At 45.1% G+C, this 71,775-nt stretch overlaps 2 protein-coding genes across 5 annotated transcripts; both read right to left on the minus strand.

Annotated features, from left to right (window-relative positions):
- Window positions 1-5,433: 5,433 nt before the first annotated feature.
- On the minus strand, window positions 5,434-27,824 carry FAM221A (family with sequence similarity 221 member A). Its single transcript, XM_065399853.1, has 7 exons — window positions 27,760-27,824; window positions 24,419-24,592; window positions 23,571-23,761; window positions 20,151-20,357; window positions 10,408-10,518; window positions 9,561-9,649; window positions 5,434-5,547 (listed from the first exon to the last, which is right to left on the minus strand). The coding sequence occupies exons 1-7, from the start codon at window positions 27,822-27,824 to the stop codon at window positions 5,434-5,436; spliced, it is 951 nt and encodes a 316-aa protein (XP_065255925.1).
- Window positions 27,825-41,790: 13,966 nt separating this feature from the next.
- Window positions 41,791-50,640, minus strand: CCDC126 (coiled-coil domain containing 126). 4 transcript variants are annotated; one of them, XM_065398710.1, is made up of 4 exons: window positions 50,561-50,640; window positions 46,638-46,778; window positions 45,642-46,037; window positions 41,791-43,442 (listed from the first exon to the last, which is right to left on the minus strand). In XM_065398710.1, exons 3-4 carry the CDS (start codon window positions 45,877-45,879, stop codon window positions 43,258-43,260), a joined length of 423 nt encoding a protein of 140 aa, XP_065254782.1. In that variant the 5' UTR covers window positions 45,880-46,037; window positions 46,638-46,778; window positions 50,561-50,640; the 3' UTR covers window positions 41,791-43,257. The 4 variants fall into 4 exon arrangements, with proteins under 4 accessions (XP_065254782.1, XP_065254783.1, XP_065254784.1 ...); XM_065398711.1 differs by lacking the exon at window positions 50,561-50,640 and adding an exon at window positions 50,508-50,558; XM_065398712.1 differs by lacking the exon at window positions 50,561-50,640 and adding an exon at window positions 50,327-50,362.
- Between the last annotated feature and the right edge of the window lie 21,135 nt (window positions 50,641-71,775).

Here is a 71,775-nt window from a genome sequence, read left to right on the forward strand (position 1 = left end):
CAGCGCTGGGAGCCGTGCTCCCAGCACTAGTAGTTACTCTCCTCATGGGGATGGTTTTTTTACAGTGCTGGGAGAGCTCTCTCCCAGCGCTGTTGCCGTGACTACACAACCACATTAAAGCGCTGCCGTGGCAGCGCTTTAATGTTGGTAGTGAAGACATACCCTTAGTTTGCAATACCCACTTTGAAGATTAAATTTAGTGTCTTTCCCTATTTTTCCTTTTTAAATTACAAATTGTTTCCTTCCCCCAATTTCTAGTGAGCCTAAAATGAACATAGGTTTCAGAGTGGTAGCCGTGTTAGTCTGTATCAGCAAAAACAATGAGGAGTCCTTGTGGCACGTGACATGTGCTGTATATATATACTGCTTACTGTATTTTTCACTCCATGCATCTGATGAAGTGGGTTTTAGCCCACGAAAGCTTATGCCCAAATAAATTTGTTAGTCTCTAAGGTGCCACAAGGACTCATCGTTGTTTTTAAAATGAACATGTAACTTCATGTTTACTTCAAAGTTTCTGCATTAGCATAGCATATGTTGTAGTGCTTGTTCATTAGATAACACTGTGCTAGAATCAACAGGGGGAGCTCAAATTCATCTTTAGAAGTCCCATATAAAAGCTAGCTATTTTTATTTTAAAAATTCTCAGCAGCAGAGATTTTTAATATATATTTATATTTAAAATTAAATGGATATGGGCTATCCTATTATGCATTTTAATAAATTTAATAAGTGTTTTAGCTAAACAGATTGACATACTTAATACACATATATATATGTCATAGCTCTGCATGGCATTGTACAGAGAAAATAAATACACATCTCCTGCCTCAAGGAGCTCACAATCTAAACTGGGTAAGGTCTGATACAGGAAAACCCATTTAGCCAGGGGGAGGTTTTCCACAAAACAAGATTAAATAGTTGCTGGTTTTCATGCAGTACATATTTTGTCCCTTCTTTCTTAATTTATATTTGATTAGTTTGGCAGGAGCATGATGGTCATTTTGGGGAGGCTGTAGGACATAAAGGCTCAAGGAGGATAATAGTGGTGTAGAGAAAGGTCGGGAAAAAACACAGAGGTGAGTGTATTAGAAGGATACAAAACAGGCAAGAAGGGAAGCAGAATTAGCTGAATGCAGAGCCTGAGGTGAGAGAAGAATATATGTTGGCAGGGACAGAGCTTGCAGAAGCTTGAGAGTGAGGAAAATAAATTTGAATTTGATGTGGAAGATGTGAAGCCAGTGAAGGGAGCAGTGTCTGTGTCTTTTAAGAAAATATTAAAACTCCAGTGTTAATACTACAACCCCAATGAGTAGAAAGTTAGGAACAAGAAGAATTCTAAGTCCACATATAAAGAAGCAAGTATGTAATGGAAGTCTGAGGATATGATGTGGTGTATAATGTATATTTTACCTGCTGTCCTAATGCTCTGATTCAGCAAAGCACTTAAGCATGTGTTTGCTGGATCAAAGCCTAAATGAAAAATTTTAGAAGTCTCTAAAAACCATCATTTTCTACTACACATGACACATCTTCTACTACAAAGGTGAGATCCATGCAGCAATATTTGAGAGCTTAGATAGTATGTCAAGCTACTTTGATAAAAAGTAACAATTTTATTTGAAAGAACCAGAATCACCAAATATTTTTAAATTAATTTCATCAATACTTTAATACAGCAGTGTTAATATTGAGAAACTAGAAAATATGTGTGTGCAATAAACACCATGAAAATACCCTTAAATATAATGATAAACAATTCTGTATTACAAAAACTCCTTTGTTTCATTAATCTTCATGGATTCTTTGATAGCAGCGGACCTTTAACTTTCTGTTTAGCAGCCTTCTCCTTTTTCAGCTGTATTAAAGAAAAACAGCAATGGTCCAAGCACTAGTGTGTCAACAAATGAATACAATGCCGTACAAATTAAACTACTACTTTATAATAGAAATCTAGGTACTTACCTGGCCCTCAACACCACAGTACCTCACAAATATGAGTTTATCCTCATACCCATTAGATGAAGAGGAATTCTATTAACACCATTTTACAGATGTGGAACACAGACCAAAAGACTAACTAGCATGCTCAAGGTCACAAAGGAAGTCTAGGCAACTCTCCTGAGTTCTTGGTTGGTGCTTTAACCACAAGATCATTCTTCCTCCCAATTGATTTTCCCTTCACTAGTTTCTTACTGCATGCTTTGATTTGCCAAAATATGTACCTGACTACCATTTTTTATTGTGGATTTATATTCATCCCACTGCAATTTCAGTGTGGCAACTCATTCAATTATTTTACATGTATATACCATAGCTTTGGAAGTCAGTAATTGGTCTACAGCACTCACGGGAGTGTGATTCATGAGTACATTAAACATTATTTCGAATAATTGTATTGAGAAGGTGTGTGGATCTTTAGTGTATCAAGGTTCACTGCACTGCCTTGAGAGACTGGGGGGGGAAAGAAATCAAAGAGGGGCTGGGGAGATTTAAAGCAACATATTTAACCTGTGTCCCTTTTGTAATTTTATTGTATACTTGAAGTGGAGTGTCTTGTTTTGGTAGGGTTCTTTTAATATTTGTTAAATAAATACACCTGTTACTATGTGTTTACACTAGACAAGACAAGGTCAAAGAAATATACCTTGCACTTGGAATGGAAAGTGGTGAGATTTGTGATGGTCTTTAGCTCCTGGGGGAGTTCATTCCAGACTCAGACCACTCCTGAAGAAAGTTATATCTCCCGCACAGATGAGTTTTACTCTTATTGTTGAGAGTTCCATTGTGCCAGAGAAGTGAAATTGTCCACCATTGTCTTCATCCCAGAGCATTTGACAGTCTTTTAGGTATCCTGGGCTGAGGTCATGGAGCACTTTGAAAATAAGAACTGAGACCTTGAACTCAACTCAAAATTCTATGGGAAGCCAGTGTAGAGAGCAGAGGACAAGTGTGATATGCTCACAGTGGCCTGTGTTGCTGAGGAGACTAGCTGCAGCGTTTTGTACTAGCTGGAGTTTTCTAAGTGTGAAAGTTTCATGTTCAGGTATATTACATTACTGTAGTCCAGCGAAGTCCACCGGGATGGGAAAGAGTCTCCTAGCCAACCCGTGATAGGGTTAAAGTGGCTAAGCAGACCAATTAACTGCCCAGGCTGCACCCAGAAAAGGAAACAGGGAGCAGGTCACTAATTGGAAATGGGCTCAGCTGGGCAGGAACAGGAGAAGCTTATATAAAGCCCAGAAGCTGTGAACAATAAGAGGTTTCAAGGACGTAGTCTATAGTCACTCCCTGGGCGGAGGGCGCTTGGGCTGGCAAACCCAGAAAAAGGGGGAAGCCAGATAAGTAGGAAGAAGCTAAGGGAAATAGCAGTAAGGGGTTGGACCATACAGACCTTGGCTGCTTGTTATAGGGCAATGGTTCTCAGCCAGGGGTATGTACATCCCTGGAGGTATGCAAAGGTCTTCCGCGGGGACTCATCTAGTTATTTGCCTACTTTTACAACAGGCTACAAAAAAAAGCACTAGTAAAATCAGTACAGACTAAAATTTCATAGACAATATATTGCTTATACTGCTTTATATACTATACATTGAAATGTAAGTACAATATTTATATTCCAATTAATTTATTTTATAATTATAAGGTAAAAATAAGAAAGTAAGCAATTTTTCAGTAATAGTGTGCTGTGACACATTTGTATTTTGATGTCTGATTTTGTAAGCAAGTAGTTTTTAAGTGAGGTGAAACTCAGGGGTATGCAAGACAGATCAGACACCTGAAAGGGGGTACAGTAGCCTGGAAAGGTTGAGAGCCACTCTTATAGGGTCCCTGGGCTGGAATCCGGAGTAGAGAGTGGGCCTGGGTTCCCCTTCCAGCCACTAGGAAGTGGCACAGGGCATTGGAGACACCAGTCAGACAGCTGGTCTGGAAGGACTTTGATTTCCTTGGAAGGGGAGGACCTTAGTGACCTGGCTGGAGGGCCCAGCCACGAACAGGAAGCTGCAGCTCTGAGAGCAAGATGGGCTGCAGAGTGAAAGAGACGACAGGCAGAGACACTGCCAGAGGAGAGCAGCGCCTGGCAAGAACCAATCTCTAGAGCTGCCAGCAGGAGGTGCCACGTGCGGTGAGTGGATCCCATGACACAACCAGACACAGCTGAAAGTGTTACTTGTGGTGACTGCTGTGATGTGAGGGCTCAGTGTCAACAAAGAATCCAAGAGTACTCCTAGACTACAGACTGAATTGACCAATTGTGGCTATGAACCTTCAGCCAAAAGACATGGCATAGTAGCTGCAAACACCTCAAAATACTTCCCTCTGCCTACCAGCATCATCTCTGTTTTGCTTGGACTCAGCTGTTCATAGAATATCAGGGTTACAAGGGACCTCAGGAGGTCATCTGGTCCAACCCCCTGCTTAAAGCAGGCCCAATCCCCAGACAAATTTTTACCCCAGTTCCCTAAATGGGCCCCCTCAAGGATTGAACTCCCAACCCTGGGTTTAGCAGGCCAATGCTCAAACCGCTGAGCTAACCCTCCCCCCTTCTTCATCTATTAACTGATCTTGTCTAACCACTCGGCCACCTTGTGGGAGTGGTTTGGTCGTATGTGATGAAGGATAGGTAGAGCTGTGTGTCACCTGCATATTGCTGGCACTTGAGTCCATGTCATCTGACCAGTTCACCTAGTGGTTGCATGAGATGTTGAAAAAGGTCAGAGAGAGCACTGATCCTTGTGGAACTCAAACCATTTTAGTGCATTGCCCAGGACTCCTGTTTCTCTCAGGTGAGACAGCAGTACCTCATGGTCAACAGTGTTGAATGCTGCAATGGATGAGAATGGATGTCTGTCTTCTATCACTGACAGCAGGAGATCATCCATCAGTGCTACCAATGCAGTTTCAATTCTGTGTTCTGGCTTGAATTCAGATTGTGCCAGGTCTAGAGTGTTAGTTTCTGTTAGATGAATTTGTAGTTGGGCCCTTTGCTAGTTTCTCTGAGTTTGCTCAGGAACGGGAGGGTTATGTGTGATAGCTGGCTAGTACTGGGTTGGCCAGCATGGGTTTCTTCAATGTTGGTCAGACTATTCTGTGTTTGAAGGCGGAAGGGAAGATTCCTTCTCTGAATGAGGCTGTGATGCTTGTAAACCAAGTGCCAGCTCTTGCAAAGTCTGTAGATGTCAGCTGAGTACTGAGAAATTCATAGCTGGAAACCAGACCAGCTCACCTATATGCTAATATTGTTCTAGATAGGTGTTAGACTTGTAAGGATGTGTTTAGATGCTATAAAATGACTAAGTTGCTGCATGCATAAACATTACAATTGCAATGTCTGTATACCATGCTACAAGGTAAAATATAAGTTTGTTTTATAACTTTAAAAATCACTGCTCCAAACTTGTGAACTCACATGGGGAGAGTGGCTCCCCCAGTTCATCCAGGAGGGCTATCAAAGTTGTGGGCCATTGTAGGACAAAAGCTTTGTTGATTGCCCCATCCACCCATGGAGAAGCACATGCAGAAGGCATCATCCCATGAGTTGGAATGCTGCAAGAGGGAAATAAAGATAGTTGACATGGAACCATAGGCTGAAGTCATTTGTGTATACATGTTACCTGCTTTAACCTGTAAATAATTCTCTCATTTCTTTTTCCTAGTTAATAAATCCTCTGTAAATTTACTATGGGATTAGCTACCAGCATTGTCTTTGGTGTCTAAGGTACAAATTGATTTGGGGTAAGTGACTGCTCACAACCTAAATGTTTTATGATTTCTGGTGTAAGTGATCATTTATCACTAAATTCAGGTTGCCTGGGTGGCAAGATAGATTGGAGAGCCCAAGGGGATGGTCTGTGACTCCATGGTAAGACTGTTACAGTGATCCAGGAGTTCACATTTGTTACTGGATTGGTAAAATCTAATTATAATACATACCACTAGTTTGGGATATCTGCCCTGCTTTTGTCAGTTTGTCTGCCCTGAGGCTGGCACTCAGTTGTGTACCACTCTAGACAGCATGACCGAAGCATTGGCTATTTCACTCAGGAGTGGCACTAGTTGTGAATCTGACCTATGCCCTTTCTGGCTTGTGAAAGAGTCATGAACAAGTCTTGGATCAGGACTCCTTTAGGGTGTCCAGAACTTCTTGATGAGTCTATGTACTGAATTCTGAGAATGCAGCTGGTTCTTGGTTAGTGAGTGCAGGCAGAGCAGATGCATGCTGTTTGAGAAGACTTCCTGAATGTGCGTGATCTTTTCAGTGAAGTAGGATGATAAGTTTTTTGCGGTGCTTGGTGTTCTTGGCTCTGATACAGGTTGTAAGCATTCAGGATTGAAGGTGGGGTGGGATTTGGCAGCCTCAAAGAAAGCTGATAGGAAGGCTCTCTCGGCTTGTAATGCAGCCTCAGTATAGACTTTGAGGAATTTGTTTCATCCTGTCGGAATCAGTCTTTGTATTCTGCCATCAGCACTTGAGTTTCCACCCTCTCTCTTCATCCGGCACAGGGTGTCAGAAAATCAAGATAATCTGTGTGGGCAATGTGGAGAAGGGGCTATTTGGGGGCAAACATGTCAATGGCAGAGGCCAGTGTAGAATGATAATGATTGACCAGGTCCTTGATTCCTCACCCCGTGGGCGGGGTACTGTTATCCTTTAGCAGGCTTTGGAATTCGTTGGAGTACGAGTTAGCTATGTGAGTAAGGCCCTGTGTTTTCTGTTTTTGTTTCAAATTTCCTGGAAATTCATCAATGTTCATTACAAAAAATGGGTGAAAATCAGTGCAAAAAATGAATTTGCAGTTTTCTGTGTAAATATCTCTCTCCTCTTTTCTACTGTTTTTGTGTTTTTAACCTCCAAAACAGCCCTTATGTTTTGAAACATAGTCGAATTCAATTTTTCATTTTTGACTAATTTTGGCATGAAAAGTAGTTCACTAACTTATTTGCTTTGAATGCTATAAACATCCATGCTATCTGTAGAACAGGTAATATATATGTGATGTGCGTGGGATTGACAGCAGTACATACATCAGCACTCAAGTCATTCCAGTACTTCTGATCCATCCCCCCCACTCTGGAAAAAGAGATGGTGGATCAGAAACCAGGGACACCCATGGTTACCGTGCCACCATCTCACCTTCCAGAGAGGAGAGGTGGGAAGTTCTGGCCCTTCCAATATTTGGGGGGGGAATTACTTTTGTAAAACCTGGAATTTTTTGGTAAAAACTGAAAACAAAAGGGCCAAAGATGACCTATGAAAGTGCTAGGGAGACAAGTGAGGTGATGAGTTTTGGGGGGGTTGTATCTGCGGCCTTGTTAGTATCAATATAGAAATCTCCCAGGACAAGTAGTCTGGGGTATTTCACCACCACTGCCAATCACATGCCAGTGAGCTCCTTCATGAACCCTTTTCTGCAGTGGTTGTAAATAAGCATAAAATCTATACATACACACACTCACACACAAGCTTTGCTCTGGTTTTGACTGTCAGATGAATGAATTCAAATGAAGTTGTCTTATCTGTGGCTCCTCTCTTGCATTTGACATTTGCAAAGAAAATGAATGGAGTACCAACTGGCCTTTTGTCCTTTCTAGGTCAGAGGTGTACCAAGTATCCTGGGAGAATGCAGTTGGCTAGTATAGGACTTGCTCTGTCATCCAGCCAGGTCTTGGTGATGCAGGCTATATCAGGTGCCTCATTACTGACGAGGTCATGTATTGTTTGTTAGTGGCAGGTCTTGCATTGATCAACATCAGCTTTAGTTTGTGATGCCTTGTGCTGTCTGTTTCTGGCCGGTGGACTATGTAGTGTAGTGGACCTGTGCAGCATACAGGCGTGTTATGTCTGGAATCTAGCTTCTTATTTTTGCTTTCCTGTTTTCTTGGACAGGTCCTCCCAATTTGAACTGTGATAGGTAATGAAGTAAATGTTGCCATGGGATGTTCCAAGTGAAGGAACGGTTGTCTGGTTCACCAGTTGCCATAGGAAAGATAGCTCTGTTGGATATATTTTGGAGCTGTAACTTGTCTGAGTCCTGGGAAGGGGTAGAGCTGGAGCAGTGTGTTCCTGGAGCAGTGGTGGGTATGCTGGAAGCATGGTGGCATAACAGGAATGGAAATTGTAATAAATGATAATAATAGGACTGAGCCCAGCAAGAGGAAGTGTCAATGGCATCAGACATCCATTTCCTTTAAATAAACTGTCTGTGTTGTAATGACACCCCTGTTGCTCTTACCTGCTTTGGAAGGGAGATGTAGAGGATGAGAAATAGCACTTACCTTTTAGTCTTGTCTGAGTAACAGCTGAAAAGTGGCCTCCTGGCCAGCATGTGGAGAAGTGTCTAGAGGAGCTGGGCTGGGGCTCCTTCCTTTTAAAAGAACAAATCCTTTAGGCTGCCTCATTCCTGGTGACGGTTCCTGAGCTGAGGGCGGGATTGGGAGAGGAGTCACAGCCTCACTTTAATCTTTTGAAAATTAAAGGAAATTTTCTGAAAAGTAATAAGTGACCGAAGGTACTCCCCTGCTGTTTCTGCTGGTGCTGGTTGTGTGTGGGGCCAGCTAGAGATGGACCCCACTGCTGCCACTGGTGCTGGATCCCCATTGGGAAGATGAAGATTGTCAAAAAAGTGAGTAAGGCACCCTGCAAAGACGTACAAGCTTAAAGTTATGCACACGGGTAAGTAGTCCTGTTGTGGGACTACTCATGTGCTCAAGAAAAAGCATATGCCTCAGTCTTTGCAGGATTGGATCAAATATCTGAAATTCTTACAGCCTCTTCACCAAGGAAAAGAAAATACTGGAAAAAGTCTTAAAACTTAGTAGTAATGCTATATCTATAAACTATTACATTTGCAAAATTTGTAGCACATTTCTTCTTTATTTTTGTAATGTTTCTCAAGAAAAGATTCAGAGTTTCAAAGACCAGTTCTGACAGAAACAGACACCACCTGATGCAAGAAACGAGCATAACATTAGGCTTTATTAAAACTAGGTAAGTGAAATATTACTTTATAGAGGAATTGGTGAATGGGTAGAATTCCCTTTCGGCTAAGATGGTGGAGTTAAGTAATACTGAGTTAAACCAGAATCTGAATGACTACATATAAATTAAAGGGGTATTAAGAAGTTTTGTGCCTGAGAGTAGCAGTCCATGCTTTCCTGGGTATCCGAAGGGGGTTTGTTTTGTTTTTACACAGTTTCTCCTAGTTGTCCAAAACAATTGCTGAGTTTTTTCTTTCTGTGATTGTTTGGTATTTTGGTGCAGTTATGCTTTTGCTTTCCTCTGGCCAAAGCAAGTTAAGTTTTTTAATTACATCTGCCTGATCTAGGTGGGAAGGTCACTGAACTATTCCAGATATGATTGGCCTATGGACCTACACTATTAGGTCACTATGTTGTAACCCTCATTTTGAAATGCTAATACACTTTTTCAGGATCAGAATAGCAGTTAAAGCAATGTGAACCATTGTAGGCAAGTTCAATTTTAATTTTATCCACCTTAAATTGAGCCACTTTATTTTTAAGGAACATGTCTGTATTAAGCTCTAAATACAATGACTTACCCGTTCCTGGTACTGTTTTTCAAAGTAAGCCATGTCATCTTCTTCAGAACTCCTTAAATTAGAAACTTGCTTTGCTGCACTAGAACCACCTGAAAAAACAAAACAAAACAAATGTCTATTAAAAATACTTGTTTTATTGATTTCAATATGCTTTATATTTGGAAAAAGATTTTCAAATAAATTTCAGTCTGCACAAGGGAGAAGTGCCCTATTTTACTTAAAAGCAATACCTCCAGCCAAGTAAGCAGCACTGTTAACTAGGTCTGGAATGAAAAGACTGGTAATTTCTATAAGAGGCCTTAGAGGAGCTACATTGTGACTACCATCTTACTACCCACGGGACATAATTGGGCAGAAGTGACCTCACAGCTATGTCCATATAGGGAGAAAGCAGTTGCACAATATTACACTGAGTAAATACATACGAAGTGTGTGTTCAGATAATGATCTCTTACTGGGAAACAAAAACGGAGAGATGGTACTCCAGTGAATAGGTGATTCCATTATTAAGAAAGGAAACAGGTGCAGGGGGAGGGCATCAAAATCAAGAAAATCTAGTTTCATATTAAACTAATGGGAGAGAGATTCTCTGAAACAACAATGTAAAAACCCTTCTGTTTTGAAAACCTTCATTACAGAAAAGTTTGTATATTAATTACATACATCCCTCTTAGAGGAAATAATCTTAAATATTTGCTTTAGTTTTGAACTCTAATGTACACCTTTAAGCTTTCCTTAACTCATCAAAAAGTCAACATTATATAGTGCATTTATACTGAGTGAGAATAATAATACACCACAATTTAAAATAAAAAATAAAAAAATGGTCAGTTCATTTCATTACCACCTGTTAATTGTGAGCTGGCTTGTGCAGAACTGGAGGGGCCTTGGAATGCTTTTAGAAATGGATGGTCCATGCCACTACTAGGTGACTCTAGAAATTCAGCAGAGGGTGCCCCTAATAGAAAACATATTAGAAAAAAATTAGCTTCACAAGAAGCGTTAGGAGTCATACATGATGGAAACCAAACATATCTACCATTTAAAATAAATTATGCTGATATGTAGTAAACCACATGAAAAAATTACACATTGTGTATCATCCAGAATACCAGAAGAAAATAGGTGTGGTAAAAGAACCAAAGTATGGCTTGAAAAGAAATGAAATGGCTGAGCTCTTCTCTTCCAGTTGCTGTGACTGTACTATACGGTAACTACATTGCAGAAAGATCGTGGAGAACAGACCCAGAATTTAAAATATAATTAAATACCAACAGTATTTCAAAATAAGGACTCCTACATTCAAAACTATATTACAGGGGAATAGAGAGAATCAGAAGTTCTCTAAGAACCAGTGGTGTAAGATAACAACCCAGTTCTACATATGTCCAATTTTGTATACTGAGTATTAATTGTAGACTTGTAACAAATCAGCTTGAAATCCCACTATGAATTGTGCCTTACACTGGAAAAAAAATCATTGATCTGTACTTGTCAGGCTGAAAACTTAAAATGAATAATGTTAAGAGAAAATAGGAAGATACCCTAACATGTAACTGTTAATGGGGAATCATCAATGAATAGGAGTGTTTCTAATGTGGATCTGTTCTTGGCCCAATGTCATTCAACATCTTTACGAGTGACCTGGAAAAAATATATCAAATCATGGCTAGTAAACTTTGTAGATGACACAAAAAATGGTGGAATGGTAAACAGTGATAAGGATAAGTCAGTTATGCAGAGTGATCTGAATCATTTGGTAAACTGGTTTCATTCAAATAACATGCATTTCAGTATTGCCAAATGCAAAATCGGACATCTAAAGAATAAAGAATTAGATCACACATGCAGGATCTTGGAAAGAAGTGCTTCTGACGAGGACTTATACTTATGTGTTAGATAACCAAGTGGCACATGAGATCCCAATATAACTCTGTGGCTGAGAGGGTCAACTCAGTTCTTGAATATATAAACAATGGAATATCAAGTAGAAGTTTTCAGTGTCTTCACTGAATGTCAATGTCATTCAATCAGAATGTACTCTTCTGGATACAGAAATTAATGAATGAATTTCATAGAATCGTAGAACTGGAAGGGACCTCAAAGTCATCTAGTCCAGTCCCCGGCACTCAAGACAGGACTAAGTATTATCTAGACCATCCCTGACAGGTGTTTGTCCAACTTGCCTCCAAAATCCCCAATGATGGAGATTCCACAACCTCCCTAGGCAATTTGTTCCAGTGCTTAACCACTCTGACAGTTAGGAAGTTTTTCCTAATGTCCAACCTAAACCACCCTTGCTGCAATTTAAGCCCATTGCTTCTTCTATCCTCAGAGGTTAAGAACAATTTTTCTCCCTCCTCCTTGTAAGAATCTTTTAGGTACTTGAAAACTGTTATCATGTCCCCTCTCAGTCTTCTCTTCTCCAGACTAAACAAACCCAATTTTTACAATCTTCCCTCATATGTCATGTTTTCTAGACCTTTAATCATTTTTGTTGCTCTTCTCTGGACTTTCTCCAATTTGTCCACATCTTTCCTAAAATGTGGCACCCAGCACTGGACACAATACTCCAGTTGAGGTCTAATCAGCGCAGAGTAGAGCAAAAGAATTACTTTTCATGTCTTGCTTACAATACTCCTGCTAATACATCCAAGAATGTTTGCCTTTTTTGCAACAGCATTACATTGTTGACTCATATTTAGCTTGTGATCCACTATGACCCCCCAGATCCCTTTCCGCAATACTCCTTCCTAGGCAGTCATGTCCCATTTTGTATGTGTGCAACTGACTGTTCCTTCCTAAGTGGAGTACTTTGCATTTGTCCTTATTGAATTTCATCCTATTTACTTCAGACCACTTCTCCAGTTTGTCCAGATCATTTTGAATTTTAATCCTATCCTCCAAAGCACTTGCAACTCCTCCCAGCTTGGTATCGTCCGCAAACTTTGTAAGTGTACTCTCTGTGCCATTATTTAAATCATTGATGAAGATATTGAACAGAACCGGACCAGAACCAATCCCTGCAGGACCCCACTTGTTATGCCCTTACAGCATGACTGTGAACCACTGATAACTCCTCTCTGGGAACGATTTTCCAACCAGTTCCACACCCACCTTATAGTAGCTCCATCTAGGTTGTATTTCCCGAGTTTGTTTATGAGACGGTCATGCAAGACATAATCAAAAGCCTTACTAAAGTCAAGATAGACCACATGTACCGCTTCACCCCCCCAGCCACAAGGCTTGTTACCCTGTCAAAGAAGGCTATCAGGTTGGTTTGACATGATTTGTTCTTGACAAATCCATGCTGACTGTTATTTATCACCTTATTATCTTCTAGGTGTTTGCAAACTGATTGCTTAATTATTTGCTCCATTATATTTCCAGGTATAGAAGTTAAGCTAACTGATCTGTAATTCCCCATGTTGTCCTTATTTCCCTTTTTATAGATGGGTACTATATTTGCCTTTTCCAGTCTCCTGTCTTCCACGACTTCTCAAAGATAATTGCTAATGGCTCAGATATCTCCTCAATCTACTCCTTGAGTATTCTAGGACGCATTTCATCAGGTCCTGGTGATTTGAAGACATCTAACTTGTCTAAGTAATTTTTTGACTTGTTCTTTCCCTATTTTAGACTCTGATCCTACCTCATTTTCACTGGCATTCACTGTTAGCTATCAAATTGCCACCAATCTTCTTGGTGAAAACCGAAACAAAGAAGTCATTAAGCACCTCTGCAATTTCCACATTTCTGTTATTGTCTTTCCCCCCTCATTGAGTAACGGGCTACTCTCTCCTTGGTCTTCCTCTTGCTTCTAATGTATTTGTAGAATGTTTTCTTGTTTCCTTTTATGTCCCTAGCTAGTTTGATCTCGTTTTGTGCCTTGGCTTTTCTAATTTTATCCCTACGTACACCTCTACCACGATATAACGCGACCCGATATAACACGGGTTCGCATATAGCGCGGTAACCCCGGGGCTCCGGCAGCGGGGCTCGGGCGGCGCTTTAAAGGGCCCGGGACTCTGGCTGCTGCGGGGAGCCCCGGGCCCTTTAAATCACCGCTGGAGCCCTGCCGCTGCTACCCCGGGATTGCGGCAGCGGGGCTCAGCCGATGATTTAAAGGGCCCGAGGCTCCGGCTGCTGCAGGGAGCCCCGGGCCCTTTAAATCACTGCTGGAGCCCTGCCACTGCTACCCCGGAGCTGCGGCAGCGGGGCTCAGTCGGTGATTTAAAAGGGCCCGGCGCTCCCCGCAGCGGCCGGAGCCCAGAGCTCTTTAAATCACTGCTGGAGCCCTGCCGCCGCTACCCCGATATAACGGGGTTTCACCTATAACGCAGTAGGGATTTTTGGCTCCCGAGGACTGCGTTATATCGGGGTATAGGTGTTTATATTCATCCTTTGTAATTTGACCAAGTTTCCACTTTTTGTAAGTCTCTTTTTTGAGTTTTAGATCATTGAAGATCTCCTGGTTAAGCCAGGGTGGTCTATTGCCATACTTCCTATCTTTCCTACGCAGTTGGATAGTTTGCTCTTGTGCCCTTAATAATGTCTCTTTGAAAAACTGCCAACAGTCTTAGGGTATGTCTACACTATGAAATTAGGTCAAATTTATAGAAGCCGGTTTTATAGAAATCGGTTGTATGCAGCCGATTGTGTGTGTCCCCACATAAAATGCTCTAAGTGCATGAAGTCGGTGGACCGCGTCCACAGTACCGAGGCTAGCGTCGACTTCCGGCGCATTGCACTATGGGTAGCTATCCCACAGTTCCCGCAGTCTCCGGCGCCCATTGGAATTATGGGTTGAGATCGCAATGCCCGAATGATGCAAAACAGTGCCGCGGGGGGTTCTGGGTACATTGCGTCAGGCCCCTCCCCCTCCGTCACAGCAACGGCAGACAATAGATTCGCGCCTTTTTACCTGGGTTACCTGTGCAGACAACATACCACGGCAAGCATGGAGCCCGCTCAGCTCAGCTCACCGTCACCATATGTCATCCGGGTGCCGGCAGACGTGGGACTGCATTGCTACACAGCAGCAGCAGCTAACTGCCTTTTGGTGGTAGACGGTGCAGCATGACTGGTAGCCTTCATCGGCGATCTGGGTGCTGGTAGCTGTGGGGCTGGCAGCCGTAGGGCTGCATTGCACCAGCCCCTTACCTTTTGCCTTTTGGCAGTAGATGGTTTATTACGACTGGTAACCGTCCTCGTCGGACAATGATGGCTATCAGTCATAGTATATTATTTTCTGCCAAGTATTGTCTGCTAAGCACCCAGAAGAGGCCGAGGGCGATCTGGGTGCTGGCAGACATGTGGCTGGCACACGTGGGGCTACATTGCTACACAGCAGCAACCCCTTGCCTTTTGGCAGTAAATAGTATATTATGATTGGTATCCGTCATCATCATACTGCCAAGCGGCCAGTATTTGCTGCCAAGCACCCAGAAAATGCCAAGGGCTATCAGTCATGCTGCACCGTCGTCTTAAGATGTAAAAAATAGATTTGTTCTGTATTCATTTCCTTCCCCCCTCCCTCCGTCAAATCAACGGCCCGCTAAACCCAGGCTTAGGAGTTCAATCTCTGGGGGGGGGGGCATTCTGTGTGACAGTTGTTTGTATTTCTCCCTGATGCACAGCCACCTTTCTTGATTTTAATTCCCTGTACCTGTACGCCATGTCGTCACTCGCCCCTCCCTCCCTCCCTCTTTCCCCTGGTCCTTCAGATACTAGTTTTGCGCCTTTTTTCAGACCAGACGCCATAGCTAGCACTGGGATCATGGAGCCCGCTCAGATCACCGCGGCAATTATGAGCACTATGAACACCACGCGCATTGTCCTGGAGTATATGCAGAGCCAGGACATGCCAAAGCAAAACCGGGACCAGCCGAGGAGGAGGCGATTGCAGCGCGGCGACGAGAGTGATGAGGAAATGGACATGGACCTAGACCTCTCACAAGGCACAGGCCCCAGCAATGTGGAAATCATGGTGTTCCTGGGGCAGGTTCATGCCGTGGAACGCCGATTCTGGGCCCGGGAAACAAGCACAGACTGGTGGGACCGCATCGTGCTGCAGGTGTGGGACGATTCCCAGTGGCTGCTAAACTTTCGCATGCGTAAGGGCACTTTCATGGAACTTTGTGACTTGCTTTCCCCTGCCCTGAAGCGCCAGAATACCAGGATGAGAGCAGCCCTCACAGTTGAGAAGCGAGTGGCAATAGCCCTGTGGAAGCTTGCAACGCCAGACAGCTACCGGTCAGTCGGGAATCAATTTGGAGTGGGCAAATCTACTGTGGGGGCTGCTGTGATCCAAGTTGCCAGGGCAATGAGAGACCTGGTGATATCAAGGGTAGTGACTCTGGGAAACATGCAGGACATAGTGGATGGCTTTGCTGCAATGGGATTCCCTAACTGGTGGGGCGATAGATGGAACCCATATCCCTATCTTGGCACCGGAGCACCAAGCCACCGAGTACATAAACCGCAAGGGGTACTTCTCAATGCTGCTGCAAGCCCTGGTGGATCACAAGGGACGTTTCACCGACATCAACGTGGGCTGGCCGGGAAGGGTACATGATGCTCGCGTCTTCAGGCACTCTGTTCTGTTTCGAAAGCTGGAGGAAGGGACTTTCTTCCCGGACCAGAAAATAACCGTTGGGGATGTTGAAATGCCTATCGTGATCCTTGGGGACCCAGCCTACCCCTTAATGCCATGGCTCATGAAGCCGTACACAGGCAGCCTGGACAGGAGTCAGGACCTGTTCAACTACAGGCTGAGCAAGTGCCGAATGGTGGTGGAATGTGCATTTGGGCGTTTAAAAGCGCGCTGGCGCAGCTTACTGACTCGCTCAGACCTTAGCGAAAAGAATATCCCCATTGTTATTGCTGCTTGCTGTGCGCTCCACAATATCTGTGAGAGTAAGGGGGAGACATTTATGGCGGGGTGGGAGGTAGAGGCAAATCGCCTGGCCGCTGATTACGCGCAGCCAGACACCAGGTCGGTTAGAGCAGCACAGCAGGGCGCGGTGCGCATCAGAGAAGCTTTGAAAACTAGTTTTGTAACTGGCCAGGCTACGGTGTGAAACTTCTGTTTGTTTCTCCTTGATGAAATCTCCGCCCCCCCACCCACCCGGTTAACTCTACTTCCCTGTAAACCAACCACCCCACCCTCCCCTACCCTCCCCCCTTCAAGCACCACTTGCAGAGGCAATGAAGTCATTGTTACTTCACATTCATGCATTCTTTATTAATTCAGCACACAACTAGGGGGATAATTGCAAAGGTAGCCCGGGATGGGTGGGGGAGGAGGGAAGGAAAAGGACACACTGCAGTTTAAAACTTTAAAACTTTAACACTTATTGCTCGGGAAATCATCTAGGGTGGAGTGACTGGGTGGCCGGAGGCCCCCCCACCGTGTTCTTGGGCGTCTGGGTGAGGAGGCAATGGGACTTGGGGAGGAGGGCTGTTGGTTACACAGGGGCTGTAGCGGCGGTCTCTGCTCCTGCTGCCTTTCCTGCAGCTCAACCATACGCAGGAGCATATCAGTTTGATGCTCCAGCAGCCGGAGCATCGACTCTTGCCTTCTGTGTGCAAGCTGACGCCACCTCTCCTCTTCAGCCCGCGATTCAGCACGCAACTTCTCCTCTTCAACCCGTGATTCAGCACGCCACCTCTCCTCTCGCTCATATTGGGCTTTTCTAAAATCAGTAATTGACTGCCTCCACGCATTCTGCTGTGCTCTGTCAGCGTGGGAGGCAGTCTGTAGTTCAGTAAACATTTCATCACGCGTCCTTCGCTTCCGCTTTCGAATATTCACTAGCCTCTGTGAAGGAGAAACATTTGCAGCTGGTGGAGGAGAAGGGAGAGGTGGTTAAAAAAGATACATTTTAGAGAACAATGGGTACACTCTTTCACGTTAGATTTTGCTGTTCACATCACACAGCACATGTGCTTTCGTTACAAGGTCGCATTTTTCCTCTTATATTGAGAGCCTGCAGGTTTGGTGTGAGAGATCACTCACGCAGTGCCAGGCCACAGATTTCAGGTTGCAGGCAGCCATGGTAAGACAGTCTTTTGGCTTTTTTAACCTTGTTAACATGTGGGGGTGGTTTAAAACAGTACTGCTCTCATTAACCATACCAAGCACCCGTTGGGTTGGCCATTTAAAATGGGTTTGCAATGTAAAAGGAGGGGCTGCGGTTTCAGGGTTAACATGCAGCACAAACCCAACTAACTCCCCTCCCCCACACACCCAATTCTCTGGGATGGTCACTTCACCCCTCCCCCCCACCGCGTGGTTAACAGCGGGGAATATTTCTGTTCAGCAGAGCAGGAAGGGGCACCTCTGATTGTCCCCTTAATAAAATCGCCCCATTTCAACCAGGTGACCGTGAATGATATCACTCTCCTGAGGATAACAAAGAGCGATAAGGAATGGATGTTGTCTGCATGCCAGCAAACACCGGGACCATACGCTGCCATGCTTTGTTATGCAATGATTCCAGCCTACGTGCTACTGGCCTGGCGTGGTAAAGTGTCCTACCATGGCGGACGGGATAAGGCAGCCCTCCCCAGAAACCTTTTGCAAAGGCTTTGGGAGTACATGAAGGAGAGCTTTCTGGAGATGTCCCTGGAGGATTTCCGCTCCATCCCCATACACGTTAACAGACTTTTCCAGTAGCTGTACTGGCCGCGATTGCCAGGGCAAATTAATCATTAATCATTAAACACGCTTGCTTTTAAACCATGTGTAATATTTACAAAGGTACACTCACCAGAGGTCCCCTGTGTGCCCACAGGGTCTTGGGTGAGTTCGGGGGTTACTGGTTCCAGGTCCAGGGTGATAAACATATCCTGGCTGTTGGGGAAACCGGTTTCTCCGCTTCCTTGCTGCTGTGAGCTATCTATATTATCTCCATCCTCATCTTCCTCGTCCCCCGAACCCGCTTCCCTGTGTGTTTCTCCAGTGAGGGACTCATAGCACACGGTTGGGGTAGTGGTGGCTGCACCCCCTAGAATGGCATGCAGCTCCGCGTAGAAGCGGCATGTTTGCGGCTCAGCCCCAGACCTTCCGTTTGCTTCTCTGGCTTTGTGGTAGGCTTGCCTTAGCTCCTTAATTTTCACGCGGCACTGCTGTGCGTCCCTGTTATGGCCTCTGTCCTTCATGGCCTTGGAGACCTTTTCTAATATTTTGCCATTTCGTTTACTGCTTCGGAGTTCGGCCAGCACAGATTCATCTCCCCATATGGCGAGCAGATCCCGTACCTCCCGTTCGGTCCAGGCTGGAGCTCTTTTGCGATCCTGGGACTCCATCACGGTTACCTGTGCTGATGAGCTCTGCGTGGTCACCTGTGCTCTCCACGCTGAGCAAACAGGAAATGAAATTCAAACGTTCGCGGGGCTTTTCCTGTCTACCTGGCCAGTGCATCTGAGTTGAGAGTGCTGTCCAGAGCGGTCACAATGAAGCACTGTGGGATAGCTCCCGGAGGCCAATAACGTCGAATTCCGTCCACACTAACCCAATTCCGACCCCCTAAGGCCGATTTTATCGCTAATCCCCTCGTCGGAGGTGGTGTAAAGAAACCGGTTTAAAGGGCCCTTTAAGTCGAAAGAAAGGGCTTCGTCGTGTAAACGTGTCCAGGCTTAATTCGATTTAACGCGGCTAAAGTCGACCTAAACTCGTAGTGTAGACCAGGCCTTAGACTTGCTTCCCATGGGATCTTACTTACCAACTCCCTGAGTTTGCTAAAGTCTGCCTTCTTGAAATCCATTGTCTTTATTGTGCTGTTCTCCCTCCTGCCATTCCTTAGAATCATGAACTCTACCATTTCATGATCACTTTCACCCAAGTTGCTTTCCACTTTCAAATTCTCAACCAGTTCCTCCCTATTTGTCAAAATCAAATATAGAACAGCCTCCCCTGTAGTAGCTTTCTCCACCTTCTGAAATAAAAAAATGTCTCCAGTACATTCCAAGAACTTGTTGGATAATCTATGCCCTGCTGTTTTCCCAACAGATGTCTGGGTAGTTGAAGTCCCCCATCACCACCAAGTCCTGTGCTTTGGATGATTTTGTTAGTTGTTTAAAAAAAGTCTCATCCACCTCTTCTTCCTGGTTTGGTGGTCTGTAGTAGACCCCTATCATGACATCACCCTTGTTTTTACCCCTTTATGCTTACCCAGAGACATTCAACAAGTCTGTTTCTTATTTCTATCTCAACCTCAGTCCAAGTGTATACATTTTTAATATATAACGCAACACCTCCTCCCTTTTTTTCCTGCCATCCTTCCTGAGCAAGCTGTATCCTTCTATACCAATATTCCAGTCCTGCATATTATCCCACCAAGTCTCTGTGATGCCAACTATGTCATATCTTCTAATTTCTAGCTTCTTTTCTACAAGAAGTCAGAGGAGATTATCATAATGATCTCTTCTGGCCTTTAAATCTATGAAAAAAAAATCAGTGATTTGGAGTCCTCATCCTATGGGAAGGTTTAACTTGCCCTGAAATTTAATATTTCAACAAATTTTCAAATATGAAAATTAAATAGACAAAGGATCAAAATGTTATCTCAAGTCTCCTGCACTTACCTATTCCGCTGTCATCAAGTCTCATATAGCCTTCAGCCAGTGAACTAAAGCCAGTTAATCCTCCCATTGCAGCATAAGGAACATCTTGCCCCACAGGTTTTCCCTGGGCTAAGCGCTCTTGTTTAGTTTCCACAACCGTTTCATGCGCATATGTTGGCTGACCACACCCACAGGTAAAGCAGCTGTGAAATCCTGAACATTTGGAACCTAAATTAAAAATAAAAAGTATTCAGAGTGAGATGATAATGGAGGCTGTTCATTCATTATCACACACAGTAGAGAATTTCCCTAAATTGTTGCTTTCCCAAGCACTGCTGATTTCCTTCCATGTGTAAGTACCCAACCACACTTCCCATTTGGAAGCTCTACAAGAGAAAGGATGAACATGTGGTTAAATCATGGGACTCAGGAGATCTGAGTTCTATTCCTGGAATCAGTCCTAGACAAATCAAAGGATTGATTGTGCACTGTGCTCCCACAATTTATCAAACAATTTCAACAAGTTGGAGGCAGCTTCAGCTAAGGCAGGGGTGGGCAAACTACAGCCCGCAGGCTGTGTCCAGACCATCAGACCTTTTAATCTGGCCCTCGATCTCCCACCGGGGAGCAGGGTAGGGGGCTTTCCCTGCTTGTGCTGTGGCTCCACGTGGCTCCCGGAAGCAGCGGCATGTCTCCCCCCACCCCACCCTCCAGCTCCTACATGTCAGAGCAGCCAGGGGGCTCTGCACGCTACCCCTGCCCCAAGCACTGGCTCTGCAGCTCCCATTGGCTGGAACGGGCACCTGCGGACAGGGCAGCATACAGAGCTGCATGGCCGGAACCACGCCTCCATGTAGGAGCCAGAGGGAGGACATGCTGCTGCTTCTGGGAGCTGCGGGGGCGACGCCTGCAGATGGGGCAGCTCGCAGAGCCGCCTGGCTGCGCCTCCACATAGGAGCCGGACTCGGAGGGGGGACATGCTGCTGCTTCCAAGAGCTGCTTGAAGTAAGTGCTGCCCAGAGCCTGCACCTTTGGCCTCCCCCCACACCTCAACCCCCAGCCCAGAGCTCCCTCCTGCACCCTAAGCCCCTCACCCCCAGCCCAGAGCCTGTACCCCCTCCCACACTCCAACCCCCTGCCTCAGCCCAGAGCCCCCTCCCATACTCCAAACCCCTCTGCTCCACCCACAGCCCCCTCATCCCTGGCCCTACCCTGGAACCTGTACCCCCTCCCGCATCCCAACCCCCTGCCCCAGCCCAGAGCCCCCTCCTGCACCCTGAACTACTAATTTCTGGCCCAACCCCAGAGCCTGCACCCACAGCCGGAGCCCTTACCCCCTCCCACACCCCAACCCCCAATTTCATGAGCATTCATGGCCCACCACACAATTTCCATACCCAGATGTGGCCCTCAGGCCAAAAAGTTTGCCCACCCCTGAGCTAAGATAACAACTAGTGAGTGAGATCCACTGCTGTAATGCTCCCCCAGATGGCAGCAACCGTTCTGACTTCTTAACCTCCCTTGCCAATTGGCTCTAGCTGTTCTGTGGAATGGGCACAGAGTCACCCAGAAGCAGCAGCATACAGCCCAACATATGCCCAGCCAAGAAGGATTCATGTACCTAAATCAGAGTACAGAATGGTCCCATTGATCAGTCACAGGTCTGGGATTCTAGCAACCTGGGTTCACTTCCCAGCTCTGCCATAAACTCCCTGTGTGACCTTGGGAAAGTTATTTACAGGAATAGACTTTAAAGCCAGAAGGGACCATTGTGATCACGTAGGCTGACCTCCTGCACACTGCAGGCCACAGAACCTCACTCAGCCACTCCTGTAATAGACACATAACCTCTGACTGAGTTACTGAAGTCTTCAAATCATGATTTAAAGACTTCCAGTTACAGAGAATCCACCATTTATTCTAGTTTAAACCTGCAAGTGACCTGTACCCCATGCTGCAGAAGAAAGTGAAAACCCCCTGGGGTCTCTCCCAATCTGAAATTTTTTTCCCAACCCCCAAATTGGCTATCAGTTGGACTCTGAGCATGTCAGCAAGACCCACCAGCCAGACACCTGAGGAAAAAATTCTCTGTAGTAACTCAGAGCCCCCCATCTAGTGTCCCAACTCCACCATTGGGAATATTTGTACTAGCAGTCACTGATGGGCCATATGCCATTTTAGGCAGTCTCATTATAATGTCCCCTCCATAAACTTAAACCAGTTAGGGTTTTTTTCCTCACTGCTGCCCTTGGAAGGCTGTCCCAGACCTTGACTCCTCTAATGGTTAGAAACCTTCATCTAATTTCAAACCTAGACCTATTTATGGCCAGTTTATATCCATTTGTTCTTGTTTCAACATTGGTGCTCAACTTAAATAACTCCATTCCCTCTCTGATAGAGCAATCATATCTCCCTTCAGGCTTCATTTGGTTAGGCTAAACAAGCCAAACCCCTTGAGTCTCCTCTCCTAAGGTAGGTTTTCCATTCCTCTGATCATCGTAGTAATCCTCTGCACCTGTTTCAGTTTGAATTCATCTTTCTTAAACATGGGAGACCAGTGTTGTATATTATTCTGTTAGATATTATTCCCCATTCTGCAAGCAAAACTGGTTTATGAGATCCTTCCTGTATAAATTATTTCACATACTTCATGCAAGTATTTTACTAACAATCTAGAAATCTAGCTAAAAATATCCATCAATATATCATTTGAAGAGATCTAAAAGACAGAAAATCAGTACATAGTTTGCATCTGAAGAAGCGGGGTTTTACCCACGAAAGCTTATGCCCAAATAAATCTGTTAGTCTTTAAGGTGCCACCGGACTCCTTGTTGTTTTTGTGGATACAGACTAACATGGCTACCCCCTGATACTTGAGTACGTAGTTTAACTGCTGATGTTAATAATTCCTGGTTTAGGGCCAAATCCTAGTCCCACTAAAGTCAATAGCAAAACTTCCACTGAATTCAGTGATACCAGGATTTAACCATTAGTATGTTAAATCAGTGTTACTAATAATCTTGCATGGGCATGAAGTGCTATTTCCTGCTAAGTTTAGAAAATATACCTGTATTTAAAGCGTATGCTTCTTAAGTTAGCAGTAAAGAATACTGTATGTGTATTTATAGGAAACTAACTAAGGGTACGTCTACACTTACCTGCGGGTCCGACGGCAGGCAATCGGTGTTCTGGGATCGATTTTATCGCGACTTGTCTAGACGCGATAAATCGATCCCGGATCGATCCCGGAAGTGCTCGCCGTCGACGCCGGTACTCCAGCTCAGCGAGAGGAGTACGCGGAGTCGACGGGGGAGCCTGCCTGCAGCGTCTGGACCTGCGGTAAGTTCGGACTAAGGTACTTCGAATTCAGCTACGTTATTAACGTAGCTGAATTTGCGTACCTTAGTCTGAAGTGGGGGGGTAGTGTGGACCAGGCCTTACAGGAGTTACAGGAAAATCCAGGTGCTGCACTGTGCTGATCAGCAAAGTGCTTGCATCTACAACGAATGGGCTGAGTGCCATTTAGAGGGACATAGTGATAGGATTTGCACTGGCAACGGTTCACTCGACAGGGTACACAAATAGGACGATCTTTTGGAATCTCTTCATAATCTGTTTTGTGTTGTTTATACCTAAAAACAGAAAAAAATAAATTAGTACATATGCATATTGGCTATAACAATACCATTATAGTTCAAAGAGACAAGGTCGGTGAGGTACCAACACGGCTGCAGCAATACTGCAAACAATTATAGCTCAAAGTCATTTAGCATTTACCATTTAAAAATTTCTTTAAGGAATTTATAATTTAGATTTCAAGTTTAATGCAGAGATACATTTAGTTCTTCTACAAACAAAAAAAGTGCTCATTCTCACAAAAGATAATTTTCAATGCTGTGTGGGGTTTCAAGTGCTTTAAGTTATACCCTAGTGAAAAAATATGGCAGACCTTTAAATTTGATTTTTGGTGCCACTTCAAGTATATATTTTCAAAGCAGTATGTGGCGATCCACACAATAAATGTAAATATATCAGTAGCTTCAAAGCTCTAAACTCTTGAATTTATCTCTGACCACTTCAGTCTCTGATAGAATCACAGTTCCAAGCATAAACTGCATTTATGGAACACTATGGAATGATTTCTTTCGTCTCAAAAATGCTTCCTTAAATTACATCAATCTTTACATCCCTAGATTCTCAAGTTAGTAACTGTTATGACAGTGCTTTTTATAAGCACTTTATATTTTCTAAGTAAAAAGAAAGTTCAGCAGCAAGAAAAAAAACCTCACCTATGGGTACAAAAACAGTGTGTCTCCGGGCCCACAAGTTTACAGTCCATTCCAGTTGGTGATCTCCAGCTCACATACAATCTATTCTGTAATCGTATTGGTAACATTTTTCTTTTGTATTCTTCATATTGCTCTGGGGTAAAGAGTTTCCCTCTATCGTCATCACCTACAATTCTGCAACGTGTAATTGTTTCATAATATTTTAATTACATTTAACTTTCAGTAAAATCGAGGGAGGCAAAGGTAGGTTGCAATTCTGAAAATATATAATGATGCACCAGTAAACAACACTGAACATTATTTTATCTTCCATAATAGTACCCTAGAGATGGCCTTTGTAAGGAACTGTACTCAAGTTTTTAAACAAATGCTTATAAACTGGCTTTAATGGTATGAAAAGTGTCTCGAAGGATGGAGGCAAGCTACTGAGTTCCTTTTTACATTGAAGAAAATGGACTGCAAGTCAGGAGTGCTGGGGTCTTCCTAGCTCTGACTCAGACTTCCTGCATGACCTCTACAAGTCGCATCATCTCTCTATAGCAGAGGTCCCCAAACTGTGGGGCAAAACCCCCTAGGGGGGCATGGAGGAACGTTCAGTGGGGTGCGGTGGTGCCCAGGCCAGCTCCCACAGGGGGTGGAGAGGAAGCACCACACACCCCCAACTCTGTTCTGGCCCTGCCCCCAGCCACAGCCCCAGCTCCTGGCCTTGGCCTTAGCCTCAGCCTCACTGCAGCCCTGCACCTACCACAGCTCAGCTGCGGCTCCACCCCCGTCCCCAACCTTAGCCCCTCGCTGCGACTTTGTTCCTGACCCTGGCCCTGGCTCACTCCCAACCCCAGACCCACTCTAAGTCTCGCTCCCTTACCCCATCCACGTCTACCCACCTGCCCCAGGAGCCGTGACCCCACTCCCATCCCTGGCTCGGGGGGGAGGGGGAAGGTGCAGACAGGGGTAAGGAGGGCATGACCCTACAAAGTTCAGGGGCCACTGCTATATGGCTATGTCTTCACTCCAGAGTTATCTATACTTGAGTTAACTCTTCTGACGTTAACGGAGCTTGAATGAGAGCTGCTGCACCATGAAATAACACTCAAGTTGTATCGAATGGTGTATTAGCAGCACAAAGTTATTGTGTAAGCCAGTAGGTTTCAACCTTTCCAAACTACTGTACCCCTTTCAGAAGTCTTGATTTGCCTTGCATATCCCAAGTTTCACCTCACTTAAAAACTACTTGCTTACAAAATCAGACATTAAAATACACGTCACAGCACACTGACTGAAAAATTGCTTACTTTCTCATTTTGTCTATATTCAATTTTAGTTTGTACTGACTTTGGTGCTTTTTATGCAGCCTGTTGTAAAACTAGGCAAAGATCAAGATGCGTTGATGTGCCCCCTGGAAAACCTCTACGTACCCCCAGGGGTACACATAACCCGGTTGAGAAACACTGCTATAAACAGCTGATGAGCCGTGCTAACCAGAGCAGTAACCTACATCCCAACAGGCCAGCCAGCTTGAATTAACTATGCTCGAGTTACAGATTTGTGTATGTGTACAGGACTCAAGGGGCAACATTCAAGTTATAATTCTAGTTAACTCTGCAGTGAGGACAAGCCCTAAAAGGCCTTCGGTTTCCTCATTTGGATAACAGGAATAATACTTACCTGCCTCATGGAGTTTTTAAACTTAATTCATTCATGTTTATAAAATGCTATAAAAATCTATAGTATTATTATGATAAGTTGCATGTGTTAAGACTTTCTACAATAGATATAACATGGGCCTGTTTTTCAGTAAGCTACAGTGTGGATATACATATGCAAATTAACAATATATCAGTAACATACAATATCACAGTAATATGTGCTAATATATTTCATCAACACCTGATATCACAATTTATTGAAAGTTGCCCTCTTTTTTTAAAGCATTTTGAACGTATATGGATAAAAAGTATGATTACCTGCATCTTTCCTATTTTACTGAATGTTTTCTTAAGCTAGAAATAGTGTGCAAGCTATTGCATCATGTATGCCCACTAAAACAGAAGCTAAAACACTTTTGGTTTTTTTTTTAAGTTATTTTAACAAGATGCACCTATAGATTCTTATAAATGGGGACATTTTTATAATTGTCAAAATAAAATGTGTCAACTTGTATTTCCTGAAAAAAATAGTAGAACTGGCTTACTGTGCTCCCAAACTATTTCACAAAAGTTTACTCTTGGGCAGATGGCAGGCATACAAGCACGCCTGGGCAGGGGAAACAAACATAATTTCAACTCTCATATTTCAACTGAGATATAATATCTAAAAGATGAGTTTATACATGTCAACAGAAAAGGTACTTGCATGTCAAAATATTCAGAGACAAAGCTAGAAGACAAATATTAATAGAGCCATAACATCAGAGACAAAGGCATTGCATGGGGTAGTTGGAAGATTTCCCTCCCCCTGCCTTTGAAAAAGAAACATTTTTTAAAGTTCTAAAGTGTTCTGACATAGCTGCAGAACTCATGAAAACATTCTAGAGTCCTGGTGACTCCTAAACTTTCCTGAGCTCTCCTATCCGGAATTTCAATGAATAATAACTTAAAAATCAGCAGTAACATATTGCACAGTAGAAAAAGAAAGAAGTCTAACAGCAAAAGGTAGATAACATCAGGATTATAACTTCAGGTGGAGTATTAAATAACATTTTTATTTACAAAGCACTCCTCCCCTCTGCTAAGCAAGAAGCTTTGTTGCTTTGGTGTTTCCATGGAGGAAAAAAGCATTCTTCCCCTGTGTCTCAAAAAAACAAAACAAAAAAGATTCCAGGTTTCTAAAGATATTTGGGAGGGGACGGATTTGCATGAGAAAAGAACCTTTTCAGATCAAATATATTGGTATAATTTTGCATTGTGGCATCAGGTTCCCCGGGGTCTAACAGCAGAGGCTGACTTGGCTGAGAAATTACCCAACATTTTAATTTAGAGGATTCCCCTACCTGCATTCTCCAAAGCATCCCCGCCAGGGATTCACGTTTATTCTCTCGTAAAATGGTATTTCAGCTTTATTAAAGTGTTCCCCGAGGAGAGTAACTCCTGCTGCTTCAACCAGCATCCCCCCATCTCCAAAACAGGGGGTAGGGGAGAGAGAGACTAACCCCCCCTCCCCCCGCCCATCCCCTGGAGGGGCAGGAGAAAGACCCTGCGAACTACACAGCAGCCACCTGCGCCCCCATCCCTAGGACCGGGGGAGTGGCGGTGACCCACGCCTCAGCCAAACCAGGAAGGGCCTTAACATTATCCTCAGCCCCTAAGCTCAGTGCGGTTCCCCCAGTGCAGGCGGCCCCTCACCTCCGGTACTCCACGTACTCGTCCACCGCCGCCGCGCCCTCCGCCTGCACCCGCAGCCGCTCCATCCTTGCCGGTCTCCCAGGCCCGGGGGGCGCCTCGCAGCGCCGGCTTCCCGCACGGAAGCGCCTCCCTCCCAGCCGAGGGGGAAGGCGGCTCAGGCGGGAGAAGAGCGGTTACCCCCGCCCTTCGCGCTCCTGGGCCGTTGCTAGGCTGGCACCGGTTCAGCGGGTCTCCAGCGGGGACTGGCCAACTGCGCCCTCCCAGAGCTTCCCTCCGCCCGCCCAGCCTCGGCACTATCGCCCCAGCGCGGCGGGTACCGCAGTACAGCCCCCGCCCCCACCCCCCGGTTCCATCCCCGCTGATCTTTCTGCGAGGGGAGAGGGATCACCGGGGTAGGAGGGCTGGTGATACAGCCACACGGGTGTAGCTTTGACAGCGAAAGGTTTCTAGTGTAGACAAGGCTTTATGCCAGTATAAGGCCTGGTCCACAGTAGGGGCTTAGCTACATTACAGAGTTTTATTGACAAAAATCGACCTTCATGGACAAAACGGTGGAGGTGTACACACTGAAACGCTCCTCCCGCCCATGCCGATATAATAAAACCACCTCAGTGAGAGGGGTAGAGCTTTTTGCAGCACAGTTATATTGACCAAGTGTCAGTGTAAACACTGCACTTGGTTATGTCACTGTAAATGGTCACTAGGAGGTGTCCCACAATGCCCATCCTAACCCCTCTGAACTCTGCTGCCCTGCACCCAGGTACACAAGCTCCCTCCTTTAAAGGCCCAGGAATTTTTGAAATTCCACTTTGTTTGCTCAGTGTGGACAGCTCACATCGCATCTTCCCAGACGAACACGCAGTAAATGCTCTCCCGCTCAGAGCACACCTGTGGCTCTGTGGGGAGAGGAGGCTGTGCAGTCCCAGCGCCACCCCAGTAGGAACTTCGATACTTATGGGCAGAGTTCTCATGGCATGTTGGATAAGGACTACAAATGGGACATGCATCAGTGTCGTGTGAAGATAAAGGAGAATAGGTAGGCATACCAGAAGGCGAAAGAGTCAAACTGTTGCTCTGGTGCTGTGCTGAAGACCTGCTGCTTCTATAAGGAGCTGGATGCCATTCTCAGCGGCGATCCCACCTCCATCGCGAAGAGCCCCGTGGATACTTCAGGAGGGGAGGGGAGAGAGCAGACTCAACCCCGAGGACGAAGTGGTGGACAAGGAGGTTATGTTGGAGGACAAAATGGGACAGGCAACAGGGTCATCTAGTACCATGGCAAGCCAGGACCTCTTCTCAACCAAGGAGGGTTCAAGCCAGTCCCAGCACTCTGTCTCTGATGTGTATGATGCAGAGAGGGGGTAAGTAATCTTTTTTAATTGATCCTGCTCGGTTATATGAGATAGAGCTGTCCTTTGCTTTGTTATATGCTAGAAGTAAGTTAAGGGATAGGAATGAACAAGACTAGCTGTGTTTGCATGTGCTTCACATTCCCCTGTGCAGCTATGCAGTGGGGTGGAACATTGTGTTAATATACACTGAGATTTCACGGGACTCCTCCAGAGAGATCTCTAGAAAACTTTCCTGAAGGTACTTGCCAATTCTCTGCCAAAGGTTCCTTGGCAGAACTACTTTGTTCCTTCCCCGTTGTAGGAAACTTTCCCGTGCCAATCAGCAATCACTTGTGCAGGGACCAAAGCAGCACATAAGCAAGCAGCATAGGGACCGGGTCTGAAGCCACATGCATGCAGGAGATGCACCTTGCATCCTTGCTTACCCTCAGGAGTGAGATATTGGCTTCAATTACCCCTGCCTGTGGAAAATGGTGGCAGAATTTACAATTTTGTCCCTAGTTTAGGGTGACCAGATGTCCCGATTTTATAGGGATAGTCCTGATTTTGGGGTCTTTTTCTTATATAGGCTCCTATTACCCCCCACCCCCTGTCTCGATTTTTCACATTTGCTGTCTGGTCACCCTACCCTAGTTGCTTGCAGTGATCCCCTTAAAAAAATCACCTAGACCCTTTGTCCCATCTTGAGCCCATCTCCGTCCCCGGGCCAAACTCACCATGTTTAGAGCATTCGCCAAGCTGTGTGCTTGCCAAGGAACAGTTAGAAAGAGATGTATTTTACTATAATGATTTGATGCAGTTAGTGCGCTAACAGTCATGCTTCTGCTTGTTGTTTCTCGTGCTTCTGCAGATGTGGCCTTCAGGGGAACCTCCTATACACTGGCAGAGCGCCTCTGCCAGATAAGGAAGTGACCGAGAAGGAGCAAAGAGGAATGTTTCCGAGGTGCTCCAATCCTCAGATGCTGAAAAACAAGAACACAGGGTGTGGAAAGAGACTATAAATGAAAATTATAAAATAGGCAGGAGAGGAAGGAGAGCCAGGAGTGAATTTTAATGGGCCGAGCCCAAAAGCAATGGTCCGCCATGCAGCTGCTCCGTGCAGCCGATCCTACAGTATTTTATGAGCTGGGAATCTGAACAGGAATCTATGGTGCCTGCCCTGCTGTGTGCCAAGGAAAGAAACAATTCAGGATTTCTGCTGGCATGCACAGAGCAGCTTGCCACAGTGGACTGTCAGTATCGGGCTAGGGAAACAAGCACTGAGTGGAGGGATTGCATCATGATGCATGTATGAGATGACAAGCAGTGGCTGCAGAACTTTTGGATGCACAAATCCACCTTCCTGGGACTGTGTGCAGAGCTCGCCCAAGCACTGTGGCAAAAGACACCAGAATGAGAGCTGTCTTCACTGTGGAAAAGCAAGTGGTGATCGCTGTGTTAAAGTTGGCAACTCCAGACTGCTACCAGTCAGTTGCGAATCATTTTGGGGTTGGAAAGTCCACCGTGGCATCTGATGCAAGTATGCAAGGCCATTAATTGCATCCTGCTACAAAGAACTGTGACTCTCAGTAATGTGCAGGAAATAATTGATGGCTTTGAGGCTATGGGATTCTCTAACTGTGGCAGAGTGATCGATGGAATGCATATACAAATTAGGGCAACATAACCAAGTGCAGTGTCTTCACTGATGCTGCGTCACTCTAACACCTGGCAAAAAGCTCTATGCTGCGCGACAAGGTGATTTTATTATACTGGCATAGCAGGGAAGTTACATCAGCAGGAGGAGCCTTTCAGTATGTACACCTTCACTATTTTGTCAATGAAAGCTGACTTTTGTTGACAAAACTGTGTAGTGTAGACAAGGCCTAAATCCACACTAGGGACTTTTGCCAGTGCAGCGATGCTGGTCAGGGATCCTACCTCATCACACTGACATCACTGTGCTGACAAAGGTTTGTAGTGCAGGCTTGGCCTGATGGTGCGCACACAAGGACTTTTCCTGTTATAAGTATTCTGATAAAAGAAATCACATCCTAACCAAAATAATTATAGCCGGAAAAGCCTTAGTGTGGGCACAGTTATTGGTATGAAGGTGACTTTTACTGGAATAATCATTCCAATTCTCTTCCTGCACAGAAGTAGCTATATCAGTATAAGCATCTTTATACCAGTATAACTACCCTCACACTGTGGGGTGGGAGTGTTGTACCACTTTATACTGGTACAGATAAAGAGGCACAATGTGAAGAGGGGACAAGCTCTTAGTCCCAGCTCGACACTACAATTTTGTTAGCCTTTAGGCCCCCATCCATGCTGAAGCATCACATCATGCTATCCATCACTGTTAACCAAATCCATACCCAGGACCACATATGCCTTAGGGGTGGGTTAAAAATTGTGTTGAGTTCTGCTTAGCCACATATTGCACACAAATAAAAGGACCAACCCTCTTGAAAATGTATTGTGTAAAACAGTGGTTTTCAAACTTTTTTCTGGCAACCCAGTTGAAGAAAATTGTTGATGCCCGCAACCCAACGGAGCTGGGGATGAGGGGTTTGGTGTGTGGGAGGGGCTCAGGGATGGGGCAGAGGGTTGGGGTGAGGGCTGTGGGGTGGGGCTGGGAGTGAGGAGTTCAGGGTGCGGGAGGGAGTCAGGACTCTGGGCTGGGAGTGCAGGCTCTGGTGGGTCTGGGGATGAGGGGTTTGGGGTACAGGGTCTTTGGGTTTTGGGGGGGCTCAGGGCTTACCTCGGGCGGCTCCCAGTCAGTGGCACAGCAGGGTTGCGATGGCAGGCTTCATATGCCTCATATGGATTCCAGCGTGGAGAGGTAGGTGACAACTAGGGGTGTATGGTCGGAGGTGGTTTTATTTCTGTGCCGAAGCAGGTTCTTCTGGAGTATTTGGGTGGCCCATTCCATGATGCGATTTACTTCTCTGCTGGAGTGTCCTTGTTTGGTGAAGGTGGTTTTGAGTTTGTTAAGGTGTATATCCCAGACTTTCTCCTTGGAGCATATTCTGTGGTACTGTTTGTCCCTGGCTGTAGAGAACAGATTTCTTGGTGTGTTTGGGGTGGTTACTGGATCTAAGAAGGTAGGTGTGGTGATACATGGATTTCTTGTATATAATGTCTGTAGGGTTCCATTGTTGAAGCTGATCATGGTGTCCAGGAAGTTGATGCTGTTGTGGGAATGTTCCAGAGAGAGTTTAATAGATGGGTGGTGGTGGTGGTTGAAGTTGTGGTGGAAATTTATGAGGGAGTTTAGGTCATCTGTCCAGACTAGAGGCTGAAAATATCATTGATGTATCTCAGGTATTTCATTGGTTTCATGGTGCATTTGTCCAGAAATTCTTCTTCAAGGTGGCCCATGAAGAGATTGGCATACTGGGGAGTCATCCTAATACCTATGGCTGTTGTCTCTCTAATATCCTGGGACCACCATGGCTACAACACTGCATAGTTCTATGTGAAGTTATTTTATTTTTGAGTGCACTTACAAATAACCCTAAGATTACTATAATCAAGTTTCAAGGGGAAAAATACTTTTTACGGTGTGCTTGCTTTGTGTGTAGTCTTTTCAATAGTCAGCATCCCCTGCTTCACAGAATCATAAAAATGTAGGGCAGGAAAGGACATCAAGAGATCAAGTCCAGCCCCAGGGCTGAGGCAGAACCAAGTATACCTAGACCATTGCTGACAGGTGTTTGTCTATCCCGGCGTTTCTCAAATGCGGCCACCAGGAGATTTTTTCTGTGGCCACAACAGCCTCCTGGGCAGAGATGGGGGGGGACACACAAGGCAGCAGCCCCTCCCTGCAGCACCCAGCTGTTGCTCCTGGCTGCCTTGTTGTTTGCCACCAGCAGGGGATCAGCACCCTGCACAACGCAGCCTCCTGGGGGCTCTGGGCAGTGCCTCTTCAGACATGTGGGGCCAATGTGTGCGCTCAGTGGGCTCTGGGCTTCAGCCTGGGGCAGCAGGGCTTGGGCTTGGAAAAATTGTCAGAGCTGCCACCAGCAAGGGTTGGTGGCCACATTCTGAGGCCACCCAAAAAAAAAAAATGTTTTGAGAACCCAACATGTTCTGAAAATTTCCCGCATCAGGAATTCTACAACCTCCCTTGGAACTCTGGAAGCCTATTCCAGTACTTAGCTATTGTGATAGTTAGAAAGTTTTTCCTAATATCTAAACCTATATCTCCCTTGTTGCAGAGTAAGCAGATTACTTCTTGTCCTCCCTTCAGTGGACATAGAGAACATCCTCTTTCTAACAGCCCTTAACATATTTGAAAACTAGTTTCAGGTCCCACCCACTCTTTTCTCAGGATTAAACAAGCCCAATTTCTTTTAGCCTTTCTGCATAGGTCAGGGAGAAAACATGTTTAACTTTTGAGATCAACTCAAGTTTTATAAATGTCACAATATCATGTACTACATTAAGTACCTATATTTTCAGTCTGTACAATGGAGCAAATTATGGTATTTACATTTTTGCAAATGTAAGTACTTCCTCAGTTCTGTTGTGTAGAAAAGCTCTTGCCCAAAGCTTTTAGTTTCAATTTAGCTAGTAGGTTCAGAAAGAATATTTTCTTAATTTGAACTAGTTCAAAGATGAGAAACCGATTGGGAGTTGATAAAGCAGAAAAGCTTATTTTCCTCTTCTGATCTATGAATACAAACCAGGAGGAAGAGGATGAGACTGACGAAGAACACAGGGCCAGATTTTTCAAAGGTATTTAGGCACCTAAAGATACAGACTGAAAACTGCACTAAGGTCATATCTGATTATTTAAAAAGCAGTTGAAATGACTTCATGTATTAATGACCTCATTTATTCAGTTCATCTCCATATTGTAGAATGGAGTATTCTGATAGTTTTTTGGGGGGGTTGGTTATGCAATAGAATTTAAGCCTCTCGTTTATTTAAAAAAAAAATCATAGTTTTCTCCATTAGCAAGTACTCTCAGGGTGAACTAATATATTTTTCCCTATTTTTATATATTTATAATATATTTTAACCTCACCTTACAGAAAGATTCTGGCAAACAAATAACAGCTTTAGAAAGAAGAAGATTGTACCCAAGAAATAATGAGACAATTAAAGAGGGAGAATGTTGTGCTAAAGCACATGACTGGATGCCCAGGAGACTGATGTTCTGCCAGCTTTACTTTTAGGTCTACATCCCTGTGTTTATTAAAAAAAATAAAACTAGATCTGCACACATCTGTGACCTAGTAGCAATGGGTGGGATTCTTCATGACAGATCCCAGAGGGTTTTTTTTGTGGGGGAGGGCATTTTATATGCTCCAATGATTCTCTAATATGGAGCTGTTCAAGGCTCTGCCACTGCTCCTGTTCAACATATATTATTTGGTTTACAACAACAGCTAGAGGCCCCAACTTTTGGTCAGGGCTCCATTGTGCTGGGTACTGTATGCACACCAACATAAAGCTGTTAGAAGGGGTTGCATTGGGGCTGCAGTTTGTTAAAGTCTCCATTTCAGATGAGACAATACAATTGAGCAATTGACTCATGGGCTTGCTGAAATTGGAGCTTTGGGGCTAGCAGGCTTGGACTCAAACAGGATAAAACTGAAGTAATTCACAGATTGGAGAAGGCAACTGAGAAAAATAAGAGATTCTTTCAGTTGCCTTGATTGGACATGTGTGCTTGCTATAGTAATCAGGTTTGGAACATATTGGGGATTGTGTTGGATTCCCAGGTGCTTGTAGCTGTCCAGGTAGCAGTTGCCAAGACTACTTTTCCCTCCCTCATCTAGTCTTATCTAGCAAGTTATGACCTTTATTTTAGGTGTTGACCTCCCTAGCTTTCCCTGCCCAAGTTAGCCAATCATTGAAGTGCAAGAATACGTGAATTACTTTATGCCCCAAAGGGGCATGAAACATCGTGATTGAGAAAATTCAGGTCCATTAGAAAACCACAGTAAAATTTAAAAAAAAAAAAAATCAGTTGGTTTCAGAGTAGTTACCAGCTAAAAAAATTATTTACAAATAAATTCTGTGTTGTACCAGTTTGAAACAGCCAATTCTTTTGTGGTTTCTGACATAACCTGAAATTAGAAGTATAACACTGTATTGTTAAAACAGTAGTGAAACATCTGTTCCATCCACAAAAGTAATTTAATATTTGTTATATAATTATCTACAAGTTCTCCTTAAATATTCAGTATTTTTATAAGCTATATCCAGTAAGTATGTGTATTACACAAAGCTGAAAGATAGTGCAACTATTTACTACAAAACTACAGAACTGCTTTGTAATAGTTGTATGATTGCACACATCTACACAAGCTCATCAGTCATCAAAATCCCTTATCCACAGTGCCTGGGCAAAGAGCTAGCGAACAGGGGAGTTTTGCGAGGGACTTCTCCAGGTGAAGGAGACGTGCTTACATGACCCTTGGGGTAAGTTTGTTATCTGTTTTGTCTGTGTTTGTGTTTATTGTGGTGTGCTTGCTGCTGGACTGAAACATACCGTGTGGTCTGTTTGTTTGGGGGACCATGTGCTGACTGTATGGGTGCTGAGCCTAGCGGTCTGCTAGGCAAGGCTGAGAGCTTCTTAACAAGGCTTTGATCCCTAAGCCCTTTAGCACCCATCAACCCTTAACCAGAGGGCAGGGCTACTCAGGAAGACCAGGGCTTTAAAAAGTCTGCTCCTAAGCGACCAGAGGATCTAGTGAACAGGAGCGGTTAACAGGGGAGTTTTGCGAGGGAGTTTACAAGGGGGTCGTGAGGGGGCTACATACACTTAACATTCCGTAAACTTCTTTAAACTTAAGCTAAAAACATCAGCTGATAAAAACAAAACAACAACAAAGGAACCAGCTACAGGAGTAAAAAGAGAATGCAGGCAGAAGTCCATCAACAGAGTGGGGGCTACCCAATTTATTGCACCCAATGCAGCATGTATGATTACCTGCCCTATGGGTAGGTGGCATATGTGTGCATTTGGTGAAAGGAACTCCTAACCCTTAGAGACCATGTACAGGCTTTGGAGGCCAGGGTGACTGAGCTGGAGGAGTTAAGGGAGACAGAGAGGTACATAGATGAGACTTTCCAGGACACGGTCTGACAACCTCAGTGCTCTCAGGGAAGGAGAACATCCAACTGGAGCAGAGGGAAATGATCCAATAGTTGGGACCTTTCTTCCAGATGATGTTGTGGTATCCTCTTGCACTGAGGATACCTCTCCGGGGGAGGGAACTCCAGTTGTTAGAAAGAGACAGGTATTAGTAATGGGCAATTCGATCATTAGAAACATAGATAAATGGGTTTGCGAGAACTGCATGGTGACTTGCCTGCCTGGTGCGAAGGTTGCGGATCTCTCGAGACATCTCGATAGGCTTATTTGTAGTGTGGGGGAGGAGCCAGTGGTCGTGGTACACGTAGGTACCAATGACATAGGGAAGGATAAGAGAGAGGTACTGGAGGCCAAATTTAGGCTGCTAGGTGAGAGATTGAAGTCCAGGACCTCCATGGTAGCATTCTCTGAAATGCTTCCAGTTCCACACTCAGGGCCAGTTAGACAGGCAGAACTGCAGAGTCTCAATGCATGGATGAGACGATGGTATAGGGAGGAAGGGTTTAGATTTATTAGGAACTGAGGAAACTTTTGGAAAGGGGGAGCCTATACAGGAAGGATAGGCTCCACCTAAACCAAAATGGAACCAGATTGCTGGCACTTAAAATTAAAAAGGTCGTAGAGCAGTTTTTAAACTAAGGATTGGGGGAAAGCTGACAGGTGCAGAGGAGCACGTGGTTCAGAAATCCCTTAGGGGAGGATCTATACATGGAGATTCTCTATGTCCTAATAAGGAGGAGATGATGGAAGATGATAAAATACAGGTAGGATCTAAGGAGAAACAGTCACATGAAAAAAAGGCCCATTCAATTACATCATGTAATGGCAGGCAGCTAAACAGTGACAAGTTTTTAAAGTGCTTATATACCAGTGCTAGAAGTCTCAATAATAAGATGGGTGAACTAGAGTGCCTCGTATTAAATGAGGATATTGATATAATAGGCATCACAGAAACTTGGTGGAATGAAGATAATCAATGGGACACAGTAATACCAGGGTACAAAATATATTGGAAGGATAGAACAGGTCGTGCCAGTGGGGGAGTGGCACTATATGTGAAAGCGTAGAATCAAATGAAGTAAAAATCTTAAATGAACCAAACAATACCATAGAATCTCTATGGATAATAATTCCATGCTTGAATAATAAGAATATAACAGTAGGGATATATTACAGACCAGGATGGTGATAGTGACTGAAATGCTCAGGGAGATGAGAGAGGCGATTAAAATAAAAAACTCAATAATAATGGGGGATTTCAATTATCCCCATATTGACTAGGTACATATCACCTTATGAAAGGATGCAGAGATAAAGTTTCTTGATACCTTAAATGACTGCTTCTTGGAACAGCTAGTCCTGGAACCCACAAGAGGAGAGGCAATTCTTGATTTAGTCCTAAGTGGAGCATAGGATCAGGTCCAAGAGGTGAATATAGCTGGACCGCTTAGTAATAGTGACCATAATATAATTAAATTTAACATCCCTGTGGCGGGGAAAACCCCACAGCGGCCTAACACTGTAGCATTTAATTTCAGAAAGGGGAACCACACAAAAATGAGGAGCAGGGCCGGCTCTAGGTTTTTTGCCGCCCCCAGCAAAAAAATGTGTGGGTCCCCCCACCCCAGCCCTGGTCTCTCCCCCCCACACACACAACAGTACCCTCCCCCACCCGCACCCCCTGCCACCCCAGCCCTGGGCTCCTCCCCGAAAATGTGACCTCCTCGTTCACCACAGCAAGCCCCGTTTACACTTGCAGTGGGGATCAAACGGTTTCTCCTATTTTTATTTCACTTTAGGATAAATTCCCCCCCCTCCCCCGTCACCCCATCTTTAGTGCTCCAAATGCACATGGAAGGCATAGGGACTAATCCTCAAACCTTGTACCTGGAAAGGGATGGGGATCTAGTAAAGAGGGTTCAAGCAGAGGAGCGGGTGTGGGGGTCCTTGGGGGCTCTACACTGGCAGAGAAGCGGGGTGTGATGTACTCGCGGAGGAGGGTGGAGGAGGAGAGGGGGTATCAGGAGGGTTGCGGGAGAAGAGGTGTAGGAGAAGGGGGAGGTGCGGGAGGAGAGGGCTGGGGGAGGGTACAAGGGGAGAGGTGCAGGTGAAGGAAGAGTACAAGGGGAAGGGGTGTGGCAAAGGAGCGATGGGGGGAGGTACAAGTAAAGAGGCTGCGAGTGGCAGGCGCTGACAGCTGCTTCCCCAGCCCCGTGCAGGCAGAGCCGAGAGGACGGACACTGACCCCCAGGTGCCCGAGCCGCGGGGGTCCCCTGGCGGGGCAGTATCCCCCACTGCCCCGCTCGGAGCCGGGCTCTGCCTCTCCCCGCCCCTGGCGCTGTGGGGGCCCGGGTCAAGCAGCGCAGGACTGAGGTGGGGGAGGTGCGCAGCGGGCTGGGTCCGGGGGCAGCTCGGGCTGCCCAGCCACTTGCCCCATCAGCGCGCGAGCCGGGATCCGCGCCCCGTGCCCAGCCCAGAGGTGCCCTGCCCAGCCCACTCGGGCGGGGAAACGCCATGCCGTCCTGGGGAGACTCAGAGCAGCAGCAGTGGTGGCAGCAGGACCCCTCCTCCCTCCCTGCATCCCGGGCCCCACTTCCCTCCCTCCCCGGCTCCTCACACACTCCGGGAGCCCCTCTTGCCGCCGCAGCCCAGGCCTGGCTCCAGGGGATGATGCTCTGGCTCCTCAGCGGCAGGGCTCTGGCCAGGGCCGGCTCCCGGCTTTTTGCCATCCCAAGCAAAAAAAAAAAAAAAAAAAAAAAAAAGAGGGGGGGCGGAGTGCCGCCCCTTGGAAAGTGCCGCCCCAAGCACATGCTTGGAGCGTTGGTGGCTAGAGCTGGCCCTGATGAGGAGGTTAGTTAAACAGAAATTAAAAGGTACAGCGCCAAAAGTAAAATCCCTGCAAGCTGCATGCAAACTTTTTAAAGACACCATAATAGAGGCTCAACTTAAATGTATACCCCAAACTAAAAAACCTTGTAAGAGAACCAAAAAAGAGCCACTGTAGCTAAACAATAAAGTAAAAGAAGCAGTGAGAGGCAAAAAGTGGAAGTTAAATCCTAGTGAGGAAAATAGAAAGGAGCATAAACTCTAGCAAATGAAATGTCAAAATATAATTAGGAAGGCCAAAAAAGAATTTGAAGAACAGCTAGCCAAAGACTCAAAAAGTAATAGCAAAATAATTTTTTTAAGTACATCAGAAGCAGGAAGCCTGCTAAACAACCAGTGGGGCCACTGAACTATCAAGATGATAAAGGAGCACTTAAGGAGGATAAGGCCATTGTGGAGAAACTAAATGAATTCTTTGCATCGATCTTCACGGCTGAGGATGTGATGGAGATTCCCAAACCTGAACCATTCTTTTTAGGTGACAAATCTGAGGAACTGTCCCAGATTGAGCTGTCATTAGAGGAGGTTTTGGAACAAATTGATAAACTAAACAGTAATAAGTTACCAGGACCAGATGGTATTCACCCAAGAATTCTGAAAGAAGTCAAATGTGAAATTGCAGGACAACTAACTGTCGTCTGTACCAAAGGACTGGAGGATAGCTAACGTGACGCCAATTTTTAAAAAGGGCTCCAGCGGTGATCCCAGCAATTACAGGCCAGTAAGCCTGACTTCACTACTGGGCAAACTGGTTGAAACTATAGTAAAGAACAAAATTGTCAGACACATATATGAACATAATTTGTTGAGGAATAGTCAACATGTTTTTTGTAAAGGGAAATCATGTCTCACCAATCTAATAGAATTATTTGAGGGGGGTCAACAAGCATGTGGACAAGGGGGATCCAGTGGATATAGTGTATTTAGATTTTCAGAAAACCTTTGACAAAGTCCCTCACCAAAGGCTCTTAAGCAAAGTAAGCTGTCATGAGATAAGAGGGGAGGTTCTCTCATGGATTGATAAGGTTAAAAGATAGGAAACAAAGGGTAGGAATAAATGGTCAGTTTTCAGAATGAAGAGCGGTAAATAGTGGTGTACCCCAGGGGTCAATATGGGCCCAGTCCTATTTAACATATTATTAAATGATCTGGAAAAAGGGGTAAACAGTGAGGTGGCAAAATTTGCAGATTATACAAAAGTACTCAAGATAGTTAAGTCCCAGGCAGACTGTGGAGAGCTACAAAAGGATCTCTCAAAACTAGGTGACTGGGCAACTAAATGGCAGATGAAATTCAATGTTGATAAATGAGAAGTAATGCACATTGGAAAACATAATCCCAACTATACATATAGAATGATGTGATCTAAATTAGCTGTTACCACTCAAGAAAGAGATCTTGGAATCATTGTATATAGTTCTCTGAAAACATCCACTCAATGTGCAGTGGCAGTCAAAAAAGCTAACAGAATGTTGGGAATCATTAAGAAAAGGATAGATAATAAAAGACAGAAATTATCATAGTGCCTCTGTATAAATACGCCCACATCTTGGATACTGCATGCAGATGTAGTTACCCCACCTCAAAAAAGATGTATTGGAATTGGAAAAGGTTCAGAAAAGGGCAACAAAAATTATTAGGGGTATGGGACGGCCTCCGTATGAGGAGAGATTAGTAAAATTGGGACTTTTCAGGTTGGAAAAGAGACGACTAAGATATGATAGAGGTCTATAAAATCATGACTGGTGTGGAGAAAGTAAATAAGGAAGTGTTATTTACTCCTTTTCATAACACAAGAACTAGGGGCCACCAAATTAAATTAATAGGCAGCAGGTTAAAAACTAACAAAAGGAAGTATTTTTTCACACAACACAGTCAGCCTGTGGAACTCCTTGCCAGAGGATGTTGTGAAGGCCAAGACTATAACAGAGTTCAAAAAGAACTAGATAAATTCATGGAGGATAGGTCCATCAATGGCTATTAGCCGGGACGGGCAGGGATGGTGTCCCTAGCCTCTGTTTGCCAGAAGCTGGGAATGGGCGACAGGTAATGATCACTTGATGGTTACCTGTTCTGTTCATTCCCTCTGGAGCACCTGGCATTGGCCACTGTTGGAAGACAGGATACTGGGCTAAATGGACCTTTGGTCTGACCCAGTATGGCCGTTCTTATGTTCTAAGAGATCCATCTGCCTACTTTTGAAACTTCCACCACTCATGTCTAGTAGTCTTTGACAATTTTCTTTTGAACTTCATGCTCTTCAAGAGGAGCAATCAATCACCAGTTTATATATGCATTACTAAATATTACTAAAACTTGCCTGGTGAAATCAACCAGTATCCAGAAAAATAGGGTGCCTTCAGATTAGTCAGAGATTTTTCAAATGCATCAACAGGAGTTACGTGTCTATCTGTCTTCTATGCCTTTGAAAGCTTCCCCCCTCCAAAACTATTGCAGTCATATTTTCTTCTCTCCCCTCCAATCTAGGCAAAGTTTTTGAGAAATATTGGGGTTCCAAAACCAAGTGAATTATACTCTCTTCTACTTATACAGCCTCTGAGATAAATAGCAGACTTTATGATTAGTGATAAATTACAAAGATCAATAGTTTAAAGTCTCAAGGTACATGGAGAGTACGTGTAGAAAATAGGAAAAGGCGAATCATTTAATTACAAAAAAAAAAAACACCTTTCACAAATACAAATAAAATTTTATTTTCTTTCTTCCTGGAAGAAGAAAAAAAAGTTTACACTCAGTATGTCAAACACAAAATAAAAAAAGTTGGACACTAACTCAAGTTTTATTTATATATTCTACTTTCCTCTAGACCAGTCCAGACTATCATCAGGGAGAAAGGCAGAAAACCTTGAGACCATATGTCATCCAGCACTTCTGGTCTTATTCCATTTTTTTTTAAATAAAATATTAAAAAGCTATTACACAGCATATTTCAAGCAAAAATTACTGAACATAATTCTAAACAAAAAACAAAAAACAAAAAAAAAACCCACAACCACCACTCAATATAGTTTTTAAAAAACATACGGCTGAATGGCACTTTCATTTTAGCATTTATGATGCAGAAAGCACATTTTGGAATATAGTGCACCCTCACTGCAATTTTCATTGCTGTAAGGCTAACGTGGATATAAGGCAATGTAACCTTAGCTTCCACCTACGTCCCTCATAAAAATACCATTAGCACATGCATCTCTTTAGTATATATTCCAAGATGCACTGCTTCCCTTCAACTTAATTTACCTACTCCCTCCTATTTAAAAAAGTAACTGAAGGAGATAATGTGCTATATTTGTCACACACTACAAGATACTAAAATATTAAAAAGAAACAGCAATGAATAAAAATATTCACAGATCTGAAAACTGACTTCCATCTCTTAAATAACTTATCTGAAGTTACAAAATACACACACAAATATCTTTCTATGAAATAGCTATGCATGATATCAGAGATTGTTTTGCCTTTGATAATCTAACTGATCTATTTCTGGAGTAAAGATATCTGGACAGTGTTGCTACCCAAGATTTTCATTATAATTGATTTTTTTTAATATACAATCAATTCTCTCTAGCTATTCTAGCAGGTAGTGCAAATAAAGACATTCTTTGGGTTGCCATTTTTAAAACATCTCAATGTTATCTTCAACATATCACTAGCAAATTAATAAGTAACAAAATACTGTAAATAATATACATCTTCTAGCATTACATTATCCTTAGTTACCTGTTTAAAACAGATCACACAAAAAATGATTAAGCTATATAATCAATCTATCCAAAAAGATATGTTAAATTTTTATTTAAATAAATATATTTTAGAAGTGAATATATATTTTTCCATTTTAGTTTAACTTCAAACATTACAAAGTATCACCCATTTGGCATACTACATCAACCAAGTTACCAGAATATCTTTAAATACAATGTTGTACAGCACTGCTTTAACAGAACTGTCTGAAAGCAACGAATTAATCCTTTGAGAACCTTATGTACAGAAGTTGGGACTGCATGTACCCAGCACATTCTATAGCAGAACAGTGTACGATATGTTAGTGTCAACTATTGCTTTGCCTAGCCAGAGGTAAAAAGCTTTTCTTGAATCAAATCGAATCTATGATAAAGTAACATAAGGTGATCTTGTATGTTATCTAATATTGCTTGCTGCATTTACACGTTTACTTGTAGTTACTGGCACCAGATTACCACTGGTTCCATTGGTGGTATTTGTTGCTGAGCCATTCACAACAATGTAGTCAACTTTGTTTTCCAATTTCACCAGACGTTGTAAGATGTCATCCAGAAGAACAGCAATTGTTCTTTTGAGATCAGCTGAAGAAGACAAAACAAAGAAAGTAGTATTGAATACTGTTCATTTATATTATCAGCAGTGTGAGAGAAATTTGTGGATTTGGACATCTAATTTATGTCTTCAAAGGTTGCTTTTCTTTTTTCCTGGATTTGTTTGGAGAGGACAGAGAAAAGGTAGAGTCTTCTACATATGGATGCTAGATGTCCATATATTTAAAGTACTATTTCTTATTTTTTGCATACTAGAAGATACTACCACAATAGCAAACTGAGAATTGGCCCATTGAATCACAGAATATAAAACAACATTAGTCTCCTCTTCTTCCCCCATTTTATTTTTTAAAAGATAAGTGACTATTTAAGGGTAATAGTTTGGACTTTAACCCACAGCAGCAGTAGAGAGGAAATAAATTTAACCTGTATAACAGCTTCTGGCACTGGGCAGCATTAGAAAGCACTTATGTTTTTCCACCCTAGATAAGATAGATCTTAATTATTTCCTTCTACAGTTCCTTTCCAATTATTCTACAAGTTCAGAACTTGCTGTCTGCCACAAGGACAAGGTAAAGCATTATTGTAATACACACTGTAATTCTTAAAGCAGAAAAAAGGGATACAGTTTCTTTCCTATGTTAAAATTCTTGGATGTAAAGATTTAGACTTAAGTTGATGTAAAAAAAATTCATAAGGAGCCTATCTATATATCGAGAAAAAGAAGCAGGGTGGAAGAAGACCCTACTGATATTATAAAAACAGTTAATCAAGGTGTGGGAAGGAAGAACACCAATAGGCAAGACTACTAAACAAACAATGCAGTAATCAACATTAATTCAACAAAAACCTCAACACTTTGCTGTATGTATTCTTTCAGAATTAATTAGTTCATTTCCTCACAATTTGAGAGCCATCTGGCCTGACCAAATTATTTGACACTTAGTTTTTCAAAATTCATCATTATTTGGATTTATCTTATTCTCTCAAACCAAACCTTTGATGGTGAGTCTGCATCAGTGAACAAACTAATGAATTTTATTGTTCTAAATATGTTTCAAATAAGTTCCTTTGCACAGAACCAAGGTATATAGATCCAGTTATAGATGTACTTCCCCCCCCTTTAAGGGTCTTGTTGAGTTAAAGATTTTGACACCCTAAAATATTGGACCTGACCTACACACTGAAAGAGAGGTTTACCCTCAACTAGAATTCCTTCTACGAAGGGGCAGTAAGTATAGTAATGAGTCTCTCTGTATGTAAAATCTTAATTTAGCTCTTTCTCTGAAAACTAATTCCCGTTTAAGTCTATATTACCTATGTTATCACAGAAGTTTTTGTTTTGCATGACAGAATACAGGCAGGCAATGAGTTTATTTTATCTAGTTCTCAGAAATTTAAGTCTGAATGAAACACTGGAGAATAGCGTAGGACATTTAAGTAGATTGTATTTGTCAAATGGCAGGTTAGGACACCTAGACAAATCATAAGACTGGGGTTGCAGAGTTTAAAGTATTATGTTTTTGAAGTGAGAAATTTTCAATGTTTACATTAAACAGATCTCAATAACTAAACCACACACAGATCTCTCTTGCATTCTAGATGAGCATGGGGTATAGACATATAGCAGGTGCACAAGTAACAGGGCACAGTAGTGTCAAGTCAGAGGGGAATATGGTGATGCAAACACAATGGAGGCTCGAGATTTGGAGCACTCTACTGCCTTCTGCTAAATACATAATCATGCCCCCACCTCTCCAATTTTACCATCACGATTGCTTCTCATTGTTTGTTAATAGTGGAAGAGAAGAAAATTAAAGGGAAAAAAAAGATATAAAAGCAATAAAAAGGTAGAAATAACACACAAAGTGACAGTGTTTGGGTAGTGAAGTGTTTTAATTTTACATTTAATTCCTACATTATGAATGTACTCCTTCATGTTACTGTGGAGAAAACCCCCCAGAGCTCTATTTGCAATTGGTGGAGAAACAAGGCAACCTAATATTGATGCTGACAGTCAAATTACTATAATACATACAACTATGTTTAAAGAACAAGTGTTAGAAGTTATGCCTTAAAATTAAGCCCCATCAATGAGCAAACACACAGTCAGCACATTAAAAAAATATTTTGAAGAGTTCCATGTACCATTTAATATAAGATTTAAAAGTTGTACCAAAGGCAGTTTAGAACAAAAAGGTTTGTGTAGCCAGGTTTATTTAATCTTACCATATCCTGCCATTGAGGCTCCATTACCACCGTTCATGATGTTCTTATTTTCTTCTGCCAGGGCTTTCACATATCTTTTACTTAAGTCTAGTATCTGTTCACGCAATTCAGCACTGCTTTGGTGCCTTGGATGCTGAAAAGTATAGCGCAGCAACATCAAGCCCCAAATAAATCCAAACACCAGCAACAACAAACTCAGTTTCTGGGACATGTTTTTTCTTGAAAATGTTAAAAACATTTCTGATGAAGGCAACAGATGAGTCTCGATTTCAAGAAAAATAATTCAATTTGAAGTTGTCATGGTATTTACATATTAGTCAAAAGCAAGATCTTCACAAAGTAACAAATCTTCTGGATGGACCATCTTAAACACATTTTCTCCATGTCACTTGATTCCTAAATTTGAAGTATTACAAGATTAGTCAAAATGCTCATTCACCAGGAAAAGGAACAAAAAACAGTTTTCAAGGTCAGTAATATTAGATATTCTAGAAATTCTTTGCGGAAACATACCCGTTCACCTCACCTACTTCTACAGCTTTGTCTTTTAGCTTTTTTGCTAAAAGTCAAAGCTTCAATACCACCATCATTGCTTCAGTTTTAAATTACCATAATTGTAATTAACTTTTTTAAGTGCATTTAGGTTCAATCTCAAGAAGCAAGTGTCATCTAATAGAAACCTGTAAAAAACTCTTCCCTTTAGAAACTATTCAGTTTGTAAGCAATATTTTTTGGGCTGTTGTTTATAATGCCATATTTTCACAAAAAAAGTCCTTGCAAATTCATCTGCAGCTGTTGCTTATTCCCCACTGAAAGTCACAAGGCTATGGTGAAACTCAAACATGAAATTTATTTAGACTAAGTTTCTTGGGCAAGGGCCTCATTTGCTTTTGTACAGCATCAAACACATTGTCAGTGTCTTAATAAAAAATAATGAAGTTACACCTCCTTATAGCACTTTGGCTAATAATTATCCATTAGTTATATAATCCTTACCGTAGCAACCAATTTTGATGCCACTACAGATTAGGACTTCAGGTGGGAAGTGATCAGCAGGAACATATCAGTACTTATAAACCAAATATCCAGCTTCTGAGGGTATGGAGTAGTACCAGCCATGTATCTTCAAAGAGAGCTCTGCATGTCAAGCAAAGTTTATTCAAATAAAGTTCTGCATATTATGTTAAGAACAACATTTTCAAGGAGGAGCCTCAAGTTGAGCAGTGCCTAATTGTAAGCAACTATGTCTGAAAACTCAAAATTACTAAAATAACGATTGGAACCGGATACCGTGGCTTAGCATACATACAAACACAAATTTCACATACATGAAGTCACTTCTTCTGTTTGAATGGCAGGCAAAGATTTCTTCTTTTAAGCAGCTACTTTGCCTCTTAAAATCCTTGTTTACAATCTTACTAAGTATTTGGCCTCTACAGTATCCTGTGGCAATGACTTCCACGGCTCAATAATATGTGAAAATATTTCCTTCTATAAGTTTTGCATCTTCCATCTTTTCATTTCATTAAAACATCCCCTTGTTTTGTGTCATGACAGGGAGAACAGAAACTCTGGATCTACCTTTGACATATTTTTATCATATCCCCTCTTACTTGTCTCCTGTCTAAAGTAAACAAACCCAATCTTTTTAGTCTCTCTTTAAATGAGTTTTTTCTCATGCCTCTAATCATGTGTTATCCTTCTCTGGACCTGTTCCAATTCTGCAATATCCCATTTGAGATTAGGTAACCAGTATTGCACATAATATTCTAGGTGAGGCTTCAGCATTGTATTTTCGTATAATAGCATCGTATAATATTTTGTATAATGGCATCGTATTTTCCATATTATTCTCCATCCTGTTCCTTAGGCATCCTAACATCTTAGCTTTCTGGACCAAGGCTGCACATTGAGTCAAGGTCTTCATTGGGCTGCCCAGAGCAATGTCCAGATACCTTTCTTGAGTTAAAGTTAATTTAGAATCCTCTAAAGTGTACAAGTAGTTAAAATTTCTCTTTCCAATGTGTTTTACTTCTGACACAGCATACTGACCCAACAGAAGATTTTTTATTATTATTATTATTATTATTTAAATCACACAGTAGGCATTAAAGACAGTGCTTTCGGTTCCTCTGGGATTATCCTTGCTAGCTTGACTAGGTGAACTAGTCAATTTATCTTAGTAAAGCCAGGATCACCAAACGTAAAGTAGCTAAATATGGGGACCATAGTGGTTTGAGTGACAAAGTATTTTGTTGTTCGTAACACATGCAAGGCTCAGGAATATAATCAAGATAAAGCCCGCCCTCTTCCCCCTGACCATAAGGGCAAAACAGATTGTTTCAATGGCAAAACATTTGAAAACTTAAATAGATGATTTGGCACTATTTTAGACTTAAGTTAATAACCACATCTTACATTTACAAAGCAGTATTAATCTCAAAAGATCCCAAAGTCCTTCATAAATATTATGTATGAGAATCACTTCCTCTACACTTGGATGGAATATAGCAGCTGTTTAATAGTGAACAGTCCTAAGGAGAAAGTTTAGAAGAGGAAGTGAAGACTCCTCTTCACATCCAAATGAAAAGATACGGCCTACACCACACTGTTAGATTTCACGCACATGTGAACAGGGTTGTCCATGCTAATTTACACAATGCTGAACATATTTTAGCAGTCAGTTTAGACCAAGGTTAATTTTGTTCAGCATCACCAGCTAACTATTAAACCCCAAGAAGCCCTGATAAATTCTATTGTAAATCCTTTGCTGACTATCTCTAGCACCCATTAGTCTTCAGATATTGTAGACCAGACCTATAGCAATTACAGTAGACAACATATGACTCAAGTTATAACTTAGACAGGATACAAGGATTAACACCCCTAAATCTTGTGAAAAGTGTTATGGGATTTTTAATATAAGTGATCATGACCTCAGTATCTCTCTTCAGTGAAATATGTCACTTCTAGTAGCAGAGTGACCTTCAATACCTTACTGAATCATTTGATCAGAATTGGCTCAGAAGGAAGACCACAGTCTCCCATTGAATCACCAACCAGTTAGAAGATAGGATGAGTTTTCTTTGAGGAAAGGGAACACAAGGGCCCAACAATAAGAGTGCAGTTTAAATGCACTTATCTATTAAGGTTTTGGGGAATATCCCTGTTTACTAGACCAGAGAACTCAAAAAACATTGCATAATTCTCAGGAGATGTAAAATAACTGAAAATAAATTAACAACAAATTAGACATGAATACACAATGCAAGAAATAAGAAGGCACGAGGCCAATGGGCTGTGTACACAGGGGAATCACATCCTAAGGGTCAAAATGGGACAAGAGTAGTGGTAATTTTCCATGTCCTACCTACAAACCAAAACCCACACGCTCATGGCACCAAGATGAGATACCAGTTTACGTACCATAAAGACAGACAGACGACAGTGTGGTATAGTAGGCTGTGGAATAGCATACTAAGCAGTAACAGAAGACTCATTGCTTTGATTTTCTGGTAAGTGATATTCTTGGACCCTATGAAAATTAGATTGGGTCCTTACAGTAACGCAAACACATTAGTTTTTCAGAGTCATAGCAGCCATAGTACAGTTCTCAACGTTTAGGAATTATATGGGGTAAAAATTGTGATTCTATAGCAAATGCAGAAGGAAACAACACAAAAATATTTTTAAGGAAGCACCAATCTATGCGCCCTGAGTAAATTTTAGATTTGGGTAGTAAGAGAAGACTTAACTATTTAATGCATCATTCCCTCAATACATCCCTTGTTCTCCCCAAAACAATTCAATATAAACAATAGTTTATATAACTTATTGTTATATTTGGACTTAGCCACAGAAGAGTGATAGCACTTCCTTACCTCACAGAGGTGTTGTGAGGATAAATACATTTAAAGATTGTGATATTCTCAGATACTATGATAACAAGGGCTCTATGTATACCTAAAATTGATAATCATCAGATCTTGTGGCCCCTAAGAGGACAATTTAGGAAAGTATACATTATTAACAGTGCACAACGCATAGTAAAACCCCGACTCACACCAGGACAACTCAGGGTCAATGCAGTACAGATGTGCAAGGAGGTGATCCATGCTAGAATAAGGCTGAGTCACGGCAGCTAGCTCCCATGGAACACTGCACAGAGGCACTGGTAAGAGAGGTTTGCAACAACCTTACAACCCTTACAAGCACACAGGGAACATTACATTGGTATTAACAACAGAGATTTGAGAGGGGGGAAAGGGATTGCTCCTGCCATCAGAATCCATGTGCTCATACAGTCCAGTACCAGGAACTGCTGCAGCAGGACAAATCAGAACAAAAGCAGATCACTGCATGTACAGATAGGCTGGGCAGGAACAGGGAGGGGAGGAAGGAGAAGAGAAAAGAGCATGACCTGGACCAGGGAGACATCTATAGAGAAGAATCAAAACAAGATGCTGATGAGGTAATAATCTCACTTTCCTCAACAACTACGACCACCCCAACACCTAGTATAACAAACCCCACCCCATACGCATCTCAAACTCACACTTATATCTGTCCCAGTTCACAGAACTCACACAATGACCAAATCCCTAGCTCAGACCTACCTGCAATTCCCTAAGCCCCCGTATCGCATCATAGCCCCAATTCCCAGCACAGCGCAGTCCTGCTCTCACCTCTCGATCCTGTCCCGCTCTAGCACTCGCAGACACGCCGGGGAACGGGGCCGGCCCTGCTACGCCCCATCCCTGCCCCCTCTCAAACACCCCCCTGGGGAACGGGGCCGGCCCTGTCCCCCCACGCCCCGGGCCACGAAGCCGCCCTTCCACCCCTCACGCCCCCCGGGGCCGCCCCTACCAACAAAGGCTCGGGCTCCCCCGGCGGCGGAGGCGCTCTCGTCTCTTCCCTACCTGGCTGATAGGCACAACACCGGCTCCCCAACCCGCTTCCGCTCATCCCACAGCCCCGCCCCCCGAGCCCTTCCGCCCCAACGAATGCCGGGAAACGGATCCCGCAGCCTTCGCCAAGCCAAGCGCATGCGCGGTTCCGGTTCTCTTCTGCGCGCGAGCCAGAGACGGGCGCGGGCCGCGGGCTGAAGAAGCCCCCGTGTCTTGCTGCAGGGCGCGCGCGTGGGTTGGTTCCCGGATCGCTACTATCATCGCCTAGTAATAAGTCCTTCCGCAGCACAGCTTCTGCCATCTGTGGTTGTGTGTGTGCACGGGCCAGGGTGCGTTTGTTCTGTGCCGCTCAGGAGGTGCCAAGCAGCCAGCCCGGCTCGGCCGGGTGTCTAGGTAGCAGCCTCGCGCAGCGTGGCGTCTTAGCTTTCATATTGAAAACAACGTGTCTGACCTTCAGGGGCGTGACAAGCACTTTCCACTGATTCCTGAGCGGGGGCTAACCTGAAACATTAGCTCAGCAGAGTTAAACTCCCCCATGCCCTGTTGGTCTCAGGCAATGTGTACCCAACAAACTGGTCCACGTACGTTACCACCTAAGTTGTATAGCCCTTGGGTGTGTGCTTCCGTGGCTCTGATGTTGGTGCTGGGCGAATTTAGCTGTCTGTGGGGTGCTGGCAGGTTTACAATGGCATCAGTGGCTCCATGGAGCCGGGCCCGTGCTCAGAAGGGGCCCCGGCCTGCTCCACTTGCACTGTATCACTAGACCCTGCCAGCCCGCTGGCTCCCCACCGTCCATCACTTGCTCTTCAGGCTGAGGGCTCCTCTCTGCCCCCTGACTCCACCCTCCTGCTCCTCTCTGCCCCCTGGCTGGACCCCAGTGCACCTCCAGCTCCGGGCAGTCTCTGCTTCCCACCATCTGTGGAGCCCTGCCTGTCTCCCTGGAGCTGAGCTGCCTGGGACTGGTACAGAAGCCTGGCCAGTCTCAGCCAGGTGGAGGGGGATGACAATGTGGGGGGCTTGGCTGGGTCCCTCCAGGCAAGTGAGTCCTGAGGGAGCCCGAACTGGGCAGGCCCTGGCCTGGCTGATCATGCCACTCCCGAGGGCCCAGAGTGATTCCCGGCTCTGGGACCAGCTCTGGCTGTGCTGCTGGCTCAACCCAGCAGACAGTCACCTACCAGCAGGGCCGGTGAGTGCGTCTGGGAGCAGGGTGTGGGGAGTGGGTCTCTGGGGGGTGCTGGGCTGTGAGGTGGCGGGGAAGATCTGTGTGTGTTGGGGCACTAGGGAATGGAGATCTATGGAGGGTGCTGGGCAGTTGTGGTGGGCAGGGCCGTCCTTAGGCATATGCAGCATACGCAGCTGCGTAGGGCACCCAAAAATTTGGGGCACCACCAGGACAGCAAATAAGAGCGGGTCAGCTCCCTCACACCCAGTGTACACTGCAGTCTCCTTAGGCAAGGGCTATATTCACAGAGCTGAATGCTCCGGCACAGCACATTCTGCATGAGGGAGAGGGTATGGAGGTCTCTGCGGGGTACTGTGACTCTCCGCCGCCGTAAGGGGGGCCGGGCGGCTCGGTATCCTTTGGTGCCTTGTCCCTCCCCCTCTGGGCTGCGAGCCCAGGCTGCCGCAATGTCTGCTGTATACGAAGTTCAGTGTGTCAGCATTGGGTGGGGGTTCTTCTGGGGGTCCGCGGGCAGGGATGGTGGCTGTTCCCCAAGTCGGGCATAGGGGCATCAGTTTAATAATACTGCATAGGGCCCCATAAATCCTAAGGATGGCCCTGGTGGTGGGGCTGTGGGCAGTGGGGTGCTGGGCAAGGGTGGTATTGTGCAGGGTGCTGTGCATTTGTGGGAGGGTTGGGGAAGGTGCTGGGCATAGCGGGTCCGGGAGGGGGCTCTGGCCATAAGAAATGCAGCTTATAGGAAACTCCGGGGGGTTGTTCCGGTGTTGGCCGGGGGTGCTCTGTGGCATGGCATGGGCCTGCCCCCGAGGGGATGGGGCATGCTGGCAGCACAGGGCCAGGTGGGCCACTGTGCGTCTGGCAACTGCCGGTTTGTAAATAGTGCCCTTGCCATGCCAGGCCATGCCCATTGCCTCTGGCTGGCACCTCGCTCTGGGGACTGATGTCCTCACGCCATGCTCCATTGCCTCCATGGGGGCCCACAAATATGTTTGGCGCCGGCCCCACAAAAGGTTAATCTGGCCCTGCTGGCAGGGGTCCAGCCAAGTGCAGCATGCAGTTCATTGTGAAATCAGCACATCTGTACGGTAGCACCAGGTCTAGTGTTGGCCTCCCTAGTCTTGTACTCCTGCTGCAGTTCTTTTGCTTTCACGTGGCACTGCTGCCGATCCCTGTTGTACTCCTTTGCCTGCATCCCTTGTGCAATCCGGTGGTATATGGCCCTGTTACTACAGCTGGTCCATAGCTGTGCTGGCACAGCCTCTTCTCCCCACAAGCCCAGGAGAGCCAATACTTCCTGTCTACTCCAGGCAGGAGCATGACTAGTGCGGGGTGCCACCATGGTCAGTTGGGCAGTTGCACACAACAAGGGTGAACTGCTAGATATGAGCAAGGTGGGCAAATAGGAAAAGGCATTTCAAAAATACATGGGGAGGCTTGGAGTGTGTGGGGGGGGGCAGAGTTCTGGTCTCTGTGACCCCTGGGCAGTGGAGTGTAAAATTGTGACATAGTAGTTACTGTTGCAGGGAATGGGGCATTGTGTGACAACTGCTATAGGACTGTTAGGATTGATAGAGGTCACACACTGTCAACAGTCGCACTGCATCGACTTCAGTAAGTCGACCATGGATCCACACCATTTCAGGGAGGTGGTTTTAGTGCATTGCTGTAAGGGGCCACTATGTCGGCTAGAGACAAATTTCAGTGTAGACACATATGCAAATAAGTTGACGCAAGGCAATTTACATTAGCCTAACTTAGTACTGTAGACCAGGCCTAACCATATGTAGCGGGGTGGTTACCCCGCTCCTGCCTGAGGGGTTTAAAACAGCCCTGGCAGAGGGCTGGGGCAAAGGGAAAAGCTACTGGGCTGATTGGGGAAGTAGCCACAGCTGGGCCACGCCCCAATCAGGCCCCAGCTGGCCTGTATAAGAAGGCTGGGAGCCAAGAGCTCAGGAGTTTCTCTCTGCACTCAGGGAGAGAAGGGCCTGGTTGTAGGGAGCTAGACATAGGGTAGCTGTAGTGGAGCAGGGCTGGGGAAAGGCTGGGGAGTTACAGCCTGGATAGCCCCAGGCTGTGGCCTAGTAGGAGGCCAAGGGGTATTGGGGGTTGCAGAGGGCAGCCAAGGCAGCAGGTCCAAACCCCCCTTGCCAGTGGTGAGTGGCCTATACTGCAGTCTGCCCCAGGGAGCGGGGGCTAGTTGGTGACTGGTAGTGGCCTAGTGGTGAGGTAGGGATAGTGGGTGGGGGTTCCCCTGGGAGGGGAGACCCTGAGACTGGGGGGTGTACTGCTGGGGGCAGCACCCAGAGAAAGGGGCACTGGGGTCCTGGGGGGGACATGGGGCTAGAGGACAGGCGGATCACCAGCCTGCAGGGGGTGCTCCAGGATGCTGGAAGAGCTAATTCCCAGAAGTCACCAGCAGGAGGTGCCGCAGGGGTGAGTCCACTCCTCTACACCATACAAGAATCACACTCCTAACTGACACAGGTATGCCAACAACTTTTAAATGTAGATCAGGCCTTATTAGGCCATGTCAAGACTAGGATCACTTTTTGTTATAGGTATACAGGCAAAGTGCTTCTAGTGTGGAAATAGTTATACCAGCAAAGCTAACCAATACAGCTTATTTCACCATCATCCTGACCAAAACAAGTTAAACTGGTGACAGCATAGTTTTGCTACAATAACTGCATCTACTCTAGAAGGTTTTGCTGGCATTGCTATGTTGGCCACAAGTCACACCACTTCACACCCCTAACCAAAATAACTATGCTGGCAAAAGCCCCTGGTGTAGATGTGGACTCATTCCGCAATAAGTGTCCCCACAAATGGAGTTATTCAGGAACAGCTGTTCCATGTGCAGACAAACCCAAGGTGTAGAAAAAGTAGGCGTCCTAAAGGTAAGCATATTTTCCCAGTGAGTGATGCTGAATACAAAAGCATTAGTCAATGGGAAATTAATAAATTATAACTGCAAGTCTAGTTACTTTTCCAGTTGACAGTTACACTTTCTAAATGGGAGTTCTATGCTGAAGTGAAGGTAGTATGCAGTCCTGCATACCCCAGTCCATGGGTTATTAGTAAATATTTATATTATGGAAGTGTCCAACAGCCACAAATCATATTTCTGACAGCTTTTGATAGCAATTAAACTTGAACATGGGCAGTGGGTGAACGTGCTCTTAGAGGAGGCTAGCCCCTGCCCCTCTGTCCGAGGCCCTGCCCCTTCTTCTCCCCCCCCCCCCAGAGCACACATCCCTGCCCCCAGCACATCGGGTGGGCAGAGTGCCCCCAACCCCAGTGTGGTCCCAGCACCGGGAGGACAGGCGGCACCATAGGTGGTGAGTTATATGGGCCCATGGTGCCCGTGCTTCACCAATAGTCGGGAACATGGGCCCGGCTCCACCAATGTTTGGGCTTATATTGTCAGAGCCGTCCTGTCCATAGGACAAACAGGGGCAACCACCCTGGGCCCTGCGCTTTGGGGGGCCCCATGCTTCAGGGGAGGAGGGGTCCAGGGCAGCCTGGGGGGTTAGTGGGGAGCCTGGCGCTGGCGGCAGCGAGTGACCTGGCCCCAGTCCGCCCCGCCCCACCCAGCCCTGCCTCTTCCTGCCCCTGCTCTGCCCCCACCCCACCCCCACTCCATCCCTTCCCCCAAGCCCCTGCCTCTTCCCACCCCATTCTACCCCTTTCCCCAATCTCCCACCCCGCCTCTTTCCGGCTTCCGCCCCCTCCCCTGAGTGATGCCAGGAGTCGGCGGGGCAGAGTGGGGCGGGCTGGGTCTGGATCGCTCGCTGCTGCTGGCGCCAGGCCCCCCGCTAACCTCCCACGCTGCCCTGGACCCTGCGTCCCCCTGAAGTGCGGGGCCCTCCAAAGCGCGGGGGCTGGGGCGGTTGCCCTGGTCTGTCCTATGGACGGGACAGCTCTGTGGACCCGTTCTGGGCAAAAATTTTACAAACCTGGCGCCCATCGGTGGCACAGCGTGGCGTGGCCCCAGCCCGCACAGCATTTCATTCTCCTATGGAAGGTTTCTCGATATTAGCTCTCCCTGCAACTTTTAGATTCAACAAAGGATTATTAAACATCTTCCCAAATGTCAGAGAGCCCACCCAATTTGGGACTTGAACTTAATTAAACCTCCCTTTGAGCCACTAGTTTTCTGTACCCTTTTAAACCTTTCCATGAAAACTGCTTTTTAGTGGTAATTACCTCTGTTCCAATAACGGGTAAATTAGGGGCTTTGATAACTGACCCCACCCCTTACACGGTCTTCTTCCAGGATGTGGTATCATTCCAACCACACCTATGGTTCTTATCCAAAGTCATTTTGAACTTTCATATCAGTCACACAGTTCATCTACCGGTTTTCCACCCTAAACCTCATCAAACTAAGGAGGACGCTGCCCTTCACACCTTATGTGTTAGAGTGCTAGCATATTATTTGGACAGGTCTGAACCTTTTCAAGTTTCTCCAAGGCTATTTGTCTCTATCACAGACAGAGTTAAAGGAATGCCAGTGTCCAACCAGAAACTTTCTAAGTGGGTTTCTGGCTGCATCCTCTGTTGCTATGCAGTTGCTAATGTGCCATGCTCTCCTAGGGTCATAAGTCATTCTACCAGATCTCAGTCCCCATCTGTTGCTCTATTGAAAGATATTCCTGTCACAGAAATCTGGAAAGCTGCTACATGGGCCTCGGTTCACATCTTTTCAAGACACTATGCCTCGATGCACTATGCCTCTACAGCAGATGCTACCTTCGGTTCTGCTGTTCTGCAAACAGTTCTAGACCAGGTTCTGAAGTTGCCACCTCCTTTGAAGAGTACTGCTTAGGAGCATCCAGAGGGACACTACTTGAAGAAGAAGGAAAGGTTACTCACCTTGTGCAGTAACGAGTTCTTCGAGATGTGTCCCTTCTCCACTACCTACCTACCTTCCTTCCTTCCTTCCCCTCTGCTTTGTAGTCTTGTCTCCATGGGACTGTGTGGGAATTTGTCTGAGATTGCCCTATATACCCTCGGTTTGGGGTACATGGGTAGCTAGGGCACATGCACTGCTGCTGAAAATCTCCAATCGAAGGTGCACAAGGCACAGGTTCACCTCAAGTGGAGCACCCATAGGGACACACATCTCAAAGAATTCCAGTTACTACATAAGGTGAGTATGACGAGTTTGACCCCTTGGGAAGCCACCTGATGTGCTGAGATACCACTGAGTCGACCTGTTCTGCCAGCATGGGCCCCCTTTAACCTGTCTTGCTGAGCCAGGCTCTTAAAACCACCTCTAACACACACACAGGCAGGGCCACACCCAGTTGCAGATGAGCTCTGGGAAGACTCAGCTTAAGGGACTTGCTCCAGCACTCAGATGTCCACCTCCCTTGGAGTGCAGACCCAAAGATATATTATGAAATTCGCCCCCTCCCTCAATGTGGAGATATATTATGAAATTCACCCCCCCCCCCCCCCCGTTGGAAATTACAGAAACTGAGTTTACTAATAAACAAAACAAATTTTATTAACTATAAAAGGCATATTTTAAGTGGTAAAAGGGGTAACAAACAGAACAAAGCAGATTACTAAGCAAATGAAATAAAACACACAAACTAAGATAGTTTCATTAAAGAAATTGGTTACAAATAGTATTTCTCACCCTAGATATTGTTGCAGGCAGTTTGCAAAGTTTCTGTGGTTCAGAGTTCCAGTTATATTCCTTTTCAGACTGGACCCCTGTCTCAGTCTGGACTCCCCACTTGCCTTCCCTTTTGCAGTCTTTCTTCTTGGGCAGACAGGCCATCGAGAGGAGGAGTCTTGTTTGCCTTCCTCCCCACCCTTAAATAGGATTTATATAAGGAGGAAATCCTTTGTTTCCCAAACTTGACCCCCCCCCCCTTCCCTTACAGTGGAAAGTTACAAAAAGCCCCAGGTAATGTTTTAGTGTCAGGTGACAAGACCACCTGACTCTGTAGGATCCATGAGTCAGTGGCGGTATGGAGTGTCCACAGGAAGGCCAAGCTTTTCACAGTCCATTGTCCTCACTGATGGGCGATCCACCCTGTCTGGCTTTTCCATTGTTGTACCTGAATTGTTAGCAGCGGGCATCACCCAAAGTAGCTTAGTTGAAATACAGATACATAGTCAATATTCAACAGAGGGTCCTGTGGCACCTTTAAGACTAACAGAAGTATTGGGAGCATAAGCTTTCATGGGTAAGAACCTCACTTCTTCAGATGCAAGTAATGGAAATCTCCAGAGGCAGGTATAAATCAGTATGGAGATAACGAGGTTAGTTCAATCAGGGAGGGTGAGGTGCTCTGCTAGCAGTTGAGGTGTGAACACCAAGGGAGGAGAAACTGCTTCTGTAGTTGGATAGCCATTCACAGTCTTTGTTTAATCCTGATCTGATGGTGTCAAATTTGCAAATGAACTGGAGCTCAGCAGTTTCTCTTTGGAGTCTGGTCCTGAAGTTTTTTTGCTGTAAGATGGCTACCTTTACATCTGCTATTGTGTGGCCAGGGAGGTTGAAGTGTTCTCCTACAGGTTTTTGTGTATTGCCATTCCTGATATCTGACTTGTGTCCATTTATCCTCTTGCGTAGTGACTGTCCAGTTTGGCCAATGTACATAGCAGAGGGGCATTGCTGGCATATGATGGCATATATAATATTGGTGGACATGCAGGTGAATGAGCCGGTGATGATGTAGCTGATCTGGTTAGGTCCTGTGATGGTGTTGCTGGTGTAGATATGTGGGCAGAGTTGGCATCGAGGTTTGTTGCATGGGCTGGTTCCTGAGTTAGAGTTGTTATGGTGCGGTGCGTGGTTGCTGATGAGAATATGCTTAAGGTTGGCGGGTTGTCTGTGGGCGAGGACTGGCCTGCCTCCCAAGGTCTGTGAAAGTGAGGGATCATTGTCCAGGATGGGTTGTAGATCACTGATGATGCGCTGGAGAGGTTTAAGCTGGGGACTGTAGGTGATGGCCAGTGGAGTTCTGTTGGTTTCTTTTTGGGGCCTGTCTTGTAGCAGGAGGCTTCTGGGTACACGTCTGGCTCTGTTGATTTGTTTCTTTATTTCCTTGTGTGGGTATCGTAGTTTTGAGAATGCTTGGTGAAGATCTTGTAGGTGTTGGTCTCTGTCTGAGGGGTTGGAGCAGATGCGATTGTACCTCAGTGCTTGGCTGTAGACGATGGATCGTGTGGTGTGTCTGGGGTGGAAGCTGGAGGCATGAAGGTAGGCGTAGCGGTCGGTGGGTTTTCGGTATAGGGTGGTGTTAACGTGGCCATCGCTTATTTGTACGGTGGTGTCTAGGAAGTGGACCTCCCGTGTAGATTGGTCCAGGCTGAGGTTGATGGTGTGGTGGAAGCTGTTGAAATCATGGTGGAATTCTTCCAGGGTCTCCTTCCCATGGGTCCAGATGATGATGTCATCAATGTAGCGTAGGTAGAGAAGGGGCGTGAGTGGACGAGAGCTGAGGAAGCGTTGTTCCAAGTCAGCCATAAAAATGTTGGCATATTGGGGGGCCCTGCGGGTGCCCATAGCGGTGCCACTGGTCTGGAGGTATATATTGTCACCAAATTTGAAATAATTATGCGTGAGGATAAAGTCACAGAGCTCAGCAATAAGTTGTGCTGTGTCATCATCAGGGATACTGTTCCTGACAGCTTGTATTCCATCTGTGTGTGGGATGTTTGTGTAGAGAGCCTCTACATCCATGGTGGCTAGGATGGTGTTTTCTGGGAGGTCACCAATGCATTGTAGTTTTCTCAGGAAATCTGTGGTGTCACGGAGATAGCTGGGAGTGCTGGTGGCGTAGGGTCTGAGTAGGGAGTCCACATATCCAGACAGTCCTTCAGTGAGAGTGCCAATGCCCGAGATGATGGGGCGTCCAGGATTTCCGGGTTTGTGGATCTTGGGTAGTAGATAGAATAACCCCGGTCGGGGCTCTAAGGGTATGTTGATTTGTTCATGTGTTAGTGTAGGGAGTGTCCTGAGTAGATGGTGCAGTTTCTTAGTATATTCCTCAGTGGGATCTGAGGAAAGTGGCCTGTAGAATTTGGTATTGGAGAGTTGTCTGGCAGCCTCCTTCTGGTAGTCAGACCTGTTCATGATGACAACAGCACCTCCTTTATCAGCCTCTTTGATGATAATGTCAGGGTGGTTTCTGAGGCTGTGGATGGCATTGCGTTCTGCACGACCTAACCAGATCAGCTACAACATCACCGGCTCATTCACCTGCATGTCCACCAATATTATATATGCCATCATATGCCAGCAATGCCCCTCTGCTATGTACATTGGCCAAACTGGACAGTCACTACGCAAGAGGATAAATGGACACAAGTCAGATATCAGGAATGGCAATACACAAAAACCTGTAGGAGAACACTTCAACCTCCCTGGCCACACAATAGCAGATGTAAAGGTAGCCATCTTACAGCAAAAAAAACTTCAGGACCAGACTCCAAAGAGAAACTGCTGAGCTCCAGTTCATTTGCAAATTTGACACCATCAGATCAGGATTAAACAAAGACTGTGAATGGCTATCCAACTACAGAAGCAGTTTCTCCTCCCTTGGTGTTCACACCTCAACTGCTAGCAGAGCACCTCACCCTCCCTGATTGAACTAACCTCGTTATCTCCATACTGATTTATACCTGCCTCTGGAGATTTCCATTACTTGCATCTGAAGAAGTGAGATTCTTACCCACGAAAGCTTATGCTCCCAATACTTCTGTTAGTCTTAAAGGTGCCACAGAACCCTCTGTTGCTTTTTACAGATTCAGACTAACACGGCTACCCCTCTGATAGTCAATATTCCTAACTTCAGATACAGAAATGATACAGGCATACAAATTGGATAATCACATTCAGTAAATCATAACTTTTTCAATGATATCTCACATGAGCCATCTGGCATAAAGTATATCTCAGTTATGTCATTCATATCATAAGCATATTTTCATAAGAAATATGGAATGCAATGTCACAGTGAGTAACCCCTCCTTCCAGAATAACACCTTGTTTTGACAAGCCCTACAGGAAAGTTAAGACAAATTTGCTAAAGGCGTGAAGTTCAAGTTGGGGCACATCTGCAGGGCAGGGAGTCCCCCTGCACCCTGGCTCCAGCTGCGCTGCAGGTTTTTTTTTTTTTTTTTTTTTTTTTTTTTTTTGCTTGGGGCGGCCAGAAAGCCAGAGCCGGCCCTGTCTGGAAGACATGGTGGAGTACAAGCTTTGCTCAGAGAAAACCCTAATCTCTCCTATACACACTGCAGAGGCCATCTACTCCAACTAGCGCTAGTACAAGCTATAGACTCTTCAAAATACATTTAAAAAGCTATACATTTAATGTCTTCATTATATTCTTTTTTCAGCAAGAGTCCAAAAAGACTGAATATCTTGGAAAATATAGAAGATACACTGGGACTGAAGTTCAAATTAGTCCAACCTGGGAAAACGCTCTGGTTTTTTCATGAGTGATCCTTGGCTGCTGTCCATTATTACTGGCTTTGGAAAGTATCTACCAACATTGGATGGATCTAAGTAGTGAGGCTGGTGGATTACTTTTGCTACTACGTTCAGAGAAGACGATTGCCGTTCTTTCTCTTGTAAGTCTACTGTTGAAACCACTTGGGTCATTAAACAATGCCATCCAGGCATCTGCTACAACAGTAGTAGATCTTTGATCCAAATGTAGCTTCTATTGCTGGACAATCAGAGAGCTATCCATTGAAAAAGTACTGGAAGAAGCAAAGACTTCAGTCCAGAAGTTGACTAATGAAAGCATTTATATTGAATCCTTAAATGAAGGGGACAAGAAGTGTTTAAGACAACTGAAAAAGTACACAGACTTGATTCTTAAATCTACAACAGCGACTTCTAGATTCTACTCAACCTCTACGTAGATTTTACAAATCCCTGTCCTATAAAACACTGACAGTTGAGTGGAGTGAGGCACTACCAGCAATGGGGCTGCCATGTGCTCAGGATAGAATAGAGAATTTGAACACAGAGTGGAATATCATACGACAAATGAATGAAGATTTGACTTCAACTTCTTTTTTATCATCAGTAGTGGCTTGACCCGATCTTTGTGCTATGTTTCCTGCGATGAAAGAAGTAGGAATTCATCTCTTGCTACTCCCAGTCACAACAGCTACAGTTGAGCATTCTTTTGCCTCATGGAATAGAATTTTGTGTTCTGAAAAAAGTCGCCTTTTGTCTGATCATGTGAATGAACTAATGAGCATATCAACTGAAGGAATGAAAGTACCGGACACACGAGAAGCCACCAAAGATGAACGCACTGCATTTAATAAGTTCATTAACAGAGTTGTGCAAAATTATAAGAAGAAACCAAGAAGGATGTAGATGTAGTGCTTCCTAGAAGGCTTGAGTAGCCAACTTTAATTTGTGTGATGGTTTTAAAACATGAGTTAAATCTAATAAAATGGTCATGAAATATTTTTCAGTTTTTGCTATGGTACCATACAGCCCATCTTCACCCTCACGGTCTCACCCCTCATCGGTGCTGACACACACACCCCGCCCCGTAAATTTGAACACACCCCCCCCCCCCAATTTCAATTCCTGGGGAAAACACTGATGAGCACAGTTAATAATGTATAAGACCCTATCTGCAGTAGAAGGAACCTGGATACAACACAGTGGTATCCTGATACAATAGTCTGTTCACCCTACAAGAGTAAACTGTAACACAGATTTCCTGACCCATATTAGCACAGTTTCCCATATTTAGGCCTTGTCTACACTACATAGTTTTGTCAACACAAGTCAGGTTTCATCAACAAAACAGTGGAGATGTACACAAAACAATGCTCCTCCCGCCTTGCCGAGTGGCATAGAGCTTTTTACAACAAAGTTAGAGCGATGCAGTGTCAGTAAAGACACTGTGCTTGCTTATGTCACCCTAAGTGGCCTCCAGGAGGTGTCCCACGATGCCTATCATGACCACTTTGGTAAGCGGTTTCTACTCTGCTGTCCTGCAGCCAGGTACACAGGCAGGCACCCCTGCCCCTTTAAATCCCCAAGAATTTTTGAAATTCCACTTCCTGTTTGCTCTGCGTGGACAGCTCACATTGCATCTTCCCAGCTGATGATGCTGGCTTTCCTCTGCAAACACGGTCCCGCCTGGAGTACACCAGAGTATTCACCATACTTTCCCTATATGTGAGAAAGCAAAATTGCCAAGTCTAATCATTTATTCTCAAACACCATTGGCTTGGTCACCTGCACCAGATGGACAGATTACAAAGGATCTCCTGTTTGGAGAAATTCCAGATGCTCCAGGGCCCCTGGGCCAACCTAGGCTCAGGTTCAAAGACATTTGCAAAGGGGAATTGAAAACTTGCAGCATTGACACTACAAGCTGGGAAGATGCAGCTAGCAAGAGGACATGCTGGAGGGCTGGTCTGCACCAAGGAGTCAAAGAGGCTGAACAGAGGTGGTTGAGAAAGAGGAAAGGAAAGAGGGAAGTACAGCAGGCCTCAAGTGCTAGTAATGTATTAGTTCATCTTCTGGCTCAGCACCTTACACCTGCATTATCTGTGGCAAGGACTGTTGCTTGAGAATTGGACTTATTAGTCACTTGCGATATTGAAGCATAACACAGTAACTGAATTGCTTCAACACTTACACCGTTGTCTTTTGAGATGAACAGCTGCCATTCATTCCCTACACTCATACGCAGGGTGCCCAGTGTGACAGTCTGTATCCCTATATTCACCCTTTTTACAAAACTATAATGGATTTTGTACAAAGTATGCCTTGTGACATCATTTGAAAACTCATAATTGCTCATCATTACTGTCCTGGTAAAATGTGTGGCAACATTGTATGTAAAGTTATAAAATTCCACTGTAAACATTACTGAGACATATTCCAAGTTTAGAAAAGCAGGCACAAACCGGTCCCTCAAAGACAAAAGGCAAACTGACGCCTCAGCCAGCTGTCAACAAAATCAAACAGACTATTACCTGGTTAAGCAGCCATGCTTTGGCAGGAAAAGGGTGTACGTGAGAAATTTACATCTTGGCAAAGAAACAGCTGGAAGTTCCTGTCCCACAGACTTGCTGTCTCCTGAACCCCAGCTGGAGATGATTTCTCAAAGAGGAGGAAAAGATATAAAAATGGGGAACAAATGACTCCTCCTTTTTTCTCTGCCCATGGCATCAATAACTATTGAGAAGAAGGAAATTAACACTGAACTGGGGCAGGGGTCCTGCTGAAAGGATTCCAGCCATAAGACTGCTAAAGCATGTGGTGAGAGAAACCTCTTGCTTTAAATTCAGTTAACTTGTTAAGTTAGGTGTTAGTTGAATTTTATCTTTTATTTCTTTGTAATCAATGCTGATTTTTATGCCTCATTACTTGTAATTACTTAAAATCTAGCTTTCTGTAGTCAATACAATTGTATTATTGTTTTAACTAAACCAGTATGTGTTTGGACTGAAGTGTTTGGGAAATTTCATTTGGGATAACAAGATCTGTGCATATAATTTTCTATTAATGAAATGACAGACTATATGAGCTTGTACTGCTCAGCTCCTTCTGGACAACACAAGACGCACATAACTGGGGGAAAGTCTGGGACTGGGAGTTTGCTAGTGTTGCTCTGTAGTGTAATTCATGGGTGACTGGCTATAGCACTCATACAATATAGCTGGGAGTGATTTACATGCTGGAGGCTGTCTCTGAACTGACCAGGAGTAGTTGCTCTCACAGCGAAGCACCCCAGATTGGAGAATTGAGAGGACACGCACAGCTGTCCATCAGTCCACGTTGTACTCTGGGTAATGTCACACCCAGTGTCTAAACCTTCCATGCAATAGACCATCCTCCCTGGCCTTCTCCCTGCTAGGCTGAACTCACCATGGCTTGAGCTGCAAAATGGTGCTGTAATGAGCACTCCAAAGCTGAAGTGACAATTAGCATTTCTTATTAAAGATATTTATGGCGACAATGTAAGGGAGTTTTAAGACTTATCTTTCCCTTTCCACCGTGACTGTAAATCTAATGGTGTCTTTGTCTGTTTTAATCAGCAGCCTCTGGCATGGTGACTGTGATGGTCCCTCCATGCCTGCTGAACACTGGACCTTGATCAGGCACAAAGAGAAGCAGACCAGGGAGGATATGTCATCTTGCTTCCTTCAAAGGGGATAAAACTAAAGTGAACTAAGGACATGTCTGCACTATGGGGACTATAGTGGCATAACTATGGTGCTGTAGGTATGCTGGCATAAACCCATAGTGTAGAGACAGCTTACGACGACTGAAAGGTTTTTCCATCTCTGTAGGAACATCATCTTCATGAGCAATGGTAGTTAGGTTATCAGAAGAATTATTCCATCGGCCTAGCTGCATGTACACCAGGATTTAGGTTTGTATAGCTATGGTGCCCTGGAGTGTGGACTTTTCATGCCCCTTAGCACCATATCTATGTCAACCTAAATTTTAAGTGTAAGACATTGTCACGAAGTGGGGGATTTTCTTGGTTTTTTTCCCTTGTTTTTCCAATGGTTTGCATGCAGAGGGAGTGGGACTCAGTGTCCCTGGGTGTTACTGGTTTAACGAGGTGAGGGGAGAGGGAGTTTATTACAGAGGAGCGGAGAGGGAACTTGGGACCCCAGCCAATGGCCTGGAAGATGGATACCTCAGCGACTGGTGTCCTGGCGACACGGAGGCCCAGCTCAGGAGTCGCAGCTGGTTCTGGCCAGTGGGAGGACAATGGGCTGTAAAGAGAGGGCCCCGATGACCTAACCAGCCAGAGGGGGTCAGAGGACAGAAGAGAGAAGAGGAGGCCCAGGCGACCCTTTTTGACGACCCTGTTTACCTGGAGAGAAGACAATGGACAGAGGCAGGACTTGGGTGATATCAGATGCCCAGCTGGGAAGCAGGGGGGCTCTGGGCTGGAGGGAGGGAGCAAGCAGAGCCAACCTGGATGCAGGGGAGACTTGGATGTGGTGGGCTGAGGGAGGCCAGGCCTGAGGCCCTAAGAGTTTCCTGTGCTGTGTTCACCTCTCAATAAACCCTCCTGTTTTATGCTGGCTGAGAGTCACTCCGGTCTAGAGAACAGGGTTGCATCAACCCCTTTGGGGGGTGGAGGCCCTGGGGGTCCAGAGTGAGTGGACTGCCAGAGGGGGCCCACGGCAAGAAACAGCTGTGCTAAGGCTCGGAGAGGTGCAGCTCCAGGAGGTGGAGAGGCCTAACCCTGAGAGAGAGTGGACCCCCAAGAAGGGCTGTCTCACTGAAACGGGCACCCCCCATGGGGCCAAGAGTGGGCACGATCTGTGAGTCCGTGACAGACATAATCTCAAATGAAGGCCATTTTACTTCTGAATGAGAGCATCCACACAAGGGTTTAATAAGCTTGAACTTCACGCCTTTAGCAAATTTGTCTTAACTTTCCTGTAGGGCTTGTCAAAACAAGGCGTTATTCTGGAAGGAGGGGATACTCACTGTGACAGTGCATTCCATATTTCTTATGAAAATATGCTTATGATATGAATATGACATAACTGAGATATACTTTATGCCAGATGGCTCATGTGAGGGGGAGAGAGAGAAGGGGGGTGGTCAGGGCTTCAGCGGGGCGCTGCCACACGGCCTCTCCCGCCGTGCTCCCTGCCGGGAGGGCTCTGCACTGCTCCGGTCGGCTGGGAGGGAAGGACGCGGGCTGCCCTGCCAGGCTTGCTGCAGGGCGCTCCCGTCCTCCACGCCGCTGCCCCCTACAGGGCGGCCAGAGCGGAACCAAAAAAAAAAAGCGGCCATGCCGCCCTAGGATTGGGCGGAATGCCACCTCCTACAAACTGCCGCCCCAAGCACCAGCTTGCTCGGCTGGTGCCTGGAGCCGGCCCTGCTTCCAGAGAAGTTTGCAGCTCCATCAAATGCACAAGCAGCCATCTGTTTGGGGTCCAATTGACAAGCATTTAACTCTTCTAAGATGTGGGTTGTCACAGATGCAGCCGATGTGTCTTCTATAACTTGAACATCTAGAAATGCATCTACTGGCTTATCACTGACATCAAGATAACGTACACAATAACTTGATGCCTATTTGCATTGGTGCATTCATCAGCCATGTATGAAAATTTTTTAAATGTGGTGAGAGAGTTCTTCACTTTTTCAACTGTTGAGTCTTTCACTGTTGCACCACATGCTTCCAGCCAGTTGTCACAGACTCACAGATCGTGCCCACTCGCAGCCCCGTGCGGTCCGTGGGGGGTGCCCCTTTCAGTGCAGCAGCCCTTCTCGGGGGTCCACTCTCTCTCGGGGTCAGGCCCCACCACCTCCTGGAGCCGCACCTCTCTGAGTCTTAGCACGTCTGTCTCTTGCCGTGGGCCCCCTCAGGGAGTCCACTCGCTCTGGACCCCCGGGGTCTCCACCCCCCGAAGGGGTTGATGCAACCCTGTTCTCTAGACCGGAGTGACTCTTAGCCAGCGTAAAACAGGAGGGTTTATTCAGAGGTAAACACAGCACAGGAAACTCTCTGACCCTCAGGCCTGGCCTCCTTCAGCCCAGCACATCCAAGTCTCCCCTGCATCCAGGTTGGCTCTGCCTGCTCCCCCTCTCCAGCCCAGAGCTTCCCAGCTGGGCATCTGATATCACCGGCCCCAAGCCCCCGCCTCTGTCCATTCTTCTCTCCAGGTAAACAGGGTCGTAAACAGGGTCACTGGGCCTCCTCTCCCCTCTTCTGTTCTCTGGCCCCCTCTGTCTGGAACCAGCTGGTCAGGTCCCCAGGGTCCTCTCTCCGCAGCCCATGGTCCTCCCACTGGCCAGAACCAGCTGCGACTCCTGCACTGCGTCTCCGGGTCGTCAGGTCACCAGTCGCTGGGGTCTCCATTCTCCAGGGCATTGGCTGGCGTCCCAAGTTCCCTCTCCGGTCCTCTGTAACAACAAACTCCCTCTTCCCTCACTTCATTAAACCAGTAACACCCAGGGACACTGAGTCCCACTCCCTCTGCATAAAAATCCCCCACTTCGTCACACCAGTCAGTTGAGTTTCTTGCAGAAAGATAGTGAGCATTTGCTGGTTTTGTTCAGAACCAGTGTTCAACTTCAGGATGAACAAGTGCCAATGCACTTAACATTGGCCTCCAGTTTGTAGAGTGTGGTATCACTTTCTATTGAAGCAAGAATGATGCCACAGCCATGTTTGTTTGCATGAACTGTGTTGTGTCTCCAGCATTCTTAACCTCATTAACACTCACTGGTGTTGCCCTTGGTGAGTGGAGACTCAGAGTTGCTTTCCTATGATATGATCTATGGAGATATACCTATCTCATAGAGCTGGAAGGGACCCCGAAAGGTCATCGAGTCCAGCCCCCTGTCTTCACTAGCAGGACCAACTACTGATTTTACCACAAATCCCTTAGTGGCCCCCTCAAGGATTGAACTCACAACCCTGGGTTTAAGCAGGCCAATGCTCAAACCACTGAGATATCCCTCCCCCCGACATGAGTTCACCTCCCACATGCGGGGCAAGAAGGCACCTTGCTCGTTCCTCCAGCTGCTCACTTCGCTCTGGCCACTGTTGTTCGTTGTGCCACCGTTCACTCCATCGCTCTGTTGCCAATGTCCCTGTGCAATCACCTTCTGCTGCCATCTGCCACTGTGACCTCTGCTAGTTGGTCTCTTGAGGTTCCACCCAGCTCTCGGTGATTTTAGCTGAACTCTCAGTGGGGGAACCTCACTGCTAGTGCAGACTGGGCTGTCACTTCCACAGAAACACTGTCCCACTGCAGGTCTAAGCACTTAGACCTGATTATCAGTGATTTCAGCTGTAGTGTCACTTAACAAAACAAAAGACTATCTATGGAGCCTAATCAGCTCTGTCTTTAAACAGTGGAGAGGGGCAGGTCAAATAGTACTTGTGAGTCAGACAGGCCATCAAGCTAAACACCTGTCCCCACCCTCTCTCTTGATGCCCTCAATCAGCACAGGCTAAGTACAGTTCTACTGCCCTTTACTCATACAATAAGAATAACAACATTTCATCTCCCCTTCCCCTCACCCTGCATTCAAGTGATTTGTAACCGAACCCCAGCCAAAATCTATCACTTGGGCAACACAGCTCTATTTGCTGGATACCTAGGTTGATTAGGTGTGAATGTAAATACAATCTGGTCCTGAAGCCTTTCCCCCCAGCCCCCAGCTCATCTCTAGCTGTCAAGGAGAGCTCATTTAGATTTTGCTTACAAATCATAATTTGAAATTATTAGGTTGGCCAACATCACCAAAACGAATGCACTGACATTGTCATAAAAAACAACAGCTGTATAAGGAAGCTAGTCTATGTTCAAACTTTGCAAATCTATTATACTTTTTCAGATACACGTATTTTATCATACACTGTATATGCTTTTAAAGTGTGTATTAATGTTTCAATTTCAATTCAAATTTCCAAACAATCACTAAATTGGCAACACTGCATGTAATTAGTTCACAAAATTGGGGGAGTTGGGGAAATTAAGGGGGGGTGTAGGGAAATCCCTGGTGTTCATATTTGTTCCTTTGGGCTGATAGTCATGCTCTTGTTACTTTTTTTCAATTATGAAGGTACAGCTATCATAGTATTAAATGATATGCTGTATTGTTATCCCAGGCATGTGATTTTAAATGTGATTAGACATTTTAGGAATATGTGCACTTAAAACCTTCACACTGATGCCTGTACTGGGAGTGAAGGCATATTTAGGCCTGGCAGAAGCCTGCTGTGGATTTTAAGAATCTGTTCTGATAATGTTTAACAGTGTAAGCATAAGTAGAACTGTGTACATGTAAGAAATTGCAGAATAATTATGTTTAGCATTGCACATATGTAAGAAATTGCAGAATAATCATATTTGGGAAAATGAGAATATATAGTAAATAAAAAGCTAGAAAAGAATAGTTTGAACTACACCTCTACCCCGATATAACGTGACCCCATATAACATGAATTCGGATATAACGCGGTAAAGCAGTGCTCCGGGGGGCCGGGGTTGCGCACTCCAGCGGATTAAAGCAAGTTCGATATAATGCGGTTTCACCTATAACACGGTAAGATTTTTTGGCTCCCAAGGACAGCGTTATATCGGGGTAGAGGTGTAATATTAAATTTCTATTGACAGGGGAGGAGAGTTAACATGGAAATGAGAGACTAATACGTATGTATAAGAAAAGATAACAAAAAGTTATAAATAAGTTTGTGTAACAAAGGGAGATTGAAGCTGTATTGTCCAGTGCTGCAGGCGACTGTGATGAGATCATCCTGGTGAGCTTCGCACTTGTGGGTAATTGATCACTACTCCGAGTGTTTTGCCTTAATAAATATTTGTTAGACTCATCTGCTGAGTAAGTGAACTTTAATCCAACAGCCCAAAGTCAGTTCTTCTGTTTGTAGTGATGTAATTACAATATTTTTTAGGACCAGGAAAAAAAGTACTATAACAAACTACATAAATCCTGTGTAATTTATTTTTATTTCATATTAAGTGACACACCTAATATGAGAGGACTCCTTCATTTATGCCCTTGTGATGAGAATCCTGAGTGGGGCATCATACAGATGTTCTTCATTAACCCGTTTTTAGATGCTGAAATTTGTCACCTGTCCAGAATGATCTGAGTTTCTAGTGGTTTAATTAAAAATCATGTAAGGAGATCAGATTAAAACAAATTAAATGGTATGCAGAAGAAGTGTATCTGAGGGTCCATTCCCAAATTCATTCAGAATAGTATTCAGTGCTGAGAACAAACAATTTCAGTTCCTCTTTTTCTGCTCCACTTTTGCATCTTATCAACCCAATTTAGCTTCTCCTCACCAAGAATGACCTTTTGTACTGGGCTTGGCAAGTGAATTGTCTTGCCTGAAGGTGTCATCCTGAAGCCAGGTCAGTCTGCTTTTAAAGATGCAGGGCTTATATGAATGTATAATTTGTCCTTAACTTTAATGGTACTCCATATCTAATATGAATAATGGACAAGATAATGGATTTGTCATACTCCTCCCCCTTTACAAAGTCCTGTCTTGATGGACCAAAAAGGTATGGTTCTCCATCAAGTTAGCTTAACACAATTGAAAAACCATTTCAGCACTCATTAAAACAGGATAATACGTATGAAAGCATGTTGGCTGGCTATGTTGCAGCCTAGGCAGCAACCCAGCCAGATAATATGCCTTAAAACATGCTAAACTGCATCTTAACAAGTGTTAGAGGGACTTTCACTTGTGTTAAGCTAGGGCTACCATACGTCCGGATTTCCCTGGACATGTCCGGCTTTTCGATCTATAAATAGCCGTCCGGGGGGGATTTCTAAAAATCTAAAAATGTCCAGGATTTCCTCCGGTCGGCTATTTATAGATTGAAAAGCGGCGGCCAAGCGCCGCACGGCAGCCAAAGCCCCTTCCCAGCTCCCCCTATCCCCTGGAGCCTTAGCACGCCGTCTGGCCCGGCAGCTGTCTTTCCCCCTCCTCCCCTCCCCTGAACGCTCCGCCCCCCTGCTCCTCCCCCTCCCCTGCTTCCCGCGAACATCTGATTCGCGGGAAGCCTGAAAAGAAGCAGGGGCAGGTGGGCAGCAGCAGGTATGTGGGGATGTGAATAGGGGACTCGAGGAGGAGGGCTCCGGGGAGGCGTGGCACGGCCCAGTCAGGCCCCAGCCGAGCGGCTCCCTCCAGCCCCAGCGGCTCCGGCCCGGCTCGGCTCGGGCCCCGGGGCACCGGCCAAGCGCGCCGGCCCGGCCCTGGGCGAGCAGCGCCGGCCGAGCACCCCCGGCCTGGCCCCAGTAGCTCCAACCCCGGCCCCAGCGGCTCCGGCCCGGCTCGGGCCCCAGGGCGGCGGCCCCGGTTCCGGCCGAGCACACCAGCCCTGGCTCCGGCCCGGCCCCAAACCCCACGACCCTGGCCGGAGCTCCGGCCAGAGCGCAGCCCAATTCCTGGGCTCTTGTTAAAGCCGGCCCTGGTCAGGGGACGGGGGGGGGGTGATGACGTCATTAGGCCTATATATGAACCAGAGTTCTTCCATGTTTAAACTCTGTTCTTCCATGTTTAATTCT

Source organism: Emys orbicularis, chromosome 2 (genome assembly GCF_028017835.1).
Source record: "Emys orbicularis isolate rEmyOrb1 chromosome 2, rEmyOrb1.hap1, whole genome shotgun sequence".
In the NCBI taxonomy this organism is placed as follows: Eukaryota; Metazoa; Chordata; order Testudines; family Emydidae; genus Emys; species Emys orbicularis.

Coding starts and splice junctions, on each gene's coding strand:
- FAM221A (XM_065399853.1), bottom strand. CDS start 27,824: ATGGAGCGGCTGCGGGTGCAGGCGGAGGGCGCGGCGGCGGTGGACGAG. Junction 23,762..24,418: donor CACTGTTTTTGTACCCATAG/GTGAGGTTTTTT, acceptor TTCTGTTTTTAG/GTATAAACAACACAAAACAG. Junction 10,519..20,150: donor ACTTGATGACAGCGGAATAG/GTAAGTGCAGGA, acceptor GTTTTCTATTAG/GGGCACCCTCTGCTGAATTT.
- CCDC126 (XM_065398710.1), bottom strand. CDS start 45,879: ATGTTTTTAACATTTTCAAGAAAAAACATGTCCCAGAAACTGAGTTTG. Junction 43,443..45,641: donor AGCCTCAATGGCAGGATATG/GTAAGATTAAAT, acceptor TGTCTTCTTCAG/CTGATCTCAAAAGAACAATT.